We start from the raw sequence: 60,948 nt of genomic DNA on the forward strand, positions 1-60,948 counted from the left end.
TCACACTCTCCTGACACTGATGATGAAGACTCTAAAGATGATAAGACATGTCACACTGACAACACTCACTTCACATGTCCTCACTGTCACACAACTTTTAAATACCAAAGTCGTCTGAAAACCTTTTTCTTGCTCAGAATGTGGTAAAGGTTTTACTCAAAGGGACCATTTCAAGGCACACATGAGAAGACACACTGGAGAAAAACCTTTTTCCTGCTCAGAATGTGGTAAAAGTTTTGTATTAAATCAAAGTTTAAAATTACACATTAGAATACACACTGGAGAAAGACCTTTTTCATGTTCAATCTGCGGTAAAAATTCTGTTCAAAAGGATTATTTCAAGGCACACATGAGAAGATACACTGGAGAAAAACCTTGTTTCTTGTTCAATCTGTAGTGAAGGTTTTGTTGTAAGTCAACAGTTGAAAGAACTCATGAGAAGACACACTGGAGAAAAACCTTTTTCCTGCTCGGAATGTGGTAAAAGGTTTGTACTAAATCAAAGTTTAAAAGAACACATGAGAATACACACTACAGATAAAACTTTTTCCTGTTTAGAATGTGGTAAAAGTTTTGTAAGAAATCACAATTTAAAAGTACACACGAGAACACACACTGGAGAAAAACCTCTTTCCTGCTCAGAATGTGGTAAAAGTTTTGTACTAAATCAAAATTTAAAAGAACACATGAGAATACATGCTAGAGAAAAAACTTTTTCCTGTTTAGAATGTGGTAAAAGTTTTGTAAGAAAACACAATTTGAAAGTACACATAAGAACACACACTGGAGAAAAAGCGTTTTCATGTTCAATCTGCGGTAAAGATTTTACTCGAAGGAACAATTTGAAAAAACACATGAGAGTACACTCTGGAGAAAAAACTTTTTCTTGCTAAGATTGTGGTAAACGTGCTGTATAAATTGTAGTTTAAAAGTACACATGAGAACACACACTGGTGAAAAACCTTTTATATGTTCAGTATGTGGTAAAAGTTAAATAGAAAGTCAGCAATTAAAATCACACATGAGAACGCACTCTGGTGAAAAACCATACTTCTGTTCAATCTGCAATAAACGCTTATCTCACCTAAGATCTATTAAAGTACACATGAGAAGACACCCAGGAGAGAAAGTGTTGAGTTGCAGTGTGTGTGGTGAAAGATTGTCTTCTAAGTACCAGTGTAAGAAACACAAGTGTGCTGGTGAGAACAGCAGCAGCAAATGAAACTGCAGGATTTGAAATAAACTGTCCAGACTTTCATTTTGACTTTCTAACAACATCAGCACATATAACATGTGTGACATTGTTGTTTGTCTAACAATCTTGTTAATATGATTCTAACATTTATAGATTAGAGACTTCAGATTAGCGATTTTATTACAGTCAAATACATGAGTTAATATACACATTTGTGTACTTTGAAAATGAACACAACAATTTGACTGAAAGGGTGCGAATAACTGTCCAGGGTGTACCCTGCCTTCCGCCCGATTGTAGCTGGGATAGGCGCCAGCTCCCCCCGTGACCCCGAAAGGGAATAAGCGGTAGAAAATGGATGGATGGATGGGTGCGAATAAACAGTACATAAAATTATGTTACATACAATAAACATTCTGCGATGAGGTGGCGACTTGTCCAGGGTGTACCCTGCCTTCCGCCCGATTGTAGCTGAGATAGGCGCCAGCGCCCCCCGCGACCCCGAAAGGGAATAAGCGGTAAAAAATGGATGGATGGATGGACAATAAACATTGTATGTGTAAATATCCATAATTTACCTTTATACTTATTCATAATAGTGTGTGAAGACTCTTCTTCGGCATGGTAATGCCGGTGTAGTTTTCCCGTGGATGCGTCGAAGCAGAACACAGCAAAGGTAAGGTATACGGTATTTATTTAATAACAAAAGTCTATGAACAAAAATACTGGTGTAAAGAGAAAAAGTAAACAAAAAAACGCTAGCGTGAAAGCTAGGATAAAACACAAGGAAAACTAAAACTTGGTACGAGGACACAAAAGAGTAAACAAAACATTCAGCATGAAAGCTAGAAAATAAAGTGGCTTGGCGTGAGAGCTAGCGAGAAAATACATACATAGAATGATGAGAGTCGTCACTTGTTGCGCGTGGGCAAATTAGGATCCGAGAATGAGTGAACAGAAAAGGTGAGCTTAAATAGGAGGGTGATAATTATTAGCAGGTGTGCGGGGCGAGACTAGCAGGTGGACTGATGAGTGACCATGATGACAAAGCAAACAGGAAATAAGGAATCGGACAAATATACAAAATGGAAAAATAAATAGTGTAGATCTGAGCAGCAGATCGCAACATAGTGTTTTGTATGTTTTTTGAAGAATGACGTGTTACATATTTTATTTTCTAATTGTAGATAATTCCATAGATGAACTCCTTTATATGATGTACATATTTGTTTTACATGTGTTCATACCTTTGCTTTTGAGTACACATAAATCCCTCTTAGTTCATATTTACTGCTTCACATCTGAAACATCTTCTGGACCACTTCTGGAAGCATATTATTATTTACTTTATACATCATTTGAACAGTTGTCTTTTATACAAGATCATTTACTTTTAAAATGTGTGACTTTATTAATCATTTGTTGGGTCTCTAGAATCCATTCTATTAGTTGTCTTTATTACTCTCTTGCGTAATATGATGATTGTTGTGTGATTGTTTTATATGTATGTCCCCAGACTTTTATGCAATAAACAATGTATGTTTCAACTGAAGTTGGCTACAATAATTCTAGTTCATATTTGTAAGTATGTATTTTATTCTATTCAGTACTGCACTCAATTGTTTTTTTTTACTTTTTTTTTGTATGATTTACAAGTAGTGTCCAGCTTACTTCATCATCTATATTAACTCCTAAAAATGTGATGACCTTTATTCCTTTCATTTCAATATTATCCATCCTAATTTGTGTTTTACATTTTTACAAACTCCAAATATGATAATATTTAGTTGTATTGAAGTTTAGTGACAGTTTATTGATGTGCAGCCATCTTTTTATGGTCAAGTTCTCTCTGGATAAAATAAGATGAGAGTTAAATCAAGCGGTAATGAAGGTGAAGAATGGAAGATTATTATATACATAATTATATATAGATAGTAGTGACAATTAGACACTTTCATCCTGTTCATTTGAGCAAAGAAAAAGAGTAAAGTGTAATATTGTAAACAATAGAAGAATGTTAATATCAGCAGTCAATATTCCAACATGGTGAAGCTGAGCTATGGTAAAAAACATATTCAGCATTGAAGGCTTTATGAGAGTGATGTAATTATCAGAATCAGAAATACTTTATTAATCCCCGATGGGAAATTAAAATGTTCAGCACTGTTATAAACATGTGAATATTCAATATTATAATGTATGATATGAATACCATAATAAAATGGTACGTTTGGAGATGTGTAATATTTTTTGTATGAACATCCTGAATGTTTTTGTGCTAGAATAGTTTTAATTAGTAGAGAGTGAAACAAATGAGGTAGTAATGATAATAATGTTTTGTTTTAAGCCTGTTTATGAATAATTAAAGATAATTAAGATACCAAAATGTAGCTTACATCCTCAGTGAGCTGAACTCCAGCAGTAAAGATGAGAGAAATAATGTGGAAAGGTCAGAAGTCAAATGTTTCTTCAGGTAATACATGGAGCCTCTGCTGCCACCCAGCGGCCGTTGGAAAGAATGCATACATTTTGTTTTGACCTCCTTAAAGCTGCTTTTTACTTTCTCTCCTGTTTGTGTCCAAGTCTGTAGTGTGGGCCATAGGACAGAAGGAAGACATTTTGTTAATAGACTGTGGAGGGCAGCAATACACCTAAGATGTTCTACTAGTCTGCTGGAAATAGAAAAGAGGAGAAAGCAAGATGGCGTTGGATGGAGAAAGTCTAAACGTGGGCATTATTGTTCTGTATTTTTAATCAGTGCATACATGTGCACATATGTGTCCTTTAATAGAGTAAACATCAAAAATAATTGTTTGTATCTGAATGCACTTTGTATTTAACACCACCATTCTTAAATATGTTGTTTGTAAGAATGTGGGTGTTGTTGAGAAGATGATGCAGGTGTTCTGTCCAATTTAGCTAACTGTAAAAATGTTATAGTTATTCTAGTTTATTTGTAAAATAAATTGTTTTCCTATATTATAGTCTCCTCACTTTATCCAGACAGTCTTTAGGACAAAAGACCCTGCAAGGACTTTGCCCTTTCAAAGGGAAACCTATTCACTGTGGCAGGACAATATCAAGATGAATTGATCACATTTGTATAATCGGCTATGAGGCATTTTATTCTCATTGTACAGCACTTATCTTTGGGCTGATACTGTTGACCAGTTTGACGCGTGCTGAAAGGGAAACTCAGCATGAACTGAAGCCAGCAATCAATCAGAGAAAACAAAATAAAAACAATATAAACAAATAAGGAAATTTGGTTCCAACAGTCAGTTTTCCTCTTTTGGTGCAGTTGACCTTGTTCTTACATTTCTCCTTCCTCCTAGAGTTCCTGTGTTGCCTTTGTGGGCGGAGTTGTGGGACATGCACAGCTGCTTCCTATTGACCCTGGTGCTACTTAAGCAGCACCTTGACAGCTGGATGGCACTCGGCGATTCCTTACACGGGGGACAAGTATGTGATTAAAGGCTATACATATAAAATGAAAGAGACAAGTGGTAGAACAAATGGATGGATGTACAGTAAAGTTCTGTGGGATGATGTACATAATTAACTTTTCCCAAACATTCCCATGTTTTCTGAAATTGATAATGTTTGAGGAATTCTAAACAAGGGGGATAAATCATGAGCAACTTTAAAAAATACTTGTCATGTGTAGTTTTATAATAAGAAAAGTAGATCATTAAAAACAAAACTATCCTTCATAACCTCACACATATAATGTTGCCATTTTCTCTAATCTACGTATTGCATAAAGGGGACATGCATATACAACAATATTCATTTTACAAAAGAGAGTAATAAAGATAATTTAAAGAATGGATTATTGAGACACAAAAAAGGATTCATAGTCACACATTTTAAAATTGTATAAAAGACAACTGCTGAAATGATGTATAAAGTAAATAATAATATGCTTCCAGAAGTGGTCCAGAAGATGTTTCAGATGTGAACCAGTAAATATGAACTAAGAGGGATTTATGTGTACTCAAAAGCAAAGGTGTGAAAAAAATGTATAACAAATATATATATCATATAAAGGAGTTCTTTATAACATCATTAATAATGAAAAATCATTTCTGAATACCTCTATACACAAAAAGTATTTGCAACATGTTTTGTCCTGTTTATTCTCACCTTTACAGTCAAAGTGTTGTGTTCACAATGTTGTATATTAAAACATGTACTTGACTGAAAAAAGGAAATAATCTAAAATAGCTCATCTATAAATGTTAGAAACTATGTACTGATGTTTTTAGAAGGTCAAAGTTAAAGTTTTGACAGTTTATTTCAAATCCTGCAGTTTCATTTGCTGCTGCTGTTCTCACCAGCACACTTGTGTTTCTTACACTGCTACTTAGAAGACAATCTTTCACCACACACACTGCAACTCAACACTTTCTCTCCTGGGTGTCTTCTCATGTGTCTTTTCAAATGCTGACTTTGTAAAAAACTTTTACAACATACTGAACATGTAAAAGGTTTTTCTCCAGTGTGTTCTCACGTGTTCTTTCAAATAGTGCCGTTGCGCAAAATATTTACTGCAGATTGAACAGGAAAAAGGTTTTTCTCTAGTGTGTATTCTCATATGCTTTTTGAAATTTTCCCTTCGAGTAAAATCTTTACCGCAGATTGAACATGAAAAGGGTTTTTCTCCAGTGTGTGTTCTCATGTGTACCTTCAAATGTGGCCTCTGGGTAAAATCTTTACCACAGATAGAACATGAAAAAGGTTTTTCTCCAGTGTGTGTTCTCATGTGTGATTTTAGACGACAATGGTATTTAAAGGTTTTGTGACAGTGAGAAGATGTGAAGTGAGTGTTGTCAGTGTGACATGTCTTATCATCTTTAGAGTCTTCATCATCAGTGTCAGGAGAGTGTGACGTTGTGTCCTCACTATCTGATAGTGGAGCTAAGAGCTTGTCTGCTTGTGATCCTCCACAGTGGTCTCCATCAGCTTCTGTTGTCATGTGTTGTGTTGAGCTGCTGCTTGGAGGCTCCCCCCCTCCCCTCTCCTCACTTTCACCTTTCACCTCATCATCTTCACTCTTCACAGGGACACCAGTCACTGGGAACTCCTCCAACCATTTAGGCTGACTGATGCCCTCTTCCTCCTCTTCCTCCTCTTCCTCTTTAATGTGCGGCGCCTCTTGGTCCTCCTCTTGCTCCTTAAAGTGAGGGGTCAGTGGGTCCTCCTCTTCATTTTTGATGTGTAAGATCAGTGGGTCCTCCGCTTGCCCTTTAATGTGAAGGGTCAGTTTAACATTATGGGTCTGTGGCGTCTCGTCTTCCTCTTTAATGTGGGGGGGTTGTGGCTCCTCTCTTCCCTCTTTGATATGTTGGGAATGTGGTACCTCTTCTTCCTTGTGTATGTTGGAGGACTTTGGTTCATCCTCCTGCTCACGAGGACGATGTGCTTCATTGAGGTCTGCGGGACAGGAGAAAACAAACATTCTTTAGAAAAGTCCAGCTTTGCTCAGTTACATGAGACATTGTCCTGCACCAACATATGATCTCACAATCTCATCAGTTTCCCCTCACAGCAGTCAGGGTACTTCCAGCTGACACATGAAGAAGACCTTCAGGGGAATGTCTTCCCAGGCCAACATCCAATCCATCTTATTCATATAAAAACATCCTAAAAGTCATTCCTGCAATCCTTAATGGTAGACGCCATACATGAAAGTGTGCTGTTCTCCCTCTGAATAAGTCATACACACACAGGAAATAATGTACCACATGCCAGCCTCCACGCAGTAGTACTAGTGATGAGCTCCCCCTGCTGGTGGACAATAATTAAAGTCATTTTCACATTCATCTTTAGAGACATGTCTGTTATAAAAGAAGCATGAGCACAGTCAACATGTTGGCCAAGAAAGATGACATCTGTTTTGCTTTCATTTAGATAGTGTCACCACAGTTAAACTGGGAAGAAGTAATCACATTACTGACTACACCTTCAAAAGATAACTTGTTTACCTTATTAATAATAGTAATTGAGCCGCAGTTATAACAATCCAAGATGGCGCCAGTGTGTGCTGTGGCCTGCCGTCTCTCGCTGTCAGTTCTGTTTGTTTTTGTGCTGTTCACGTTTTTTGTTGTCCCTGTCAACTCACTGTTGGTGTATGATCGCCAAACGCTGTTGGATCTGTGTCCCTCTCACACGGACATGATCATCTTGGACGTTGGTTTTTCGACGTCCAAGTCAGCGTTCTCACCTGGCCGGATTCCTCCTTTCCTTTTTCGCCCACTGGCTCCTCCCCCCCGGCGAAAGCGCCACCGGCGCCGCGGCAAACGTGGCGGCCAGCTGGTGAGAGTTAGGGCACTCCTGGCCCGCCTTTCCGTGGCTTCCGGAAGGAGGTATGGTCGGTACCTGGTCTCTTCCTGCACCCGCGTTAATTTAGTTGTTGAAATATGCAGTAAAATATTACATCATTTCCAGTATTATTTTCCCAAATAAAATAACCACATATTAACAGTAAATAAACAAGTACATTAAAAAGAATTGTTTCAACAAAATAATACAGTTATGATTGATACAATATGTTACTGCATATGTCAGCTGCCAAATTAGGAGCTTTTGTAACCCGCTTTAAAATTCTTCTAGTATCAATTATACACCAAATTATATATCGTGACATGTATTGTTATTAGGATATAGATTTGAGGTCATATCGCCCATACCAAACATTGGTTTGCCGAGTCTTTTGTTTGGCCCACCAATTTTATTTTTTAATATTCTTCAGATGTGTGTGTATGTTTAAAATGTGGGACTACTGTTCTACATCTCGTGGAAGTGTCATGTCATGGGGATGGTGTGCTTTCAACGTAGGGTGTGACGATACGGTCAGCTCACCAAAGGATACTCGATATTGGCTTTAGGAGAACGAGTCAATATTTTGGTGGTTAACATGATTCTTACACGTGTGTGTACTTCATGTGTATATGAATGTACTTTCCCTTGTGTGCTTAGTTTGACTGTAACTTCATAGTGGATAATATCTATAAACAACCTCAATTGTTTTACATCTTTAATTTGAAGGACTGTTTACTTATCTGACAAATTCAAAGGAAACTGCACTTTTTTAAAATGTTGCCTATCATTCACAATCCTTATGTAAGACATTTGTTTCAAACTTTTATGAATGTAATTATTAAATAAACGTGAGCAAAAATCAGTTAACATTGGAGTCAATGGGAGTTCCTCTATTAGACCCACAAAGTCCTCCAAAAAAACTGCCAACAATACACCATTTACATTTTGTGACCCGAATATTAACCAAGTATTAGTGATATTGTTATTATAAGCACTAACGCTAAGGACCTACTTTTAGCGGCGCATTGATCACAGAAGTAACTAGCTTATGCTGCTATATTGACATACTGAGCTGCTTTCTCGCCTCTAAGATGGTGAAAGCTAATTCTAGAATATAAATCATGCTTCTCACTTATGTAGTAGAAGGTTGTGGACATAAACCGAGAACTTGGTCAACACTGACATCCAACTTAGACGGATGGCTAGAAAGATTAAGTAATATGCTCTTTTGCACCCACCCTTTTTAACCGTTTGCGATGATTAATTCTTCATCTAAACGGGAAGAAATGAACATCCCATCAGTCGGCATCCCAGTGAAAGCAGACATTGTATGTGTGGTGAGACACAGCCGACGGGCCGACAATGGGCGGAAAGCAGCAGCGCGGGCCCACCTGGAGGCCAGGAGGCGGGGCATGCGGCGGCGAGGAGAGGCATGACACACGCGAAGCGACACTGCAGCGGCAATCTGAGCCAGGTGCGTATATTACACACCTGCTTACAATCTGTCTATCTGCTGCTAGAGTACAAAAAGGGCGAGGGAGGAACGAGCGGGAGAGCAGCACGGAGGAGGAAACAACGGCCAGCAGACGAAGAGCGCAACGACCCACACCGAGAGAGCGATGACGCACCCCCGCAGTGGACGCAAGCCCCGGACGCTGTTTAATATAGATTAGAATAGGCCGTGCAACTAATCATATGTCCTGAGTTCCAGTTGAAAGTGGGTGCAAGTTCATGCCCACGCACACACACTCTTATCGCCCACATTCTTCACACTGTTTACGTGGCTTCTTGGCCGAGGTCTGAAGGACAACACCAGATATGAAGTCAGAGTCCAGGGAGAAAAAAAGCACCAGTCAATATCGCACAGAAGGAACCTTCCTGGTGTTACCTGACGGCACGACCACCGAGCTGCGACACCACTACAAAGGCTCCTCCGTGCTCGTGCTCGTACCACCTGGCTTGGTAGCCTCGTACCCGCCTACCAAGCCAAAGACTTAGGTCCAATAGGGACGGCGTGGCGCAGTGGGAGAGTGGCTGTGCGCAACCCGAGGGTCACTGGTTCAAATCCCACCTAGAACCAACCTCGTCAAGACCGTTGTGTCCTGAGCAAGACACTTCACCCTTGCTCCTGATGGGTGCTGGTTGGCGCCTTGCATGGCAGCTCCCTCCATCAGTGTGTGAATGTGTGTGTGAATGGGTAAATGTGGAAGTAGTGTCAAAGCGCTTTGAGTACCTTGAAGGTAGAAAAGCGCTATACAAGTACAACCCATTTAATGATGAAACAGGGCGTAACTGCTGCTGATTGGACCGACACGCAAATACCACATTTTCAAAATTCCCCGTTGTCAATTAAAAACATAGTTATGGGCTGCACTTTGGACACACCTGCTGTAAGCTACAAGGAGCGAGCAGCTACACAACAGCTAAGCTAAAACAGCACATTTAAGCATATCAAATAATTATAGTTGCTTAATACGGACACAAAGTCTCCAAAACAGAAGTCTGATAGCAAGTATCCAGTAACAAACAAGTCTGCGTTAGCCAACATTCTGCGCCATGAGCTTGACTTCATGAATTATTGTGGCCACCAGGTGTTGGGAAAGATCAAATAAAACAATTGCAAAAGCATCCGTCATAAGGTTACTGTTTTCTATATATTTGTGTCAATATGTAGAAGCATCCTCAGCCTTCCCGGGAAGGTCCATTCAGGTGTACTGGAGAGGAGTTTATGCCGCATAGTCGAACCTCAGATTTAGGAGGAACAGTGTGGTTTTCATCCTGGTCGTGGAACTGTGGACCAGGTCTATACTCTGGGCAGGGTTCTTGAGGGTGCATGGGAGTTTGCCCAACCAGTCTACATGTGTTTTGTGGACTTGGAGAAGGCATTCAACCGTGTCCCTCGGCAAGTCCTGTGGGGAGTGCTCAGAGAGTATGGGGTATCGGACTGTCTGATTGTGGCGGTCCGCTCCCTGTACGATCAGTGTCAGAACTTAGTCCGCATTGCCGGCAGTAAGTCGGACCCGTTTCCAGTGAGGATTGGACTCCGCCAAAGCGCCGATTCTGTTCAAAACTTTTATGGACAGAATTTCTAGGCGCAGTCAAGGCGTTGAGGGGATCCGGTTTGGTGGCTGCAGGATTAGGTCTCTTCATCTGGCCAGGAACTTTAGCTCTAACTGGATCGGTTTGCAACAGAGTGTGAAGTGACTGGGATGAGAATCAGCACCTCCAAATCCGAGTTCAAGGTTCTCGTACAGAAAAGGGTGGGGTGTCATCTCCGGGTTGGGGAGGAGACCCTGCCCCAAGTGGAGGAGTTCAAGTACCTAGGAGTCTTGTTCACAAGCGAGGGAAGAGTGGATCGTGAGATCGACAGGCGGATCGGTGCGGCGTCTTCAGTAATGGGGACGCTGTATCGATCCGTTGTGGTGAAGAAGGAGCTGAGCCGGAAGGCAAAGCTCTCAATTTACCGGTCGATATACGTTCCCATCCTCACCGATGGTCATGAGCTTTGGGTCATGACCGAAAGGATAAGATCACTAGTACAAGTGGCCGAAGCGGTCTGTTTATTTCAAGTGTTAGTTTTCCCTTATTAGCTCTTGTGTTATTTATTTGACCCTATATTTGTTCCCCCCTAACGCACCTTTAGTCTTTGATCTAGTTATACGCAAATATAATGACAATCAAGTCTATTCTATTCTATTTTAAATGAGTTTCCTCTGCCGTGTGGCTGGTCTCTCCCTTAGAGATAGGGTGAGAAGCTCTGTCATCCGGGAGGAACTCAAAGTAAAGCTGCTGCTCCTCCACATCGAGAACAGCCAGATAAGGTGGTCCAGGCATCTAGTCAGGATGCCACCCGAACGCCTCCCTAGGGAGGTGTTTAGGGCACATCCGACCGGTAGGAGGCCCCGGGGAAGACCCAGGAAACGTTGGGTAGACTATGTCTCCCAGCTCGCCTGGGAACGCCTTGGGATCCCCCGGGAAGAGCTGGACGAAGCGACTGGGGAGAGGAAAGTCTGGGCTTCCCTGCTTAGGCTGCTGCCCCCGCGACCCGACCTCAGATAAGCAGAAGAAGAGGGATGGAAGGCTGGATGTGTAACACAACTTGATGTTTCTTGAAAACAGCGTCCAGTAGTTGATGTTGTCGCTCCTTCTCCTCTTTTGTTGGACAAAGATCCTCCTTGTACTCTGCTATCGTTTTTTTTTTTTTTTCCAACATCACAAATATTTCTTCAACAGCAGCATTAGTCGCTGATTCAGCAACACTCACATCATTTGTAATGTAGACATGTCCACACAATAAAAACACTTTACACTTACATTGGATCTCTGCTTTGATGTGTCGATCACTTCCGCCTCTCTTTGTTAGCAGCTAACAAGCTAAGCTAACCAGCAGGCTAGGCTAGCACGTCAAAGTGCACTCAGACTAATGTATCCGCATACAAACAATTAATAACGACGTTTACTCTGTTAAACGACACAAATGTGCACATGTACGTTGTAATTAAGACCTAGAAACCATAATAACCAAAACAACGTATTCTCCGCCAGACGCCATCTTGTTCTGGTCTTCCTCCTGTGTGACGTCATCGAGGTGTTCTCAACCGCGGAACAAATGTTGGCCAAAACACGTGTTTCACCGGGACAATAGTGAGTGGTGCACACTTCCTTCAAACACGTGTTTAACTGGGACAATAGTGAGGGGTGCACACTTCCTTCAAACACGTGTTTAACTGGGACAATAGTGAGTGGTGCACTTTTCCTTCAAACGCGTGTTTCACTAGGACAATAGTGAGTGGTGCACACTTCCTTCAAACACGTGTTTCACTGGGACAATAGTGAGTGTTGCACACTTCCTTCGCCCGGCCACAGAAGACAAAAAAGAGTTGCTGGTGTAACAATAGGAAGAATATATTCCACTCCTCTCTTGTACACGCGGCTTATGAGGTAATATACATGATATATTTTCATATTATTTATCTTATTTACCTCATATGTTGTTCGAAGCTAACGTGCTAGCGTTAGCCCGCTAGCAGGCCTTTGTAGCAAATGCGAGCGTTTTTTTTTTGAGGAGTGTATTTTATATGTTCTCTATGAGAATTATATTGACTTATTTAATACTTTAACTGTTTTATGTTGTATATTACAGTCACGCTTAACATCATTAAATATTTGTTACTAGAAAGAAACGATCGTCTCGTAATTTAAGTCTGGAATAAGTCACATGGTATAATAATAATAATAATAATACATTTTATTTGGTATAGCGCTTTTCAGTGTACTCAAAGATGCTTTACAGGATGAAAAAATAATATTATTGTTATTGTAATGACAGTGTAATATAATGTATTATTGCAGTGGTCTGCTTTATGTTGGTGTCAACTTTATTAGCAATAAATACAAATGATGTTTGCACGCACTTCTATTACCTTGATAACAACCATCCATCCATTTTTCTACCGCTTGTCCCTATTTGGTGTTGCGGGGGGGGGACAGGGGGTGTTGGAGCCTATCAGCTGCATTGGGTGGACATATCATGGAAATTAAATCAACTGATGTTTGTTATTACGAATACACTATTTGCACAATTGTAAGTGATTAATGCTTATTCAGTCGGACTAAAATAAATATTTAATTAAATAAATGTTAAATATTAAAAATAGCTTTAATATACTGCACACAAAATGAATTTGCATCAATATTTTGTATGTAGTCGAAACATGAGGTACCCAAATATTCTAAATATTTGTTTACATTTATGAATTTGTATATATATATATATATATATATATATATATATATATATATATATATATATATATATATATATATATGTATATATTTATATATATACTCACTGGCACTTGTTCCACGTGCTTCGCTGCACTTCTGTTTGTTTTCTGTTGGGTTAAAAATGTTGCTTTCGCAGAAGAAAGTTAAAGTAGCAATGATTGTCACACACACACTAGGTGTGGTGAAATGTGTCCTCTGCATTTGACCCATCCCCTTGATCACCCCCCGGGAGGTGAGGGGAGCAGTGGGCAGCAGCAGTGCTGCGCCCGGGAATCATTTATGGTGATTTAACCCCCAATCACAACCCTTGATGCTGAGTGCCAAGCAGGGAGGTAATGGAGAACAAGGAGAGGATATTGTGCGTAAAAGTAAAGCCAACCGACCACAGCTCTGTAGTCCTGGTCACCGTTGACGTGAGGTGGGACTATTTTGGAGGTGCACGTCAAGGTTGGCTGGTAGGTTGGTAGTGGGAGGAGCCAGTTGGCGTCACTTGATGCTGCAGCACAATGAAACTTTTATACGTGCAGACTGACTTCATGCAGTCATGACGGTATTAAAATCCCAGCAGGAGGTTTTCTATAAGTTGTTACTTTTTAATCAATAATTAATGCATATGCAGAAAACAGGATCAATAACACAATTCATAATAATCAATAACTGATGATTATTCCATGTGTAGAAGAACATCACCAAATAGTGCTGTCAGTTCACTTGGAAAATATTATATTTGATAAACTAAAAAATATTTGACACATCTGAGCTGAAGTTTGTTTGTGTTGTCTTGCGGACGTCCAACAGATGAACGCTCGTCAAGAAGAACGTCCCCTTCAGCAGCAGGAGGATCCACAGCCCCCCCACATTAAAGAGGAAGAGGAGGAAGTGTGGATGAGTCAGGGGGGAGAGTGTCCTGTAGGGCAGGAGGAGGCTGATGTCAGCAAGTTTCCACTGACTGTTGTCTCTGTGAAGACTGAAGAGCATGAAGACAAACCACCTGAGTCCTCACAGCTTCATCACAGTCCAAGTAAGCACAACATCCACATATCATCTAATACAATGTTTGTGACACATGTTTATCCGGGGGCCACATTTATCACTAAAGATGGAGATATACCGTATTTTCCACACTATAAGGCACACCGGATTATAAGGTGCACCTTCAATGATTGGCCTATTTTAAAACTTTGTTCATATATAAAGCACACCGCATTATAAGGTGCATAGAATAGATGCTACAGTAAAGTTAAAGTTAAAGTACCAATGATTGTCACACACACTCTTTGTGTGGCGAAATTATTCTCTGCATTTGACTCATCACCCTTGATCACGCCCTGGGAGGTGAGGGGAGCAGTGGGCAGCAGTGGTGCCGCGCCCGGAAATCATTTTTGGTGATTTAACCCCCAATTCCAACCCTTGATGCTGAGTGCCAAGCAGGGAGGTAATGATTCCCATTTTTATATTCTATAGTATGAGTCAGCCGGGGTTTGAACTCACAACCTATCGATCCCAGGGCGGACACTCTAACCACTAGGCCACTGAGTAGAGGCTGGGGTCACGTTATGCATCCTTTACATCAGGGGTGTCAAACGTAAAGCCCGCGGGCCGGATCAGGTCCTCAAACCGGTTTTATCCGGCCCGCGGGATGAGGTGGCTAAGTATGAAAATGAGTCAAAATGTTTGAATGAAAGAAACTGCTGTTCTAAATGTGTCCACTAGATGTCGCAATAGCAATTTTGTGTATTTTTGTAGATGATGCTACATATGTAAAAACACAAAAAACACACATGATTTTAGTGCACCGGTAGACAAAAATGATCAAAGTACATAAATAGCATCCTGTAATTTGATTTTAATATTTTTTTTTTATCTTGATGGATGGAACATTAACACCAACGAGTTGATTGATGAACCTTATCACATAATTTAATCAGAAAGTATAGATAACAACAAATAAAGATAGAATACTATCAACAGCAAAATATAAATGTAAAAAAAAAAGAAAAAAATTCAGAATGTGCTTGTTTTCGAAACAAAGAAAACAATCCGAAGTTGTCTTTATTTTTAAGTTATTGTGCCGTGATTTTACCAGTCCAGCCCATTTGGGAGTAGATTTCTCTCCATATGGCCCCCCACCTAAAATGTTTGACACCCCTGCTTTGGAGGGAGCTGAGCTAAAGGGAATGTCAACAAAACAGTCGGATAGGTCAGTCAAACTTTATTAATAGATTACAAACCTGCGTTCTGACTGCTCCGTTCACTCCCAAAATGAATAAACAGCTGTTTTATTATTTTCCCCGATTTAATAAACAGGTAAAAAACAGTCTGATACTGTTACGGTAAATCAAAGGTTAGTGCAATCACAATATAGTAACACTGGAAATAGTGCAAAGCAATAATATATCAATAACTCAACGTTGCTCAAACCCTAATGTCACAAAACACAAAATAAACATGTAAAGCTCACTTTATTAAGTTATTCCTCATCCACTAATCCCTCTAATTCTTCTTCCTCAGTGTTCCAATCAAACAGTTGGGCGTATACAACATCCAACATGTCTCGTCAAAGTCGTCATTAAATGAGTCATTGTCGTTGCAGTTAATGTTAAATTTTCTCGCGGCTGCTCTATTCCCGTCTTCTACTGTGTGACTGATCTCCTTGAGTTTAAACTCTGCATGGTAGGAGCCATTTTGGAGTCTTTACACACAGAAATGGCATGCCTCCCGCAGTCATGTATCCCAGCATGCACCGTGCACTTCTTCTTCTACGGGGGAAATTAAGGTTGGCGGCTGTAGAAGAAGAAGAAGCATAGAAGAAGAAGCGCACTTCTTCTTCTACGGGGCAAAATAAGGTCGGCGGCTCGAAAAGAAAAAGAAGCGCACTTCTTCTACGGGGGAAAATGAAGTTGGCAGCTGCTTACCGTAGTTGCGAGACCTCCATCTGTCAGGTTCAAACATTGATGACATCTATTAAACAGGACAAAAAGGCAAAGAATCAAACAGAGACAGAATTCAATTTATACTCGGATCCGAGGAGAGGCATGGCCATTGTACTGCCTGTACAAATCCTGCACCATGCTCTGCCCCAAGATCGTTCTCGTGGTTCTTTATTTGATTTTCACCCCCCTCCTTCCCACAGCTGCTTCCTCATGGAAGTGGGTCATGACCAGCATTGCCTTCGGTTCCCGAACAGATCAAAGAAAATCCCATAAAATAGATCACAGAGAGTCCCATAAAATAGATCAAAGAGGGTTCGTAAAAATACTTAAAAGAGTTTCTCTGGAAGTTGGGCAGATTCTGCTATCTGTCCGCCTGGAAGTCCAGCATTCTTCTTGGAAAGCTCCAGCCTTTTTTCTTCTCGTCAGGAACACAATGATGTAATACAAGGTTTTATTTGATAATTTACACAGAATTTTTCTGACATTCCCCCCTGTTTATCAAATAAATTCCCCATAATCTTCGTATCCCTAATAACTTCTTCTTGCGATTTTCAGTTATTGTTTAACTTCCCTTGAAACAAGCTATGTTTACACTCAGAATTGAACATCAATTTTTCCCTCATAATTATCAATCAATCAATCAATGTTTACTTATATAGCCCTAAATCACTAGTGTCTCAAAGGGCTGCACAAACCACAACACAAACCGCTACGACATTCTCGATCAAGGAAAACTCACACTCAGTGGGACGTCGGTGACAATGATGACTATGAGAACCTTGGAGAGGACGAAAGCAATGGATGTCGAGCGGGTCTAACATGATACTGTGAAAGTTCAATCCATAATGGATCCAACACGGCCGCGAGAGTCCAGTCCAAAGCGGATCCAACACAGCAGCGAGAGTCCCGTCCACAGCGGAGCCAGCAGGAAACTATCCCAAGCGGAGGCGGATCAGCAGCGCAGATATGTCCCAAGCCGATACATAGACAAGCGGTCCATCCTGGGTCCCGACTCTGGACGAGCGGTCCATCCTGGGTCCCGACTCTGGACAGCCAGTACGTTCCATGGCCATCGGACCAGACCCCCTCTACAAGGGAAAGTGGGACATAGGAGAAAAAGAAAAGAAACGGCAGATCAACTGGTCTAAAAAGGGAGTCTATTTAAAGGCTAAAGTATACAAATGAGTTTTAAGGTGAGACTTAAATGCTTTTACTGAGGTGGCATCTCCAACTGTTACCGGGAGGGCATTCCAGAGTACTGGAGCCCGAATTGAAAACGCTCTATAGCCCGCAGACTTTTTTGGGGTTTTGGGAATCACTAATAAGCCGGAGTCCTTTGAAGGCAGATTTCTTGCCGGGACATATGGTACAATACAATCGGCAAGATAGGCTGGAGCTAGACCGTGTAGTATTTTATACGTAAGTAGTAAAACCTTAAAGTCACATCTTAAGTGCACAGGAAGCCAGTGCAGGTGAGCCAGTATAGGTATATATGTATGTATATATGTATATAAAGGTATATACAGTATAGGTATATATGTATGTATATATGTATATAAAGGTATATACAGTATATATGTATGTATATATGTATATAAAGGTATATACAGTATAGGTATATATGTATGTATATATGTTTATAAAGGTATATACATTGTAGTCGTAATATAATCAAACTTTCTTGTTCTTGTCAAAAGTCTAACAGCCGCATTTTGTACCAACTGTAATCTTTTAATGCTAGACATGGGGAGACCCGAAAATAATACGTTACAGTAATCGAGGCGAGACGTAACAAACGCATGGATAATGATCTCAGCGTCTTTAGTGGACAGAATGGAGCGAATTTTAGCGATATTATGGAGATGAAAGAAGGCCGTTTTAGTAACGCTTTTAATGTGTGGCTCAAAGGAGAGAGTTGGGTCGAAGATAATACCCAGATTCTTTACCGTGTCGCCTTGTTTAATTGTTTGGTTGTCAAATGTTAAAGTTGTATTATTAAATAAAGGTCAGTGTCTAGCAGGACCGATAATCAGCATTTCCGTTTTTTTTGGCGTTGAGTTGCAAAAAGTTAGCGGACATCCATTGTTTAATTTCATTAAGACACGCCTCCAGCTGACTACAATCCGGCATGTTGGTCAGCTTTTGGGGCATGTAGAGTTGGGTGTCATCAGCATAACAGTGAAAGCTAACACCGTATTTGTATATGATGTCACCTAGCAGCAGCATGTAGATGCTGAAGAGTGCAGGGCCAAGGACCGAACCCTGGGGAACTCCACACGTTACCTTAACGTAGTCCGAGGTCACATTGTTATGGGAGACACACTGCATCCTATCAGTAAGATAAGAGTTAAACCAAGACAGGGCTAAGTCTGACATACCAATTCGTGTTTTGATATGCTCTAATAAAATATTATGATCGACGGTATGGAAAGCAGCACTAAGATCGAGGAGCAGCAACATAGATGACGCATCAGAATCCATCTTTAGCAATAGATCATTAGTAATTTTTATGAGGGCTGTCTCCGTCGAGTGATTTGCCCTGAAACCGGATTGAAAGATTTCACACAGGTTGCTAGACGCTAAGTTTTCATTTAGCTGCTCTGCAACAATTTTTTCGAGGATTTTTGAACTAAAGGGAAGGTGAGACACCAGTCGGTCGTTTACCATGAGGTCAGTTTCGAGGTTAGGTCTTTTAAGGATAGGATGAATAACCACTTTTTTGAATGCTAGGGGAACAGTGCCCGAGGAAAGTGATAAGTTTATAATATTTAGCACTGATGGACCTAATAATACAAAGAGCTCCTTGATAAGTTTCCCAGGAAGTGGGTCAAGTAAACATGTTGTTTGTTTTATTCCATTTACACGTTGTAACAATTCCTCTAATGTTACTTCCTCAAAACGAGGGAAACTATTTTGGATATTTGCAGTATCCGCTGTATATACAGTCGTATCTGTGTTACTATAATCCAGTTGTAGCTGGGACACATTGTCTTTAATCTCCTTTCTAATGACTTCAATTTTCTTATTAGAGAATAGCATAAAGTCATCTGCTGAGTGGGTGGAGCTACTGGAAGGGGTCCCTTGTTGGGTTAGCGATGCGGCATGGTGTAGTGGGTAGAGCAGACGTGTCAGAATCCTGAGGATTTCAGGTACGCTTCCCACCTATTACCATCCAAATCGCTGCCGTTGTGTCCTTGGGCAGGACACTTCACCCTTGCCCCCGGTGCAGCTCACACTGGTGAATGAATGATGAATGAATGATTGGTGGTGGTCGGAGGGGCCGTGGGCGCAAACTGGCAGCCACGCTTCCGTCAGTCTACCCCAGGGCAGCTGTGGCTACTGATGTAGCTTACCACCACCAGGTGTGAATGAATGATGGGTTCCCACTTCTCTGTGAGCGCTTTGCGTATCTAACAATAGAAAAGTGCGATATAAATCTAATCCATTATTATTATTATTACCGTACTAAACAAAAATTTAGGATTGTTTTCATTAAGGTGGATGAGATTCAAGTAATATTTAGCTTTAGCTAAGGAAAGCATGCGTTTATAAGTTATTAAACTATCACTCCATGCTTGATGGTGCACCTCAAGTTTAGTTGTGCGCCATTTGCGTTCCAGCTTTCTACATAATAATTTCTGAGCTCTAGTTTCTTCTGTAAACCACGGGGTACGCTTTTTTGGAGCCTTTTTTAACTTTAGCAGTGCTATGTTATCAATGGTTTCGCGCAGGGCGTCGTTAAAGTTGTTAGTGAGGTTATCAATAGAGCCCACATACTTTGGGAATGGTGCCATTACCGAGGGCAGTAGGTCAGCAAGAGTTGTCGTTGTGGCCGTATTAATGTTGCGGCTGCTATAGCAGTTATTATTATTATTAGTTTGCCGAACATGCGTCTGAATCTCGAACTTTATAAGGTAATGATCTGACAATAGTTTAGTATACGGGAGTATCGTAACTTTGGAAACGGTGATAACCCTGACAAGCACTAGGTCTATCGTATTACCGTTGCGATGCGTGGGTTTATTTTTTATTTGTGTAAGACCACAGCTATCAATTATAGTCTGGAGCGCTACGCACGGTGGGTCCGATGGGGTATTCATACGGATATTAAAGTCCCCCATTATAGTTATATTATCGGCGTGCGTCACTAGATCAGCAACGAACTCTGAGAATTCATTGATAAAGTCCGAATAGGGCCCTGGGGGGCGGTAGATAACGGCCAGGAATAGAGGCAGCGGTGTGACAAACCTCATAGTAAGCACCTCAAACGATTTATAGTTATTATTTATGTTAGGACTAAGGTTAAAGTTTACGTTGTATATTAGTGCGACCCCCCCACCCCTTTTAAGGGGACGGGCAATATGCGCATATGTATATTTAGGAGGAGATGCCTCATTTAGCGCAAAAAAGTTGACTGGTTTAAGCCAGGTTTCGCTGAGACCGATGACGTTAAGATTGTTGTCTCTGATGACCTCATTAATTAACAACGTTTTGGGAGACAATGATTTTATGTTTAAAAAACTTATATTATAGGTAATTGGCTGTTTTAGGGAATTTTTGATCAAATTATCTGTAGTAGTAATATTAATAATGTTGTGTTTATTATGCCCAGTGCACCTAATATAATTACGACCATATCTAGGAATTGATACGACGGGAATTTTCCGATTGTTTGTTTGGTGCTTTGATAAACTGGACGCATCATAGTTTTCCACCTCAGTAGAACGCATGTCTAACTCTGAAACAATCAAAGCAGAAAAAACTTGTTCTAATTTAACTGACTCCTTACCTAGACCAGTCGTCTCGTATCTTCCATTTAAATCCTGCTTCAGGATGGAGGGAAGTGGTGTTCTGTGGGCATTAGCCTTTAGCTTTGTTTTTAGCCCCGCTCGGCATCCGCGTTTCCGATCACACCACTGGCGTCTGCTCCGTTGACGGCCTCCGCTGCTACTATACTCCGCTGCTTCACAGGCCGCTGGATGTAGCCGGTGAAGTATTCCCGTGCTAGCTAGCAGGTCTAGCAAGCACGCGTCTATCAGTCCAAAATGGCCCGATCTATACACATCCAGAAGTGTCTGGCGGTCGTAAGTGATCACGGAGTGACCACGATGTGAGCCAGCCATAAAGTTTGCAGAATTGTCCGGTATTTTTTTATTTATTATGACATTTCTGGAAATAAATCAGGAACACCATCCAGGTTGGTATTCTCGTCGTCAGATTCATCTTCTCTGTCGTCCGCCAGAAAGTGCGTCTGAACAGCTTTATTGTCTGCTGGGCTAATCACTGTGGTAATCAAGACGGTTAAGCAGAGAACACAAGACAGGAAATATAACAACATCCACACAACGTCAGTCTTGTTGAAAACGGCCATAGATACTAAATATCAAAGACTTGTATTTGCCAAACACGTCCAACCACCCCTCCCACATAGATGTATCTATGCCAGAGTACTTTTTAATCTTACCGTTAAGGGTGTGCAGGCCTTCCAGTGCTTTGGTCAGGCTACTTTCTGCATCAGTGTAGTTTGGTATGAACGTGCAACACTGTTCACCAAATATTGTGCACACGCCCCCTTTTTCCGCTAACAACATGTCTAGCGTTATACGGTTTTGAAAAGCCATAAGGAAGGTGGCGACGAGTTGATCAGCGACGGCTTCAAGTCGGCCTGTGTAATTTTCTAATCCCTCTACGTTCTAGTGGACATAGTTTATTCTATCAACATTCTTGTTAATCGTACACCACCAGTAGACGGAGGATTCAAATCCAGCTACAACTTAATTTACCAATTTATAGTCGTCAGATACACTTCTTTGGACACCCTTTGGATCGATCAAGTTAGATCTAAAACACTTTGCCAGTTTACATCATGTCTAGTTATTTTCCAATGTCCAGGTATCAAAACTGTTCAGACATGTTAACAATCCTTGTACAAATATTCATACATTTACTATGTGTAAGCAGTTATCTTATGATAAGTTTCCTAACTGTTGTACATGTCAATGCAGGTATAATTAGCTTTTTTTTTATTTTATTATTTTACATATTTATCAAATATTAGTTTCTGTTTTGTCTCTTTAGCTACAGGTAAATTTTGTTTTGCTCATTACTTCAATCAAACCTTTTTGACTCATCTTGACTAATTGTCTGGGCTTTTACATACAACACAATCAATTTGTGTAGCCTTTCCTACTTGCTCTGCCATAAGGAACAAATTAATTGCCAAAACAGGAACCAATTATTATCAAACTTTGACACAACTGTGACAGTGGAATTTGTAGTGTGCTAGTTAACATGTCCCTTTAATAAGACAAATACAATCCCAAATACTTTTTTTTCCATTATATGACCTTTTTACAATGTGCTAAGTGTAGTCAGCTTGGTCTTTCCACTATCTTTACTGCTGTCTTAGTTGTTTACAACCTCTCTCCCCCCTTGGAGAATGCCAATGTTTCCTTTTCATTGATTTTTCAAAATGTTGGTAGCTGACAAGGTCTTCCAAATATTATTTCAAAGGGTCTTAGTCCTGTTGTACTTGTAAGGTTCATATACTGTACATTTGTACTAACTCTTGCATAATGCTTTTGCTACTGTTAGCACATCTGCTTTTCCTTTAGGAAATATTTCTACCCACTTTGAAAATGCATCTACTATGACCAGACAATAATGTTTTCCTTCACTCTCATTTAGTTCAATAAAATCCATGCATAGATGTTGTATACATTTTTTTTATTTTTTGTATGAATGAAACTATAGGAAGTATGGTACTTCTAGTCATGTCCCTCCTGTTGAGCCATAAGTTCACCTATGGCTCACAACTGCTACCCACTTCTACTGATTGTTTGGTCCGATTAGTGTATTGTCTGGACATACATAGATGTATTCTTTGTACAACGTGACTCTGTTTTTTTTTTATTCATTTATCTTTTTCTTTTGGAGTACTTTGTTGTTGCATATATTTTAGTATATCATTATTTATGTCACTAATTTGTAATTTGAAATGTGTATTTCTTTTTCCTGTTCCTTGTTTTGCTGCTGTCAGCAAACACACCTCCCAGTGACACTGCGTCTGCTCCTTTGGTGTGTGTGCTGCACATTTGCATATTGCTATTTTAGCTGGTGGCTGTACTGCTTTTACTCATTTTTTCCCAATAATTCTCCATGTTTTACAGGTTTTCCTGTTGACGTTCCTATATTCTTCCAGTGTTATGCAAATGTGTGCACTGTTGAAAATGTGTATTGGCTATCTGTGTATATTGTGACCTTTAGATCTTTCATTACTTTACATGCTTCTATTAGTGTTACTAATTCTGCATCTTGCATTGAGTAATTTCAATCAATCAATCAATCAATGTTTACTTATATAGCCCTAAATCACTAGTGTCTCAAAGGGCTGCACAAACCACTACGACATCCTCGGTAGGCCCACATAAGGGCAAGGAAAACTCACACCCAGTGGGACATCGGTGACAATAATGACCCAGTGGGACGTCGGTGACAATGATGACTATGAGAACATGATACTGTGAATGATCAATCCATAATGGATCCAACACAGTCGCGAGAGTCCAGTCCAAAGCGGATCCAACACAGCAGCGAGAGTCCCGTTCACAGCGGAGCCAGCAGGAAACCATCCCAAGCGGAGGCTGATCAGCAGCGCAGAGATGTCCCCAGCCGATACACAGACGAGCAGTACATGGCCACCGGATCGGACCGGACTCCCTCCACAAAGGAGAGTGGGACATAGAAGAAAAAGAAAAGAAATGGCTGATCAACTGGTCTAAAAAGGGAGTCTATTTAAAGGCTAGAGTATACAAATGAGTTTTAAGGTGAGACTTAAATGCTTCTACTGAGGTAGGATCTCGAACTGTTACCGGGAGGGCATTCCAGAGTACTGGAGCCCGAAATAAAAAAGCTCTACAGCCCGCAGACTTTTTTTGGGCTTTGGGGATCACTAATAAGCCGGAGTCCTTTGAACGCAGATTTCTTGCCGGGACATATGGTACAATACAATCGGCAAGATAGGATGGAGCTAGACCGTGTAGTATTTTATACGTAAGTAGTAAAACCTTAAAGTCACATCTTAAGTGCACAGGAAGCCAGTGCAGGTGAGCCAGTACAGGCGTAATGTGATCAAACTTTCTTGTTCTTGTCAAAAGTCTAGCAGCCGCATTTTGTACCAACTGTAATCTTTTAATGCTAGACATGGGGAGACCCGAAAATAATACGTTACAGTAGTCGAGGCGAGACGTAACAAACGCATGGATAATGATCTCAGCGTCTTTAGTGGACAGAATGGAGCGAATTTTAGCGATATTGCGGAGATGAAAGAAGGCCGTTTTAGTAACGCTTTTAATGTGTGCCTCAAAGGAGAGAGTTGGGTCGAAGATAATACCCAGATTCTTTACCGTGTCGCCTTGTTTAATTGTTTGGTTTTCAAATGTTAGAGTTGTATTATTAAATAGAGTTCGGTGTCTAGCAGGACCGATAATCAGCATTTCCGTTTTTTTGGCGTTGAGTTGCAAAAAGTTAGCAGACATCCATTGTTTAATTTCATTAAGACACGCCTCCAGCTGACTACAATCCGGCGTGTTGGTCAGCTTTAGGGGCATGTAGAGTTGGGTGTCATCAGCATAACAGTGAAAGCTAACACCGTATTTGCGTATGATGTCACCTAGCGGCAGCATGTAGATGCTGAAGAGTGCAGGGCCAAGGACCGAACCCTGGGGAACTCCACACGTTACCTTAACGTAGTCCGAGGTCACATTGTTATAGGAGACACACTGCATCCTATCAGTAAGATAAGAGTTAAACCAAGACAGGGCTAAGTCTGACATACCAATTCGTGTTTTGATACGTTTTAATAAAATATTATGATCGACAGTATCGAAAGCAGCGCTAAGATCGAGGAGCAGCAACATAGATGACGCATCAGAATCCATCGTTAGCAATAGATCATTAGTCATTTTTGCGAGGGCTGTCTCCGTGGAGTGATTTGCCCTGAAACCGGATTGAAAGGTTTCACATAGATTGTTAGACACTAAGTGTTCATTTAACTGCTCCGCAACAATTTTTTCGAGGATGTTTGAAATAAAGGGAAGGTGAGACATCGGTCGGTAGTTTACCATGAGGTCAGGATCGAGGTTAGGTCTTTTAAGAAGAGGATGAATAACCGCTTTTTTGAATGCTAGGGGAACAGTGCCCGAGGAAAGTGATAAGTTTATAATATTTAGCACTGATGAACCTAATAATACAAAGAGCTCCTTGATCAGTTTCCCAGGAAGTGGAAATGCACCCCCGTACCTTCACAGATGCTGGCTTTTGAACTTTGCGTCGATAACAGTCTGGATGGTTCACTTCCCCTTTGGTCCGGATGACACGATGTCTAATATTTCCAAAATCAATTTGAAATGTGGACTCGTCAGACCACAGGACACTTTTCCTATTTGCATCAGTCCATCTTAGATGATCTCGGGCCCAGAGAAGCCGGCGGCGTTTCTGGATGTTGTTGATAAATGGCTTCCGCTTTGCATAGTAGAGCTTTAAGTTGCACTTACAGATGTAGCGACCAACTGTATTTAGTGACAGTGGTTTTCTGAAGTGTTCCTGAGCCCATGTGGTGATTTCATTTAGAGATTCGTGATCGAAAGTCACGGTCATTCAATGTTGGTTTCCGGCCATGCCGCTTACGTGGAGTGATTTATTCAGATTCTCTGAACCTTTTGATGATATTATGGAGCACAGATGTTGAAATCCCTAAATTTCTTGCAATGTCACTTTGAGAAAGGTTGTTCTTAAACTGTTTGACTATTTGCTCACGCAGTTGTGGACAAAGGGGTGTACCTCGCCCCATCCTTTCTTGTGAAAGACTGAGCATTTTTTGGGAAGCTGTTTTTATAGCCAATCATGGCACCCACCTGTTCCCAATTAGCCTGCACACCTGTGGGATGTTCCAAATAAGTGTTTGATGAGCATTCCTCAACTTTATCAGTATTTATTGCCACCTTTCCCAACTTCTTGGTCACATGTTGCTGGCATCAAATTCTAAATTTAATGATTTGCAAAAAAAAATGTTTATGAGTTTGAACATCAAATGTGTTGTCTTTGTAGCATATTCAACTGAATATGGGTTGAAAATGATTTGCAAATCATTGTATTCCGTTTATATTTACATCTAACACAATTTCCAATCTCATATGGAAACAGGGTTTGTACAAAACACACACACACACACACACACACACACACACACACACACACACACACACACACACACACACACATACTGTACATTCTTGTATGTGTGACCTTCTTGAGACCTCTGAAAAATGCCGACCTATTTAGGTTCCCCCTTTTTAGATATATCAAGATTTATATTTACAACATTATTAATATATACATACTATTCCAATATAAAAAAATAAGCTTTTTGTAAATTTCTTTTGGATTCTGTTTTTTAACTGGTTTTTATTTTACATTATGTGGGCTCTACCGAGGATGTCGTTGTGGTTTGTGTTGTGGTTTGTGCAGCCCTTTGAGACACTAGTGTTTTAGGGCTATATAAATAATCATTGATTGATACATTATTTATTTGATGTTATTACGATCTCTCTCTCTCTTTCTCTCTGTGTGTGTAAACATATTTTTTTTAATAATTTTGGCCAAAAGGGGCACATTTCAATGTCTTACATACACTTGTTATTTCATACGTTGCTCAGAAGGGGAACACATTCAAAACTGACACACAGTCAATTTGAAAAATTCCTCCTTTTTGGGACCACCCTCATTTTGATAGATTTCACCAGCAGGGGTGCAAATGAGACATTCTCTATTCGATGCAATGGTTTTCCGTATAGGGACCATGATGTATGTCCTAACTTGTTCACACCTGCTCATACGGAAGCTACTTTTCCTTGATGGATTCTCAAGAATGGTAGAAATAAAATAAATGAATAAATACATACAGTGGATTGCGGGGACCCCTTGAGGTAGTTGTAAGGTGTCCCCAGCTGAATGACAGGTAGTTAACAGCAATGGAACCTCACTGGGTCCATGTGTACACTCTCAGTTACATTAACATTGATATTATACATGTGGGCCAATAGATAGAAATGCTGTTAAATGTAGCTTTGATGTGGCAAGCTACTTTTGCAGTGTAGCGTGTAGTGTAGCTTGCTACAATTCTCTGAGGATAGTTTAGCTACATTTAATGGAGAGTAACTTGTAGCTTAGCTTACTACATATTCCAGGTCGCTTGCCCATCACTGTCTGTTTGGCCTAGCTCACATGTGAATAGTTTGAATACTGCAAACTTCAATAGAGTAACACCTCATTTGTGTTTTATGTTCTGCAGACGTCCAGCAGGTGTCAGCAGAGAGTCATGAAGAGATTCCCTCCAAGCAGCAGGAGTGGAGCTCCAGTGTGGGACAGAAGGAGCTACAGGCCCCCTCCCACATTAAAGAGGAAGAGGAGGAACTGTGGAAGCAGCTTCAAAGGTTGGTGGAGGATAATGATGAAGATGAAGCTCAGTCCTTACAGCTTCATCACAGTCAAAGTGAGGAGAACAGAGGGGCGGAGCTTGTAAGTCAACACATCACAGAAGCTGATGGAGAGCATTGTGAAGATATAAAGTCGGAACCAGACAGCATCTTTGCTCCACTGTCAGACATGGACCACATGATGTCAGACTCTTCTGATCACAGTGACCACATTCAAGAACCTTTGGAGAGTAAAAATGACTCTAAAGGTGATACGAGACATCACACTAACAACAAAGACTCTGACTGCTCTGAATGTGGGAAATCATTTAGACTGAAGAGTGATTTTACAAGACACATGAGAATACATACTGGAGAGAAACCTTTTACTTGCTCTGTTTGTAAGAAAAGTTTCTCCACAAAGCAACACATGACCACACACATGAGAACACACACCGGAGAGAAACCTTTTACTTGCTCTGTTTGTAAGAAGAGTTTCTCCGTTAAGCCTGCCATGACCAGACACATGAGAACACACACTGGAGAGAAACTTTTTACTTGCTCTCTTTGTAAGAAGAATTTCTCCAGAAAGTCTAACATGACCGAACACATGAGAACACATACTGGAGAGAAACCTTTTACTTGCTCTGTTTGTAAGAAGCGTTTCTCCACAAAGCAGCATATGATCACACACATGCAAACACATACTGGAGAGAAACCTTTTACTTGCTCTGTTTGTAATAAGTGTTTTTCCAGAAACCCTGACATCTCCATACACATGAGAACACACACTGGAGAGAAACCTTTTACTTGCTCTGTTTGTCAGAAGAGTTTCTCCACAAAGTCTAACATGACCTCACACATGAGAACACATACTGGAGAGAAACCTTTTACTTGCTCTGTTTGTAAGAAGACTTTCTCCACAAAGCCTAAGATGTCCGCACACATGAGAACACATACTGGCGAGAAACCTTTTACTTGCCCTGTTTGTAAGAAGCATTTCTCCACAAAGCTTGTCATGACCAGACACATGAGAACACACACTGGAGAGAAACCATTTAGTTGCAATGTGTGTGATAAGATGTTCCGGCATAAGTGTCAGGACAGTAAACACAAGTGTGTAACAGTCATGGAAGCTGCAGGGATTTAAAAACACTTAGTGATTGTGCTAAATGTACTTTAAAAACACAGCATGTTTAATATGAATGTATATTTGATGTTGTATGTAGTGCCTCTCATCTTCTACTGTTAAATTTAAAGGCCTACTGAAAGCCACTACTAGCGACCACGCAGTCTGATAGTTTACATATCAATGATGAAATATTAACATTGCAACACATGCCAATACGGCCGCTTTAGTTTACTAAATTGCAATTTTAAAGGGGAACATTATCAGCAGACCTATTTAAGCATCAATATATCAATCAATCAATCAATGTTTACTTATATAGCCCTAAATCACTAGTGTCTCAAAGGGCTGCACAAACCACCACGACATCCTCGGTAGGCCCACATAAGGGCAAGGAAAACTCACACCCAGTGGGACATCGGTGACAATAATGATCCAGTGGGACGTCTGTGACAATAATGATTATGAGAACCTTAGAGAGGAGGAAAGCAATGGATGTCGAGCGGGTCTAACATGATACTGTGAAAGTTCAATCCACAATGGATCCAACATAGTCGCGAGAGTCCAGTTCAAAGCGGGTCCAACTCAGCAGCGAGAGTCCCGTTCACAGCGGAGCCAGCAGGAAACCATCCCAAGCGGAGGCGGATCAGCAGCGCAGAGATGTCGAGGCGGATCAGCAGCGCAGAGATGTCCCCAGCCGATACACAGGCAAGCAGTACATGGCCACCGGATCGGACCGGACCCCCTCCACAGGGGAGAGTGGGACATAGAAGAAAAAGAAAAGAAACAGCAGATCAACTGGTCTAAAAAGGGAGTCTATTTAAAGGCTACAGTATACAAATGAGTTTTAAGGTGAGACTTAAATGTTTCTACTGAGGTGGCATCTCGAACTGTTACCGGGAGGGCATTCCAGAGTACTGGAGCCCGAACGGAAAACGCTCTATAGCCCGCAGACTTTTTTTGGGCTTTGGGAATCACTAACAAGCCGGAGTCCTTTGAAGGCAGATTTCTTGCCGGGACATATGGTACAATACAATCGGCAAGATAGGATGGAGCTAGACCGTGTAGTATTTTATACGTAAGTAGTAAAACCTTAAAGTCACATCTTAAGTGCACAGGAAGCCAGTGCAGGTGAGCCAGTACAGGTATATATGTATGTATATATGTATATAAAGGTATATACAGTACAGGCGTAATGTGATCAAACTTTCTTGTTCTTGTCAAAAGTCTAGCAGCCGCATTTTGTACCAACTGTAATCTTTTAATGCTAGACATGGGGAGACCCGAAAATAATACGTTACAGTAGTCGAGACGAGACGTAACAAACGCATGGATAATGATCTCAGCGTCTTTAGTGGACAGAATGGAGCGAATTTTAGCGATATTACGGAGATGAAAGAAGGCAGTTTTAGTAACGCTTTTAATGTGTGTCTCAAAGGAGAGAGTTGGGTCGAAGATAATACCCAGATTCTTTACCGTGTCGCCTTGTTTAATTGTTTGGTTGTCAAATGTTAGAGTTGTATTATTAAATAGAGTTCGGTCTTGATGATGCAGAAAAAAAGACCATATGTTTTTTTAACCCATTTCGGAACTCTAAAAGGGTGAATTTGGCGATTTAAACGCCTTTCAATTGTTCGCTGTCGGAGCAATGACCTTTCACCCGTGACGTTACAACGGGAAGCAATCCGCCATTTTCTCCACCACATTACACACACAAGTCAAATCAGCTCTGTTATTTTCCGTTTTTTCTACTGTTTTCCGTGCCTTGGAGACATCATGCCTCGTCGGTGTGTTGTCGGAGGGTGTAACAACACTAACAGGGACGGATTAAAGTTGACTTACGTGGAGTGTGCATCGATTAGCATGGCGTGCTAATCGATGTTAACATGCTATTTAGGCTAGCTGTATGTACATATTGCATCGTTATGCCTCATTTGTAGCTATATTTGCATCCAGCCTTTCCCTCCACCCACATTTAATGCCAAACAAACACATACCAATTGACGGATTCAAGTACACCAGTGGTCAAAAGATGCGAAAGTCCCTTGTTTGTTCTGCACATTTTACCGACGACAGCTATGCTACGACAGATGGCACAGAGATGTGTGGCTATCCTGCGACACTCAAAGCAGATGCATTTCCAACGATAAAGACAACGAAATCACAAAGGTGAGTTTTGTTGATGTTATTGACTTATGTGCTAATCAGACATATTTGGTCACGGCATGACTGCCAGCTAATCCATGTTAACATGCTATTTAGGCTAGCTGTATGTACATTTGTAGCTATATTTGCCTCCAGCCTTTCCCTCCACCCACATGTTATGCCAAACAAACTTTTACCAATCGATGGATTTAAGTTGCTCCAGTGGTCAAAAGATGCAATCGTTGGTTAGAAGGCGATCGCCGAATAGCTTCAAAAGCTATTCGCTCAATAGCTTCAGTTTCTTCTTCAATTTCGCTTTCGCTATCTGCCTCCACACTCCAACCATCCGTTTCAATACATGCGTAATCTGTTAAATCACCTAAATCGCTGAAATCCACGTCTGAATCCGAGCTAATGTTGCTATATCTTGCTGTTCTATCCACAATGTTTGGTTGTATTGGCGTCACTATGTGACGTCACAGGAAAATGGATGGTGGATTTACAGATAGCGAAAATCAGGCTTTTTAAACCCTTTTTTGGGATATTCCATGATTGGTAAAATTTTGAAAAAAACTTCGAAAAATAAAATAAGCCACTGCGAACTGATTTTTATTGGTTTCAACCCTTCTGAAATTGTGATAATGTTACCCTTTAAATTTCCCTTGAGTTTCTTGTTAAAGGGGAACATTATCACTATTTCAAAAGGGTTAAAAACAATAAAAATTAGTTCCCAGGGGCATGTTGTTTTTTTTGAAGTTTTTTTCAAAATGTTGCCGGTCTCCGAATATCCCTAAAAAAAGCTTCAAAGTGCTTGATTTTTGCTATTTGCGATGCCACTGTCCATTTCCCTGTGATGTCATACAGTGCTGCCAATGTAAACAAACAATGGCGAATAGCACAGCAAGATATAGCGACATTAGCTCTGATTTTGACTCGGATTTCAGCGGCTCAAGCGATTCAACAGATTACGCATGTATTGAAACGGATGGTTGGAGTATGAAAGTATTGAAGAAGAAACTGAAGCTATTGAGTGAATAGCTATTGACGCTATTCATAGCCATAGCATGGCCGAATAGCTGCGTCACATTCTGACGTCATCCCCTCCAGAGCGATAAACAGAAAGGCGTTTAATTCGCCAAAATTCACCCATTTAGAGTTCGGAAATCGGTTAAAAAAATATATGGTATTTTTTCTGCACCATCAAGGTATATATTGACGCTTACATAGGTCTGCTGATAATGTTCCCCTTTAAAAACGTTGCGGAATGATGACTCCTACGCGTGACATCACCTGTTGGAGGGGACATGTTAGCGTAGCACCAAACACGGCTAAAAGTCGTCTCTTTTCATCGTGCAATTACAAAGTATTTTGGACACCTGTGTTGCTGAATCTTTTGCAATTTGTTCATTTAATAATGGAGATTATAAAGAAGAATGCTGTTGGTGGAAAGCGGTGGATTGCAGCTGTCTTTAGCACCGAGACACAGCCGGTGTTTCTTTGTTTGTTTTTAACACAGAGCGGTCAAGCGAACATGTTTTCTCTACGTCAACCAGCATGTTTTTGGATGGGGAAATTGTGATATATATCTTACCGAAGACATCATTGGATTATTCGTCGTTCTGCAGCAGCTGTGAGCTTGGCTCCTCGGCTTCTCTCTGAGACACAGTGTGTTCACCGCAGCCATCCGACCTCGAGGTATGCCTTTACAATCTTTAAAACCTCACTAAAACACTATTAAAACAATAAGCAGATAAGGGATTTTCCAGAATTATCCTACTAAATGTGTCTAATTACATCTGAAACGCTCACACTGCCGTCGCCCGGAGCCGTCACATTTTTTTTTTTTTGCCATTTTTTCTTCTAGTCCTTTACTTTCAATATCCTAATTCACAAATCTTTCATCCTTGCTCAAATTAATGGGGAAATTGTCGCTTTCTCGGTCCAAATTGCTCTTACTGCTGGTGGCTCCCATTAAAAACAATGTGAATATGTGTGGAGTCCAACAACTCGTGACGTCACGCGCACATATTTCCGGTACAGGCAAGGCTTTTTTATTAGCGACCAAAAGTTGTGAACTTTATGGTGGATGTTCTCTACTAAATCCTTTCAGCAAAAATATGGCAAGATCGCGAAATGATCAAGTATGACACATAGAATGGACCTGCTATCCCCGTTTAAATAAGAAAATCTCATTGAAAATCTCTACTGAAATGAGATGTTCTTATTTAAACGGGAATAGCAGGTCCATTCTATGTGTCATACTTCATCATTTAATTTTGCAATATTGCCATATTTTTGCTGAAAGGATTTAGTAGAGAACATCGACGATAAAGTTCGCAACTTTTGGTCGCTAATAGAAAAGCCTTGCCTTTACCGGAAGTATGTGCGCGTGATGTCACGAGTTGCAGGGTTCCACACATATTCACATTGTTTTTAATGGGAGCCACCAGCAGTAAGAGCAATTCGGACCGAGAAAGCAACAATTTCCCCATTAATTTGAGTGAGGATGAAAGATTCTTGAATTAGGATATTGAAAGTGAAGGAATAGAAAGGGAAAAAAAAAAGTGACAGCTCCGGGCGACGGCAGTGTGAGCGTTTCAGATGCAATTAGACACATTTACTAGGATAATTCTGAAAGATCCCTTATCTGCTTATTGTTTTAATAGTGTTTTAGTGAGGTTTTAAAGATTGTAAAGGCATACCTCGAGTCTAAGAGAGAAGCCGAGGAGCCAGGCTCACAGCTGCTGCAGAACGACAAATAATCCACTGATGTCTTCGGTAAGATATATATCACCATTTTCCCATCCAAAAACTTGCTGGTTGACGTAGAGAAAACATGTTCGCTTGACCGCTCTGCTTTCACAACAAACAAAGAAACACCGGCTGTGTCTCGGTGCTAAAGACAGCTGCAATCCACCGCTTTCCACCAACAGCATTCTTCTTTATAGTCTCCATTATTAATTGAACAAATTGCAAAAGATTCAGCAACACAGATGTCCAAAATTATCTGTAATTATGCGATTAAAGCAGACAACTTTTAGCTGTGTGTGTGTGCAGCGCTAATATTTCCTGACAGTCCTCAACGTAACGCGTATACGTCATCATTCCGCAACATTTTCAACAAGAAACTCCCGGGAAATGTAAAATTGCAATTTAGTAAACTAAAAAGGCCGTATTGGCATGTGTTGCAATGTTAATATTTCATCATTGATATATAAACTATCAGACTGCGTGGTGGCTAGTAGTGGCTTTCAGCAGGCCTTTAGGTCGGGGTCTGATCATGACTAGTCATAAATATCGACACCAACATCGCCCCCTTGTGGTGGAAAATTATAACAGTCATAACTTCCTTCCACATGCTCCAATCTTCCTGATTTGTTTTAAGGTGGGTGAAGATCATTGTCATTCTACATCCTGTACGCAAATTCAAAATGACATTTTCCATACTCGGCACATTTTCTAACATAATCTTGTTAATATGCTCAATAAGGTTCTATTCAAATGTAATACAAGTAATACGTAAGACTTTATTTGCACACTTAAGGAGATAAGTTTCCAGGTAAAAAAAGATGCTACCTCGCTAAAAAGATTAATTGTTAATCAATTTATTTCCCATGAATTAATTTAGATCCAGAACACACATTGTTATATATCTTATTATAATGATTACTATAATTGAATGTAAGTTTGTGTAAAATATTTTCACACAACAAAGTGTGAATACATGTTGTAAAGTGTGGGGTTGAGTTATAATTGATATAATACAATTAGGTATGGCAAATGCATTTTGTTTACTTGCCAACTATTCAAATTATATTTAATATACATATTTATATAATGTCATGTAATATGACTTCAACATTATTTATGTTAATATAAGAGTTTATTTGCTAACCAGTTCTACTTCTGAGTATTTATTTATTTTGTTATTGAACAATTAAACACACATAAACAATGTTTAGACACATTAAGGTACTTTCAATACAATATGAGTCAATGCTTTTTCAATATTTTACTCAGCAATATAAAAAACATCACATTAAATCCAATCCTCTTACAAACAAAACCCGTTAAAGAAAGTAAAAGTAAATATGAGAGACCATTCGAATAAGATTAAAATAAAATGTATATAAATAAATGATACACTTAAATTATTTCAGTAAATATAATAAGGGCTTTTTCTATTTTGTACAATCTTCCAAGATTAAATTAATAAATTCAAATCATTAACACAATGTTAGAATTTGGATTTCACTTTAAGAAAGACACTTTTGTGTATGAGAGCAAATGTTTCACACTTTTTAAAAATTGATATAAATTCACGACACGATCGATCCACGCATGCTCGAAGATTACGTCACTTCCTGTACTTACAATTTGTTTTATGTCAGAGTTCATGCCAGAGGTGGGACCAAGTCATTGTTTTGCAAGTCACAAGTAAGTCTCAAGTCTTTGCCCTCAACTCTCGAGTCAAGACAGGCAAGTCCCGAGTCAAGTCCAAAGTCAAGACTGGAAAGTCTCAAGTCAAGTCCCAAGTCCTGCATTTTGAGTTTCGAGTCCTTTCAGGTCATTTTAATCACAGACTAATACATTTACACAGATTATGTATGTTTTTAAAATGCTGTATTTATTTATTAAAACCAAGTGCATTTGAAATTGCAGGAAAAAAAATAGTGCTGACCTTGCAATTCATAATAACACTATTAACCAGTCATTTTAAACATTTAACTCATTGCTTTACAGAATAAACACATTTGGAAAAACAAGTTGAACTGTACTTATTTGTACAAAAGTGTTAACATTGTATTTCCATGTCATATTGCATTGTAGCTAGTTAGTTCCACAGCAGTTTCTATCCTGTTCTTACCTTATGTCATTGATCTCATCTCATTCTGTTTGTGTGTTTATGTCTGCGTACACATGAAAAACATAACAAATACATGAAAATAACAATGAACAATGTACTGTTTAGATTTCAGGGCCCTATGCAAAAGCAATCTGTACACATATTCTTAATATAGGGTACATTTTAACTGACCTTTATTTGACTATGTTTGTCTTTTTGTAGGTGGCTAAAATATGCGGTGCTGCTGACCACCGTGTAACGTTACGTTACAGTTTGTGATACACTGACTAACGTAACACTATGTGTAGGTACCTCATGCAACCCTGCTTGAAAAAAATCACTTTACAAAAAGTATGAATATGGTAGCAAACTGCAGTGGACGCAACAGATTGTCGTGTTTGCAATGACGTTATAACCAGAGACATCTTATAGGTAGACGCCGCATTGGCTGCTGTGACGCGAGCAATTTGGCCGCCATCTTGAAGTGGTGATGAGGAGCTGGCGAGCAGCTTAAACTGACAGTTGACAGGTAGAAAACAAAGATGCCGGGCGGTGTTCAGCGTTTTCCTGTTAATATTAGCGGACTGTTGAAAATAGGAATTGGGGGATTACTTTTCACAAGTAAGATTTAACATTAACGTACTATTGCCTTCCGCCTGATTGTAGCTGAGATAGGCACCAGTGCCCCCCGCAACCCAAAGGGAATAAGGAGTAGAAAATGGATGGATGGATGGTTGTATTTTGTGAAAAGAATATTACCACAGAGTTGTGAAGGAGCAAAGATCTTCAATATTTGTATGTGAAAATCACAAAGAAATCTTCTGGGGGAGGATGACGCCCCTACAGGTATTTGCTTTACAAACTTTCAGCCCCACCTAAAACAACATTCACCAGTTGCCAATGATTATGATGCATTCTCATTTTAGGCAAAATATAAGACAATACTTTCTTAACAGTATGTATGTAACCAGGAATAAGTTTTCAAGTAACAATATTCAAATACTAACATTGTTGGGTACAACAGAATTTAGTTTTATTCTGAATCCAGTCAAACAGATTGGTGGTTTTAGCTGATATAAAAACTTACAGGTTAAAGTTAAAGTAGCAATGATTGTCACACACACACTAGGTATGGTGAAATCTGTCTTCCGCATTTGACCCATCCCCTTGTTCACCCCCTGGGAGGTTAGGGGTGCAGTGGGCGCCCGGGAAACATTTTGGGCGATTTAACCCCCAATTCCAACCCTTGATGCTGAGTGCCAAGCAGGGAGGTAATGAGTCCCATTTTTATAGTCTTTGGTATGACTCGGCGTGTTAATATATGTTTATGTTGAAGTATTTGGCAGACGCATTTATCCAAAGTGACATACATAAAAAAATACATATAAAACAATCACTGAAAACATGATCATTTAAGGGAAGAATGTAATAGAATATCAAAACAAAGTGTCAAGACAGAATAAACTCCCTGCTGCTGCAGCAACAGAGATAGTGTATAGGTCCGTAAGATACATAGATATCTAATGTATTCATACATTTTTTTTATGTAGAACATATGCATGTATATACATGTATACATGCATATGTTTTTTTCCCCTTCTCTGGGATTATATTCCCAGTATTGATCTGGGACGTCTGGTCACTTATAGCATATACAAATATTCTGTTACTGTTAAGCAAACTATGAATAATAAAACACACCAAAGCATGTGTCCTTTTATCATAGTTACACGTATGACGAAAATCAGTGTTTTTTAGTGAGGTAAGATTAATTAAATGCGCCGACTGTTCATTGCTCCTGCCAAATTAATTGCACTGAGTGGAGCGGATCACCACTCCAAGATGGAGGCCGACTGTTCATTGCTCCTGACAAATTAATTGCACTGAGTGGAGCGGATCACCACTCCAAGATGGAGGCCGACTGTTCATTGCTCCTGCCAAATTAATTGCACTGAGTGAAGCGGATCACCACTCCAAGATGGCGGCCGCGCGACTCGTCTCCTCAGCGCCAGTAGCAGAAGTGCTCTATACCGCGTCTACTTATAAGATGACTATGGTTATAACGTTAGCAGTGAGTTTACAGCCTCACTCATTTAACTACACAGCAAATAAAAGTCACATTACTCAGCCAATAAACTTTAGCTTACAATCAAAACTTACCCTTCTTTGTGCATCTTCAAATGTCGAACGAAATTGGAAGTTGTTGCGTCTACATATTCGAACTGCATGTTTTGCATACGGCAATTCTTTTTTTGTTGACCAAGTTGTAGTTTTTATACCCGAACGAAACCAACTTTGGCATTTTTTATCTCAATGGCACGTTGTTTGAGAATTATTCTTCCTTGGTTTTCCTGCAATGTGATTGGATGAGTGCTGTGGGAGCAAAACAACAGTACTAATGTGATTGGCTGTTGTACTGAGCGCATACAAGCTGACCTGCAATGTGATTGGCTGTTGTACTGAGAGCATACAAGCTGACTTGCAATGTGATTGGCTGTTGTACTGAGAGCATACAAGCTGACCTGCAATGTGATTGGCTGTTGTACTGAGAGCATACAAGCTGACCTGCAATGTGATTGGCTGTTGTACTGAGAGCATACAAGCTGGCCTGCAATGTGATTGGCTGTTGTACTGAGAGCATACAAGCTGACCTGCAATGTGATTGGCTGTTGTACTGAGAGCATACAAGCTGACCTGCAATGTGATTGGCTGTTGTACTGAGAGCATACAAGCTGACCTGCAATGTGATTGGCTGTTGTACTGAGAGCATACAAGCTGACCTGCAATGTGATTGGCTGTTGTACTGAGAGCATACAAGCTGACCTGCAATGTGATTGGCTGTTGTACTGAGAGCATACAAGCTGACCTGCAATGTGATTGGCTGTTGTACTGAGAGCATACAAGCTGACCTGCAATGTGATTGGCTGTTGTACTGAGAGCATACAAGCTGACCTGCAATGTGATTGGATGAGTGCTGTGGGAGCAAAACAACAGTACTAATGTGATTGGCTGTTGTACTGAGAGCATACAAGCTGACTTGCAATGTGATTGGCTGTTGTACTGAGAGCATACAAGCTGACCTGCAATGTGATTGGCTGTTGTACTGAGAGCATACAAGCTGACCTGCAATGTGATTGGCTGTTGTACTGAGAGCATACAAGCTGACCTGCAATGTGATTGGCTGTTGTACTGAGAGCATACAAGCTGACGGGAACAACACGCAGACACACACAAATACTAAATGAAAGATACGGAGCGCTCCTGAATAACTTTTTAATCTTTGGGTTTCGGGGAAAGTAGCAAGTCATGTCACGTCAAAAGGCTCAAGTCCAAGTCAAGTCACAAGTCATTGATGTTAAAGTCTAAGTCGAATTGCAAGTCTTTTTAAATGTGGTCAAGTCGAGTCTAAAGTCATCAAATTTATGACTCGAGTCCGACTCGAGTCCAATTCATGTGACTCGAGTCCACACCTCTGGTTCGTGTGACATCACGTTCTGTGATATTTGAATGTTTTATTAATGTTTTGTATGAAAATAAATTATCTAGGAGTAAAAGGGAACCACAATAAAAACACGTGGAATCAGGCAGTAATATCGCTACAATTTTTTAGCACTTTCACTCTTGTCATTGCAATGAATGTCGCACGGGGGCGCCACTGAACCCCAACATTAAAGCTTTGTTTGATATACTTTGAATTTATTTTTGAAAAACAAGACACTCGTTTATATCACATTGTTATTCAAATAAATATTACAGGTTATAAAAGCATGGTAACAGTGACAGCAGGCAATATCTTATATAGAGCTACCTCTTCGTCCACTCGGCTGTGACGTCATTCCCAGCTTCCGGTGTAAACGGAAGACAGCAGAAGAGAGCAGTACTGCCTTGTAACGTCAAGTGTGCAGCACATGGACGGAGAAAGACAGTCTTATTATTTGTTATCCAGTTTATAATATTTACGTCGTATAAAATACATCTTTGATTCTTTCTTTAAGGATAAAGTCGTCTCGATGCGCTAGAAGCACTGTGCCGCTTCTCGTGCTATCTTTGCTTGTTAGTTAGCTTAGCTCGCTAGTTAGCTTAGCTTGTTAGCTGCTAACAGAAGACACAGAAGTTATCAACACATCGCTAAGTAGAGATCAAGTGTGAGAGTAAAGTGTTGTGATTGTGTGAAAATGTGCGAAAGAACTATAGCAAAGTATGAGGAGGAACTTTGTCCATCAAAAGAGGAGAAGGAGCGACAACATCAACTACTGGACGCTGTTTTCAAGAAACATCAAGTTGTGTTACACAGAACAGGTTTGTTTACTTCTTACTCTCACATCTTTACTAACTTTACATTTCATTATTAACACTTCTTCAGTAGGAAGATGCTTTGTCTTGTGGGGATGATGCAATGCTTTGATTTAGATCAGGGATCTCAAACACGCGGGCCAATTGCGGCCCGTGAGACGTTATTTTGCGGCCCGCACCCGTTCGGGCTCCAGTACTCTGGAATGCCCTCCCGGTAACAGTTCGAGATGCTACCTCAGTAGAAGCATTTAGGTCTCACCTTAAAACTCATCTGTATACTCTAGCCTTTAAATAGACCTCCTTTTTAGACCAGTTGATCTGCCGCTTCTTTTCTTTCTCCTATGTCCCCCCCTCCCTTGTGGAGGGGGTCCGGTCTGATAACCATGGATGAAGTGCTGGCTGTCCAGAGTCGAGACCCAGGATGGACCGCTCGTCGGGACCCAGGATGGACCGCTCGCCTGTATCGATTGGGGACATCTCTACGCTGCTGACCCGCCTCCGCTTGAGATGGTCTCCTGTGGACGGGACTCTCGCTGCTGTCTTGGATCCGCTTTGAACTGAACTCTCGCGGCTGTGTTGGAGCCACTATGGATTGAACTTTCACAGTATCATGTTAGACCCGCTCGACATCCATTGCTTTTGGTCCCCTAGAGGGGGGGGGGTTGCCCAGATCTGAGGTCCTCTCCAAGGTTTCTCATAGTCAGCATTGTCACTGGCGTCCCACTGGATGTGAATTCTCCCTGCCCACTGGGTGTGAGTTTTCCTTGCCCTTTTGTGGGTTCTTCCGAGGATGTTGTAGTCGTAATGATTTGTGCAGTCCTTTGAGACATTTGTGATTTGGGGCTATATAAATAAACATTGATTGATTGATCGATTGATTAATATGAAAAATTAATGTTGGTGCGGCCCGCGTGTTTTATATGAACGGCGCCCAACAGCGGTGTACTTGCATACTCTTGATTCTTCCGGGAGACTCCCAATTTTTAGTGCCCCTCCTGAGGTAATCATTCTCCAGAATCTCATCCAAAATAACAATATTAAGGGGGCACCGTGGAGGAACTGCTTTTAACATCCTCTACAACCTGTACAAACCGCGTGCCAGCCCAGCCACATGCCGTATTTGGCTTCTGTAGATGCAGTAAACAACTGCAAGACATAGTTGATCAACAGCCATACAGGTCACACTGAGGGTGGCCGTATAAACAACTTTAACACTGTTACTAATGTGCGCCATGGTGGAAAAGCGGACGAGACGGCAGGTTGTAGAGGACGCTAAAGACTGTGACATCGCGACACGCCCTTAATATTGTTGTCCGGGTTAAAACCGGGAGAATGCTTGCCCCAGGGGATTGTCGGGAGGGGCACTGATATTCGGGTGTTTCCCGGAGAGATCGCCACAGTTGGCAAGTATGTTACGAGGGCGGGAAAGCCATTCAAAGAAGGTGAATTCATTAAAAAGTGCATGTTGGATTTTTTAAGAAATATTTTCTTGCAGCCCAGCCTCACCCGGTTTCTGCATCCAGTGGCCCCCAGGTAAATTGAGTTTGAGACCCCTGACTTAGATTCTTCACGAAAAGGGGACAGTTTGAGGTTGATGTTCCTCTCAGTTTGTAACAATGTGTGATTGATTGATTGAAGGAGTTATGAGAAGTTTGCATAGGAAAGGGTACACTTTCATCACGGTACACATTCACTGCTACAAGAAAGCCTGAGATGCTTTCAGTTGAAATATATATTTGAACTCACACAGTACTATGTAGAAAGTAGCATTTAAAATACAAATATACTGCAAGAAAATACATGCAAATATAATTTCAAGTAGGTAAAAGGCTATGTTTATTCCCAGTTACGAGTAGCCGCAAGCAGTAATATGTTTCTTTTTGATAGGGACTTCCACATGTTGGTGGTATGGCAGGCAAACACATTAGAACATTTTTGGAGTGAGATCTAGGTTGAATGTGATTTGTACAACTACCTTTGGTGTTATAATGGTGAATATATTTTGAAGTATCTAGACAGGTACATGGGTATTTTAGTGGTAGGGTGTATCTTGTACACCAGACCAACTGCAAGAAGATGTACTCTGTCGGCCACCAAGAGCCTCCCCATGTTAAGGAAATGGTTGGCTGAAAGGTGAGGCCGAGATGGACGGTTAAGCAGAAGCCCAATCATTTTGTTTTGGGCTGTCTGGAGTTTGTTTTTCAGGGCTTTTAAGGCATCACGGTACCAAACATGAACTCCGTAGTCAAAGTGGGGTTAAAGGCCTACTGAAATTAGATTTTCTTATTCAAACGGGGATAGCAGTTCCATTCTGTGTCATACTTGATCATTTTGCGATATTGACATATTTTTGCTGAAAGAATTTAGTAGAGAACATCCACGATAAAGTTCGCAACTTTTGGTGCTGACAAAAAAGCCTTGCCTTTACCGGATGTCGCAGACAATGATGTCACAAGTGTGGGGGCTCCTCACAACCTCACACTCTTTTTACTGGGAGCCTCCAGCAGCAAGAGCTATTCGGACTGAGAAAATGACAATTTCCCCATTAATATGAGCGAGGATGAAAGATTCGTGTTTGAGGATATTGATAGCGACGGACTAGAAAAGAAAAAAAAAAAATCAAGTTAAAAAAAAAAGGTTATTGCATTGGGACTGATTCAGATGTTTTTAGACACATTTACTAGGATAATTCTGGGAAATCCCTTATCTTTCTATTGTGTTGCTAGTGTTTTAGTGAGTTGAGTTTGAGTTTATTTGGAACATGCAAGCATACAACATGATACATCACACATACAACATGATACATCACACATGCATGTATACAACATGATACATCACACATGCATGTATACAACATGATACATCACACATACAACATGATACATCACACATACAACATGATACATCACACATACAACATGATACATCACACATACAACATGATACATCACACATACAACATGATACATCACAATTTCCAGTTTCTCTTTTCAACATGTTGGAAAAGGAGTAGGAAGAAGCAGAGCTTATTTATTCCTACCCCTTTTCTTTACATAACAGTTGCTAAAACTTTTGTTCACTTCCTGTTCTCAATGTATTCACAATGTATACTCCATAAGTAATAAGTAATCACAATAAAAATAAATAAATAAATAATTGGTGAAGTAAGTTTTATTCCATACGATGAGATAAGTAAGATTATTTTGAGAATGAATGGGTGAATAAAATCAGAATGTTTATTATCATGGTTCTTTTTCTTTCTACTTTGTAAACACTTTAGGTTTGAAGAGTTTCTTGAAGTGGATGATATTAGTACATTGTTTGATTGCTTTGCTTAATCCATTCCATCATTTAATTCTACATACTGATATACTGAAGGTCTTAAGTGTTGTACGTGCATACAAATGTTTTAAATTACATTTTCTCTAAGATTATATTTCTCTTCTTTTGTTGAGAAGAATCGTTGTATATTCTTGGGAAGCAGGTTATAGTTTGCTTTGTGTATAATTTTAGCTGTTTGCAATTCCACTATGTCCTGGAATTTCAGTATCTTTGATTCAATAAATAAAGGGTTTGTATGTTCTCTTTATCCAATATTATGTATTATTCTAACAGATATTTTTTGTAACACTGTTAGTGAATGAAGTGTACTTTTGTAATTATGTCCCCATATTTCTACACAGTAACTCAGATATGGTAACACTAGTGAGCAATAGAGAATATAAAGTGATTTTTGGTCCAGAACATTTTTGGCTTTATTCATTATTGACATATTTCTTGTTACTTTTATGTTGTATATTTTTTACATGAGATTTCCAGTTCAATTTTTCATCAATCATTATACCTAGAAATTTGGTTTCATTTACTCTTTCAATTTCTATTCCGTCTATTTGTATTTGTGTTTGACACTTCTTTTCTACTGTTACCAAATAGCATTATTTTAGTTTTACCGAGATTCAAAGAGAGTCTGTTTTTGTCAAACCATCTTTTTAATTTGTTCATTTCTTCTGTTATTATTTGTATTATCTTCTGTGTGTTCTCTCCTGAACAAAACGCTGTTGTTTCATCCGCAAATAATACTAACTTTACATCTCTCCTAACTTTACAAATGTTATTTATATAGAGATTGAATAATTTAGGTTCCAGTATTGATCCCTGAGGTACACCACAGGATATACAGTATTTAGTGTTGTAGAAGTGTGTTCGCCTAGTTTCACGTATTGTTTCCTGTTCGTTAGATAACTTCTTATCCAATTTAAGACTAACCCTCTGATGCCATATCGTTCCAGTTTTTTGATTAAAATATTGTGATTAATTGTGTCAAATGCTTTAGTTAGATCCATAAACACTGCTGCCGCACATTTTTTACTATCTATTGCATTGGTCATTTCTTCTGTGATTTCAATTAAAGCCATTGAAGTTGAAACATTAGCTCTGTATCCATATTGGTTCTCTTCGAGTATTCTATTTTTATTTATGAAACTCTCTAATCTGTTATTGGACAGTTTTTCAATGATTTTAGAAAATTGTGAAAGTAAAGAAACAGGTCTATAATTTGTAACTAGATGTTTATCTCCAGTCTTATAAATTGGTGCAACTTTAGCTATTTTCATTTTGTTTGGAGATGTACCTGTTTGAAATGATAGGTTACTAATATACATTAATGGTCCTGAGATCTCATCAATAACCTTTTTTATCGTATCCATATCAATTCCGTTACAATCAGTTGAAGTGTTTGATTTACACTTTTTCACGATTTTAACTATTTCCTCCTGTGTCACATTTCTGAGGAACATGGAGTTGGGATTTTGCTCTATGGTATCATTATAGTCCTCAATTGAAACTGGGTCTGGAATCCTTTCTTCCAATTTTGGTCCAATATTTACAAAGTAGTTATTAAAGCTTTCGACTACTTCCTTTATGTTGTCATTATGTTTATTTCCATCTAAGAAGTATTGGGGGTAATCCCTCTTAGTGCCATTTTTAATAATGCTATTGAGAATGCCCCATGTTGCTCTCATATTATTTTTGTTCCTGTCCAATAATTCACTGTAATATTCTTTTCTACATGATCGTAGTATGTTTGTTAACTTGTTTAATACTTTTTTTTACTTAACTTCTGCCTCTGTAGTTCTTTGTACTATAAATTTTGTATATAGTGTTTTCTTCTTCTTACAAGCATTTTTTAATCCTTTTGTCATCCATGGTTAATTATTCTTTCTATGTTTACTACTGTTCCGCCCGATTGTAGCTGATAGGCGCCAGCGACCCCAAAAGGGAATAAGCGGTAGAAAATGGATGGATGTTTACTACTGAGTTGTCTCCATGGACAATGTTTGTCATAAAGTATTATGAACTTGTTTAAGAAATGTTCATATGCTTCATCAACCTCTTCTTCATTGTACACATTGTCCCAATCTTGCTTTTGTTGCTCCATTTTGAAAGCAATCATCCTCTTCTCTGTGCACAGTCTTTGAAATGTCCTTTTGTCTTCCGTGTTCTTTTTGCAGTTTCCATCATATATTGTAAAAACTGGCAGATGATCACTAACGTCGGTTATAAGTAGACCACTTGTAGTGTTATTATCAAAATCATTGGTAAAATATGATCAATAAGTGTGGCACAGTGTCCTGTGATGCTGCTTGGCTTTGTGATTTTAGGATATAAACTGATGCTGTACATTGTATCAATGAAGTCATCAATAAACTTTTGCTTGTTAGGGTTCAATAAGTCAATATTAAAGTCACCACATAAGAAAATTATTTTTTGACCATTGTCCATGTAAGTTGCCTTGATCCATTCTTCAAATGTTTCTATACTTGACTTAGGTGATCTATATATACAACTGATTACTATGTTTTTGCTATTTTCCTGACATATTACAATGGTAATACATTCTAAGATATTATCTATAGCTAATGACATGTTTTTTACCACTTTGTAGTTCAGGTTCTTCATCACATACACAACTACTCCTCCTCCTTTTTTGTTGGCTCTGTTGATGTAGTTTAGTTCATATCTTTCCAGATCAAAATCTATTCCTTTTTTATCATCAATCCATGTTTCTGTGACGGCGATCACTTTGAAGGGTTTGTTGATGTGCTCCAAAAAGTTCTTAATGTTGTTGTAGTTTGCATACAAGCTTCTGCTATTAAAATGAATAATTGACAATTTATCACTTTTAATGATGCTATTGTATTGCTCATCCGTGTAATAAAAACAATTGTTACTAATGTGGGGAAAAAAATGTGTATCTGGATCTATATCGTTTTCCAAATCCTGGTTTTTGTGCTCTTTGTTGCAGAAGTTTTGTAGTTCCATAGTTCCTTGCTCAACAATCTTTGATGTCGTTTCAATAATGTCTATAAGTGTATATGGATGCAGTCCTGAATCTAGGTCTTCTTTTTTAGTCGTCCCTTACAGAGTAGTAGTGTTGATGTTGAATTTAGGTGCTTGTTTTCTGTCAGAGTCCATTATCATCGTTGTTGTGGAAGCTGTGTAAACTTCAAATTTGTCCAGGTCTTTGATGTCATTGACAACAATTACTCTTGCTTCTGGACCTCCATTCAGCTTGATGTAGATTTTACAGTTGGCGCTCCAAGTTCCCTGGATTTTTCCCTGCTTTCTCAAGTTGCGTGCTTTCTTGGCGATTCCAGCATTATGTTTAGTGAGATGCTCATTCATGTACACATTTGTTCCCTTCAGCTTCTTTCCCTGTCTCAGCAATGCCATTTTAGATGTTCTGTTTACGAGTTTCACGAGCATGACTGGAGTGGCGTTGTTGTCTCTTCTGTTCAGTGGGATGCATGTTTCGATGGTATTAATGTCGATTTCAATTTCCTTTGATTGCAGAAAGTTGACCACTAGCTGTTCTGCCGAGACAAGGTCCATTTCATCTGGTTCACCTTCATTATTCACAGCCTTCGCATATAATCTTGCTTTAATTCGGTGCCTTGTCACGATGATATCATTCATTCGTTTATCCTGCTCCATTTCATCTATGATATTCCACAGCATGGAGTTGTCTTCTTGAAGGGTCTTCATTTGTTGGCGCATATCTTCTTGAAAGGTCTTCAATTGTTGGCACATATCAGAGACTTCATTTTTTCTGGTGATGATTTGAGTTTGCAGACTTTTCACATCTTATTTGTGTTCTTCCATTGCTTTTTTCAGATCTTTTTTTTATTTCTTTCATTTCTTCTTTCATTTCTTTCCAATCTTCTTTTAATTCATGGAGTATTTTTTGTAGTACTCCTTCTTGATTCCCATCATGTCCTGTTTCCAGTCTCAAATCTTGGTCCCAGTTGTGTCCTGTGTCGGCTGACACGAAGGTTTTGGGTTTCAGTCTTCTCTTTAACTTTTGGCATTGTGGCAGATCGATGACATCAGTGACTCTTGTGTCTTAAACGGCAGTTACTTTAGCAACTTGCAGCACGTTTAACTTGTTTGTTCCAACAATGCGTGCATTGCGTTGTTCACAGATCGATTTCAGGTGTTAGTCTGTCAACTTATAACACTGCGACGTTGGAAGCACTTTAAAACAGCTGTAAACTCGCCGTAGCTTTTGGTTGCTAGGCAACCGCTTTGAGCTGCGGTAAGGCGCCGATGGCTTGAGGCAAACGGCTCTTCCAACTTGCCTCATTTCAGCGTATCAGTGCCTCACAACTGACCAAAATGAGGTCAAGGATGCCAGGTGACTCTCCTGTGGCTGTGATCGCAAATCAGTGGTCAAAATCTTCAGAATAAATAAAAAGTCCAGTAGCAAAAGCGGAGCCTTTTTCTTTTGTGTCCTTTCTCGTGAACAGGAAGTGACGTATTAGTGAGTTTAATAGTACCTGATAGTCGGAGGGGTGTGTCCACGGGTGTCTTGAGGCCAGTCTCTGAGGGAAGTCGACGGCAGCTGTATGGATGGCGCAAGTTCAGCTGATCTCCGGTAAGAGGTGACTTTTTAACCACAATTTTCTCACCGAAACCTGCTGGTTGACATTTGGTCGGGATCCATGTTTGCTGGACCGCTCTGATCCATAGTAAAGTTTCACCTCCGGGAATTTTAAACAAGGAATCACCGTGTGTTTGTGTGGCTAAAGGTTAAAGCTTCCCAACTCCATCTTTCTACTTTGACTTCTCCATTATTAATTGAACAAATTGCAAAAGATTCAGCAACACAGATGTCCAAAATACTGTGTAATTACGCCATTAAAGCAGACAACTTTTAGCTGTGTGTGGTGCACCGCTAATATTTCCTTACAGTCCGTGACGTTTTCACCAATAAACTCCGCAGGAAATTTAAAATTGCAATTTAGTAAACTAAAAAGGCCGTATTGGCATGTGTTGCAATGTTAATATTTCATCATTGATATATAAACTATCAGACTGTGTGGTCGGTAGTAGTGGCTTTCAGTAGGCCTTTAAATGAGTGCTTGTGTCAGAGTCTTAAGTGTATTTCTACCCACCAGCGGGGTGATCCTACTATATAAGAAGTAAGGGTGTACGGTATGCCGGTATTGGTAAAGTACCGTGATACTATCCATCCATCCATTTTCTACTGCTTGTCACGTTTGGGGTCGCGGCGGGGGGGTTGGACCCCATCTCAACTGCATTAATCATATTCGGTACTAAACCGCCTCTAAAAAGTACTACTTCTATGTTTACATCACAATGTTTTGCCATCACATCTTCTTTCGTTTTTTTATTTGTAATTATTTATATTATGTTTATAAACTCAGGAAAAATGTCACTGGACCCATGAGGACTTTGAATATGACCAATATATGATCCTGTAACTACTTGGTATCAGATTGATACCCACATTTATGGTATCATCCAAAACTAATGTAAAGTATCCAAACAACAGAAACATAAGTGATTATTACATTTTAACAGAAGTGTAGGTTGAACATGTTAAAACTGAAAATAAGAAGATATTTACAGTTAATGAACAAGTAAATTAATAATCCATATTTTACCACTTGTCCTTAATAATGTTGACCTAATAATAGAATATAAATGACACAATATGTTACTGCATACGTCAACAGACTAAATTAGGAGCTTTTGTTTGTTTACTTACTACTAAAAGACAAGTTGTCCAGTATGTTCACAAACTTGCAATAGGAAACATGTTTGATGTACCCCAAAACAAATGTTATTTTAAAAAAGCCAATAAAGCACTTTTCTGTGATCCCTTTTTTTTTTAGAAAAGTATCAAAATACATTTTTGTACAGGTCCCGCTACCAAAATATTGGTATCAGGACAACATTAGTAAGAATATAATTTGTCGGTTGATTCTTTGACTACCTGAGTAGTCATTTTTTCACTGGAGAGATTAGTCTCTACGATGCAACCAAGAAAGTTAATCTAATTTTTGTTTTAATATTGTCACCCACTTTGACTGTGAAGTTGTCTACTTTTCTGAGGTTAGGAATTGACCCAAAGACCTGTGTACTTGCAAGTACCGAGGCAAGTCTTATTTCGGCAGTTTGTCATTGAAAGCTTTGCTAGTCTAGGTCTTGAGGATTGTAGCTTTGCTTGTTTTGTGGCCGTCATCCTCGGTTCTATGTTCTTTATGGGTACAGAAAATGATGGAATGATCACTTAAGCCGCACACAGTAGTTCCACTTGTGGTGATCTGAGACTGGTCAGAAGTAACAAGGAGGTCTATGAAGGTTTAAAAGGACTCACTCACCCTGGTAGTGTGCTTAATGAGCTAAGTGAGACAATGTTGGTGGCACAGCTTAGTGAAGGTTTTAAAAATGGGTGCATCCTTTCAGGACATATCTGTGTTCCAGTCCCCAAGAAGATGGAAACATGTGTCAACATGTTTACACTAAACTCATACACTCACCAAATATATTTTATACTGTAATCAAATCTAATTATTTCACGTCATGATTCTGACCTACATGCATCAATAAGTGAAAGTAAACATTTAATTTCAATAACCAAAGTAGTCAACACTTGTTTTATTAAAAGAACATAAAGTTGACTGACTTTCCTTCAGCGTGTCGTAGATGGTCTCCAATACCAAAAGAGGAATTGTTGATGGAGATACTCCATAAAACAGCACATAGTAAAACATGTTTTGGTAAAAGCTCCTTTTGGCCCAGCCAACAAAATGACCTCAAGAAAGTATGTTGCATGATAACAAAAACATACCATGAATGTTTTTTTTGTTTTTTTAGTGATTTTGGAATTATATTTTTTTTATTTCCATGATATTGAAGTTATGGTAATGACAATATCATTATAATATTATGGTTAAGTTTACAGATAAAGAGTAGGTTTAACAGACCGTGTACAGAATTAAATATTTACCCACTTTACATCAGTGAAGTTAAGAATGCTTCAATCAATGCTGCCTCGTACTTATACAAACTTTTCAAATTGCCCCCCATCAAATTTCCAAGTCTGTTTTTGTACTCACTGTACCACTTTTGAATAATTTTTAGGAAAAAAGTAGGTATTTCCTGTGTTTTTATTGGTTGTTTTGCTACACACTTTTAACACAACACAGGAAAGAACACGAATCATGTCATTGTGTTAACAGTGTCAGTTCAAAACTATTTCTATTCTCTCTTTATCTTATTTACTTATTTACCCAACAGACGTCCAGCAGCCTCCTCACATTAAAGAGGAAGGGGAGGATCCACAGCCCCCCCACATTAAAGAGGAAGAGGAGGAAGTGTGGATGAGTCAGGAGGGAGAGTGTCCTGTAGGGCAGGAGGAGGCTGATGTCAGCAAGTTTCCACTGACTGTTGTCTCTGTGAAGACTGAAGAGCATGAAGACAAACCACCTGAGTCCTCACAGCTTCATCACAGTCCAAGTAAGCTCAACATTATACAAGATTATACAAGAATGACAAACACATTTCGGGAGGACATTCTCACAGTAACACAACATAAACGGAACAGAACAAATACCCACAATCCCATGCATCCGTGACTTTTCGTGGCTACATTATACACCCCGCTAGCACCAAACCCTGCCCCCCCAACCCCGCCCACCTCAAGCGACACACGTTTTGTTCTGTTCGCAGAGGATGTTAAAAGTAAAGCCATCACGGCACACCCTCAATATTGTTGTCCGACTGAAAATCGGAGACTATTAGCCCCGGTTGATGTCCGGGAGAGGCACCAAAATAAGGAAACCTCCCGAAATAAGCAGGGGGGTCGGTGATTATGCAGCTGAGCCTCATCAGAGTGGCCAAAGAGCTGCATGCGGCTCCGGAGCTGCGGGTTGCCCACCCCTGTTCTAGATGTATTAAGAGTTTATTTACAACATTAATAATATATACATACTATGCCAAATTAAAAAGGTAAGCTTTTAGTAAATTTGTTTGGGATTCTGTTTTTTGTAATTGGTTTTCAATCTTCATTATTTACTTCAAGTTATTACAATACCTATGTCTCTCTCTCTTATGTATATATATATATATATATATATATATATATATATATATATATATATATATATATATATATATATATATATATATATATATATATAGGATTGTCTCAGAAAATTATTTTCTGTAATGAAACCAAAAACATGGAAATGTCAGACATTCTGGATGCATTACACATCAACTGAAATATTGCAATCCTTTTATTATTTTAATATTGCTGATTATGGCATACAGCTAAAGAAAACTCAAAAATCCTATCTCAAAAAATTTGAATATTTCCTCGGACCAAGTAAAAAAAAATTATAACAGCAAAACAAAATCAAATATTTGAAAATGTCAAATAATGCACTAAGTACTTGGTTGGGAATCCTTTCGCATGGATTACTGCATCAATGCGGCGTGGCATGGAGGCAATCGGCATGTGGCATTGCTGAGGTGTTATGGATGCTCAGGATGCTTCGCTAGTGGCCTTAAACTCATTTGCATTATTGGGTCTGGTATCTTACAGCTTTTTCTTCACAATACCCCACAAATTCTCTAAGGGGTTCAGGTCAGGGGAGTTGGCAGGCCAATGGAGGACAGTAATGCCATGGTCAGTACACCAGTTACTGCTGGTTCTGGCAGATCATGCTGGAAGATGAAGTCATCATCTCCATAGAGCTTTACAACAGATGGAAGCATGGAGTGCTCTTGGTACACAGCTGCATTGACTCCAGACTTGATTAAACACAGTGGACAAAAACCAGCAGCTGACATGGCTCCCCAAACCATTGCTGACTGTGGGAACACACTGGATTTCAAGCAACTTGGATTTTGCTCCTCTCCAGCTTTCCTCCAGACAATAGTGCCTTGACTTCCAAATGAAATACAAAATTTGCTTTCTTCTTAAAACAGGACTCTGGACCACTCTGCATAACAGTGTGGTACGCCAGCTGCACTGAAGCAGACAAACAGATGAATTAGAGGGTCATAAAGTTTGCACAAAAAATCATCGGCTGCCCCCTGCCCTCCCTGAAGCATTTACATAACTCCCGTTGCCTCAAGAAAGCAAAAACCATCACCAAAGACAGCACACAACCTGGCTACCACCTGTTCCACCTGCTACCATCAGGCAGGCGCTACAGGTGCATCAGAGCCAGAACAAACAGGCTCAGAGACAGATTCTTCCCCAGAGCTGTCACCATGTTAAAATCTAACTTATAATAATAATAATTCACTCCTGTACAATATCATGCCCTAATACCCTACTGTGCAATACTGATTGTTATTTATTACTTCCGTACTCATGTCTTGTTCTGTATATTGTACAGTATTTTGTATTTCTACAGTGTTTTGTATATTGTACAGGATTGCTTCTTATTTTTATTGGATAGTTGTCTGTTTATTTCAATTGTTAGTTTTTCCTTGTGTTATTTATTTCACCCCATATTTGTTCCCACAACCGCCACTCAAGTTGGAGTCTTTAATCTCGTTATATGCAAATATAATGACAATAAAGTCTATTTTATTCAATTCTATTCTAATTGGGCTTGCACGCTGTCAATTCAGGATATAGGGGGCGCTAAAGGCAGTGCCTTTATGGCACTCCCTGAATATTGTTGATCTGGTAAAAATTGACAGGGGCTTCGAGAGAATTGGTGCCTTGAAATTAAGGGGTCTCCCGGGAAAATTGGGGACTTGGGCAAGCATGACCTATCAAGCGCCGTTCAGATTAAACTCATGGGCCGCACCAACATAAAATTGTCACATCAAAGCGCGGGCCGCATAATAACGTTTCGCGGATCGCAATTTTGCCCGCGGGCCGCATTTTTGAGACCCCTGCTCTAAACCTAAACCAAAATCATAATGATCAAAGACGTCCAGCACATTAAGGTGAGTTAAAGTTCATGAAAATTTTTACTGTCAAACTCTTACAAACTGTTCTCAAACACCACACACATCATTGTTTTTGTTTTTCAAGATATAGATGGATGCTGTCTTTTGAATGTAGGTGGAGAAAATGAATAACTTTATAGGGGTGGGCCAAAGAAAAGGTAAACTAAATAAATGCATAACGTGGAGTGCTGTCTATTTGGCCTAACTCACCTGTGAATAGTTTGAATACTGCAAACTTCAATAAGTAACACCTCATTTGTGTTCTATGTTCTGCAGACGTCCAGCAGGTGTCAGCAGAGAGTCATGAAGAGATTCCCTCCAAGCAGCAGGAGTGGAGCTCCAGTGTGGGACAGAAGAAGCTCGAGCCCACTCATATAGAGGAAGAAGAGGAACTGTGGGAGCAGCTTCCAAGGTTGGAGGAGGTTAATGACGAAGATGATATAAAGTCAGAACCAGACAGCATCTTTGCTCCACTGTCAGACATGGACCACATGATGTCAGACTCTTCTGATCACAGTGACCACATCCAAAAACCTTTGAAGAGTAAAAATGACTCTGAAGGTGATACGAGACATCAAAATAACAGCAAACACTTTGACTGCTCTGAATGTGAAAAATCTTTTAGACATAAGAGTAATTTTACAGTACACATGAGAACACATACTGGAGAGAAACCTTATACTTGCCCTGTTTGTAAGAAGAGTTTCTCCAGAAAGCAATACATGACCACACACATGACAATACATACTGGAGAGAAACCTTTTACTTGCTCTGTTTGTAAAAAGAGTTTCCCCAGAAAGAATGACATGACCACACACATGAGAACACATACTGGAGAGAAACCTTTTGCTTGCTCAATTTGTGCTAAAAGATTCAACGCTAAGAGTATCATGACATTACACATGAAAATACACACAGGTGAGAAACCTTTCACTTGCTCTGTCTGTAAGAAGAGCTTCATCAGAAAGCATCACATGACCACACACATGAGAACACACACTGGAGAGAAACCTTTTACTTGCTCTGTCTGTAAGAAGAGTTTCTCCATGAAGCCTGACATGACCACACACATGAGAATACATACTGGAGAAAAACCTTTTACTTGCTCTGTTTGTAGGAAGAGTTTCTCCACAAAGCGTAACATGACCACACACATGAGAACACACACTGGAGAGAAACCTTTTATTTGCTCTGTTTGTAAGAAGAGTTTCTCCAGATGGCAACACATGACCACACACATGAGGACACACACTGGTGAGAAACCTTTTCCTTGCTCTGTTTGTAAGAAGAGTTTCTCCATGAAGCCTGACATGACCACACACATGAGAATACATACTGGAGAGAAACCTTTTACTTGCCCTGTTTGTAAGAAGAGTTTCTCCAGAAAGCAATGTGTGACCAAACACATGAGAACACACAATGGAGAGAAACCGTTTGTGTGATAAAACAATCAGGTTTAAGTATCAGGTCAGTAAACACAAGTGTGTAACAGTCATGGAAGCTGCAGGGATGTAAAAACACTTATAAACAGTGATTGTGCTAAATGTACTTTAAAAACACAGGATGATTAATATGAACGTATATTTTATGTTCAATGTTCTGCTTCTTATCTTCTACTCTTATATGTTGTCCTGTAATGACTTTTTAAGTTGTGTGCATTTATTGAATATTATATATGTTGCTAAATTTTTATTCTATTTTCCCTTTGTTAAAGAGAGGTCATCTTATTTTTTATTTTTTTTTCCAACACATTTTCTCCATTGCACTTTATTGATGTTATTTTCCAATTAAAAGTATGAATTAATAACATTGTTAAAACAATTTGGACCCTAAGTTCGGACACAGATTCATCGTCATCATCATCATCATCATCAGAATACTGGATGAAACTTTAACATTACTTTTTTTAATATAAGTGTGACCTCAATATTCCTCGATAATAAGACTAAAAATATAGATTTAAGTACCATATTAGAGTGCCTCTTGTAGTACTCCACCTCGCCACATTGTGAGAATTGGGGGCTAGCAGTTGCATGTTTTTATCATGTTTTATCAGCGAGGAAGACAGCATTTGTCTTTACTTTTTTGTCAGATTCAAGTTTTAATGTTCTTTTCATTAATAAATTAATCACTATGGCTGGCAATATTAAGGATTATTTATATATATTTAAGAACAAATTCCCTCCTTGACAGGTAGCAAAATGACTCCACAAAATGTGAACTAGCAGCTGACTCAGTAAATATTTTTTTAATTTTCTAATTAGTTAACTATAAAGAGTAACATCCATCCATTTTCTACCGCTTATTCCCCTTTGGGGTCGCGGGGGGCGCTGCTGCCTACCTCAGCTACAATCAGGCGGAAGGCAGTGTACAACCTGGATAAGTCGCCACCTCATCGCAGGGCCAACACAGATAGACAGACAACATTCACACTCACATTCACACACTAGGGACCATTTAGTGTTGCCAATCAACCTATCCCCAGGTGCATGTCTTTGGAGGTGGGAGGGGCCTATCCCCAGGTGCATGTCTTTGGAGGTGGGAGGGGCCTATCCCCAGGTGCATGTCTTTGGAGGTGGGAGGGGCCTATCCCCAGGTGTATGTCTTTGGAGGTGGGAGGGGCCTATCCCCAGGTGTATGTCTTTGGAAGTGGGAGGGGCCTATCCCCAGGTGCATGTCTTTGGAGGTGGGAGGGGCCTATCCCCAGGTGCATGTCTTTGGAGGTGGGAGGGGTCTATCCCCAGGTGCATGTCTTTGGAGGTGGGAGGAAGCCGGAGTACCCAGAGGGAACCCACACATTCACGGGGAGAACATGCAAACTCCCCACAGAAAGATCCTGAGCCCGGGATTGAACCCTGACTACTCAGGACCTTCGTATTGTGAGGCAGACACACTAACCCCTCTTCCACCGTGAAGCCTTAAAGAGTAACATGACAGTGGAAATTTCACAATAATTCACCAAAAATCGGAAATTGGGAATGATTTCTTAAGATGCAGATGAACCAGGTGGCACCATGCAGTAAAAAAAACGGATGTTTATTGATAAACGAACAAAAACCGAGAGCAACAGGGAACTGTGAAGACAACAAAACAAACCGCTGAAACCCAGCAAAACACTCACAGGAAATGTGGAGCAGACGGCGTCCACAAAATATGTGCGTACTCGAGCTTGACATCTAAAAGGATAGTCACCCGTGAACAAAGAATAATGTCCGGACAACAAAGGTAGCAAGAGGATCAATTGAAATAGTCTTGATTGCAAACAGAAAAAAGGTGAGGGGAAATGCTCGGGGACAGAAGTGAAGCTGCCACGGGAAAACACCAACAAAACTGGGAGAGCCACCAAAATAAAAGCACAGGACAGGAATTCAAACATTAAACAGCGGAAAACACAAACAAAATGTGAACAAAATTTGCCAGATGTGACAAATGGAGTGTCAGAAATGAGCTGAGCCAAGATTGACAGGCTGGATAATGAGGGAGAAGCAATCTAGTGTCATGTCAGCACACTGGGACTGGAAGGCAGGATTCACACAATCTTCTTCTCACTTCTCTCTCATGTGGAGGCTACAGTCCGCATGACAGAAGTCACTACTACAACTACTCTTATTTCATTTAAATGTATTTTTTACTTACAAATTATTATTATTATTGTTTTTTTCATGGACATCCATCATCTGACATTGTTATCCATTACATCATATGTGCATACATCATACATCTATTGTCTGCCCGAAAGATCAACATATTATTTTTTGTTTATTTCCCAACGATGACACCTGCACCCCTCCGCCACAAAAAAAGAAAGACAGCAAAAAAACGAAAACAAAAAACAAAGTAATAATAATATTAATAACAAATAATATAAACAGATAAAACTATATACATATAGGGAGTAATCTTTTTTTTTTAAAACAGTTTAATCACTAATTAGAAAAACATAAAATTAGTCTTATGTGGCGTGACATAATCAACCCAGTATTCCCAGTATGAAGTAAATTTCTCTAGTTTATAAATAATAAAAGCTGTTATCTCCTGTGTTTTATAAATGTCCATTGTGATTTCCATCCATTTCTTCAAAGTTGGGCTCTCCTGTAATATCCATTTCCTGGTAATGCTCTTTTTACAAACCACTAGTAGGATATTCATGAAGTATTTCTCTTTTTTCAGCCAATCCTGAGGTGCGATGTGTGAAAAACAGAATGTTACTTTCAAGGGGTGATTTGAAAATATCCTGTAGAGCTTGGTGTATCTCTTTCCAATAGTCCTTTATGGCAGAGCAGTCCCAGAAAACATGCTAGTGGTTTGCCTTTAGATTCCCACAATTTGTCCCACAGGCAGGGGAGTTGTTATCATACTGAGACTTCTGAGAAGGTGGAATAAAACTTTCCCAGCCAAACTCTCCACTTGGGTGAGCTGCTACAAGTCCATTGATATCTCCATTTTATTGTCCATTCTTCCTCAGATATAGTTATCCCTCCTTCCTTCTCCCATTTTGTTTTAACACATGAAGTTAAATATGATTTCCTATACAAACATGAAACACTTCTATCAATAGTTTCTGAATTGTAAACTTTTGTAAATAGTTCAATGAAACAAATGCTTGTCTTTGTTACATGTTTCACCTTCATATTAACAAAATGCTGCAACTGCAGATATTGATATAAGTCTTGTTTTTTTTTTAAAATGTGTCCTTTTAAAGGGGAACATTATCACAATTTCAAAAGGGTTAAAACAATAAAAATCAGTTCCCAGGGGCTTGTTGTATTTTTTGAAGTTTTACTCAAAATTTTACCGGTCTCGGAATATCCCTAAATAAAGCTTTAAATTGCCTTATTTTCGCTATCTTCGAAACCACTATCCATTTCCCTGTGACGTCATACAGTGCTGCCAATGTAAACAAACAATGGGAATACCACAGCAAGATATAGCGACATTAGCTCGGATTCACACTCGGATTTCAGCGATTTAAGCGATTCAACAGATTACGCATCTATTGAAACAGATGGTTGGAGTATGAAAGTATTGAAGAAGAAACTGAAGCTATTGAGCAAATAGCTATTGACGCTATTCATAGCCATAGCATGGCCGAGTAGCTGCGTTAGCATCGCCGGTAAAATGTGCGGACCAAACGATCAGGACTTTCGCATCTTGTGACACTGGAGCAACTTAAATCCGTCGATTGGTAAGTGTTTTTTTCGCATAAAATGTGGGTGGAAGGAAACGTAATATAGTTGCAAATGCATCTGCAGGTTATCCATACATCTCTGTACCATGTCTGCTTTAGCACCGCCGGTAAGTAGCATGTTAGCATCGATTAGCATAGCATGTTAGCATCGATTAGCTGGCAGTCAACATCAACAAAACTCACCTTTATGATTTCGTTGACTTTATCGTTGCAAATGCATCTGCAGGTTAGCCATACATCTCTGTGCCATGTCTGCTTTACAACCGCCAGTAAATAGCATGTTAGCATCGATTAGCTGGCAGTCATGCCGCGACCAAAAATGTCTGATTAGCACATATGTCAACAACATCAACAAAACTCACCTTTGTGATTTCGTTGACTATCGTTGCAAATGCATCTGCAGGTTATCCATACATCTCTGTGCCATGTCTGTCTTAGCATCGCCGGTAAAATGTGGAGACACTCTGGCACATTCAATGGGGGTCTGGCGGCAGACACTTTGGCATCTTCGGGCCAGTGGTGCAACTTGAATCCCTCCCTGTTAGTGTTGTTACACCCTCCGACAACACACCCACCAGGCATGATGTCTCCAAGGTTCCAAAAAATAGTCGAAAAAACGGAAAATAACAGAGCTGAGACCTGGTATTTGTAATGTGTTGAAAATGAAAATGGCGGGTGTATTACCTCGGCGACGTCACATTCTGACGTCATCGCCTCCAGCGCAATAAACAAAAAGGCGTTTAATTCGCCAAAATTTACCCATTTAGAGTTCGGAAATCGGTTAAAAAAATATATGGTCTTTTTTCTGCACCATCAAGGTATATATTGACGCTTACATAGGTCTGCTGATAATGTTCCCCTTTAATAGTTTCAAAACTGAGCATTTTTTAATCTTTCATTACACTACATGAAGCTGAATTATTTTTTGTTGATCTCTATTGGCAGAGTTTGAAATCGGTACAGCAGTCTTGGAAGTGCATTCGTTTCAATACAATCAATTCTACAGCTAAGGCGAAAAAAAGGAATTAAGTTCCATCGTGCTATGTCATCTTTTATTTTCTTATGTATGGGTAGATCATTTTATACTGATAATGTTGTTATATATTTTGATAAAATGAGGCCCAGGTATTTAAAAGACATATCAGGGGGTATATATATATATATATATATATATATATATATTGTCTCCATCCATTTTGGATGGAGACAATAGCTAAGTAAAACTTGAACTATAGAGATTAAAAAAACAATATAAGAAAATATTCCTTTGTGTGTGATTTTTGTACATAATTTCACTGCTTCTGGGTTATAATTATACGAGAGGAGTTGAGTTTTACCGATGTTGATTTTATATCCTGATAATAGACCCTACCGTTCAAATGAGTGCATTCATTTAGGAAGAGAGTATGTTGGGTGCCAGAGGAAGACTAAAATGTCATCCACATCTGGCCAATTTATACTCTCTCCCTTTAATTATGATTCCTTTAGAATTTCTCTAATCTGTTATTAATAGATTCTTCACAGAGAATCTTTGTTTACAAACTGAGCACTTGATTTTCCAGTGTGCATTCTTTTGTTTATCAAGTTTTTCTTAGAGCATCTTTTTTTTTTTTTTTTCACAAACTGAGCACATTAATGGTTTGTCTCCATGTGTGCATAGAATCTTAAAGTCTTCAACACAGAATCTTGTATTACAAACTGAGCTCATTAATGTGTTTTTCTCCTGTGTGAATTTGTTTATCAAGTTTTGTTTACACAGCATCTTTGTAACAAACTGAGCACGTTAATGGTTTTTCTTCAGTGTGCATACTTTTTTCTGTTATCAAGACTTTCTTCACAGATAACATTTGATTACAAACTGAGCACATTAATGTTTTTCTCCAGTGTGTATTATTTTGTTTGTTAGCTAAATTTTATTCACAGAGTCTTTTATTACAAACTGAGCACATTAATGGTTTTTCTTCAGTGTGCATACTTTTTTCTGTTATCAAGACTTTCTTACTTTGTGTAATTTTTTGTCTGTTATCATACGTTTCTTCACAGATAATATTTTTATTACAAACTAAGCACATTTATGGTTTTACTCAGTGTGTAATTTGTTTTATTTGTTATCAATAGTTTCTTCACAGATAATCCTTTTTTTTACAAACTGAGCACATGAGTGTTTCTCCAGTGTACATTATTTTGCTTGTTATCATGTTTTTTTCCAGAGCATCTTTTATTACAAACCGAGCACTTTAATGGGTTTTCTTTAGTTTGTATTATTTTGTCTGTTATCAAAAGTTTCTTCACGCAGAATCCTTTTTCACAAACTGAGTACATTAATGGTTTTTCCCGAGTGTGCATTCTTTTG

The 60,948-nt window shown here is 39.5% G+C and overlaps 1 protein-coding gene across 1 annotated transcript; it reads left to right on the forward strand.

The window, feature by feature from the left end:
- The first annotated feature begins 12,313 nt into the window (after positions 1–12,313).
- On the forward strand, positions 12,314–55,922 carry LOC133546537 (zinc finger protein 135-like). Its single transcript, XM_061892304.1, has 6 exons — positions 12,314–12,460; positions 14,105–14,327; positions 27,590–28,851; positions 39,973–40,132; positions 50,732–50,950; positions 53,684–55,922. The coding sequence occupies exons 2-6, from the start codon at positions 14,105–14,107 to the stop codon at positions 54,847–54,849; spliced, it is 3,030 nt and encodes a 1,009-aa protein (XP_061748288.1). The 5' UTR covers positions 12,314–12,460; the 3' UTR covers positions 54,850–55,922.
- The last annotated feature ends 5,026 nt before the right edge of the window (positions 55,923–60,948 follow it).

The sequence above is a fragment of the Nerophis ophidion genome, unplaced genomic scaffold (assembly GCF_033978795.1).
Source record: "Nerophis ophidion isolate RoL-2023_Sa unplaced genomic scaffold, RoL_Noph_v1.0 HiC_scaffold_31, whole genome shotgun sequence".
Taxonomy (NCBI): Eukaryota; Metazoa; Chordata; class Actinopteri; order Syngnathiformes; family Syngnathidae; genus Nerophis; species Nerophis ophidion.

Bases quoted from the DNA above. Each gene is read 5' to 3' on its own strand.
- LOC133546537 (XM_061892304.1), top strand. From the start codon at position 14,105: ATGAACGCTCGTCAAGAAGAACGTCCCCTTCAGCAGCAGGAGGATCCA. The intron at 14,328-27,589 runs GTAAGCACAACA...TATGTTCTGCAG, and splicing joins ACAGCTTCATCACAGTCCAA to ACGTCCAGCAGGTGTCAGCA. The intron at 28,852-39,972 runs GCAGGGATTTAA...GCTAAGTAGAGA, and splicing joins GTGTAACAGTCATGGAAGCT to TCAAGTGTGAGAGTAAAGTG.